This window comes from Diospyros lotus, chromosome 4 (genome assembly GCF_014633365.1).
Source record: "Diospyros lotus cultivar Yz01 chromosome 4, ASM1463336v1, whole genome shotgun sequence".
In the NCBI taxonomy this organism is placed as follows: Eukaryota; Viridiplantae; Streptophyta; class Magnoliopsida; order Ericales; family Ebenaceae; genus Diospyros; species Diospyros lotus.
Window position 1 is genome coordinate 12,912,021 of NC_068341.1, and position 72,089 is coordinate 12,984,109.

The 72,089-nt window shown below is 38.3% G+C and overlaps 3 protein-coding genes across 8 annotated transcripts in view; 2 read left to right on the forward strand and 1 right to left on the reverse strand.

Moving 5' to 3' along the window:
* Nucleotides 1–677: 677 nt before the first annotated feature.
* On the reverse strand, nucleotides 678–35,868 carry LOC127799906 (lariat debranching enzyme). 5 transcript variants are annotated; one of them, XR_008022671.1, is made up of 10 exons: nucleotides 35,740–35,868; nucleotides 35,404–35,539; nucleotides 35,071–35,228; nucleotides 29,524–29,645; nucleotides 29,151–29,344; nucleotides 28,296–28,478; nucleotides 28,079–28,197; nucleotides 27,870–27,999; nucleotides 23,461–23,577; nucleotides 678–1,177 (listed from the first exon to the last, which is right to left on the reverse strand). XR_008022671.1 is itself a non-coding variant. In XM_052334174.1 (10 exons), exons 2-10 carry the CDS (start codon nucleotides 35,524–35,526, stop codon nucleotides 1,086–1,088), a joined length of 1,248 nt encoding a protein of 415 aa, XP_052190134.1. In that variant the 5' UTR covers nucleotides 35,527–35,539; nucleotides 35,740–35,868; the 3' UTR covers nucleotides 678–1,085. The 5 variants fall into 5 exon arrangements, 2 of the variants coding, with proteins under 2 accessions (XP_052190134.1, XP_052190135.1); XM_052334174.1 differs by having other exon boundaries at nucleotides 27,870–28,009; XR_008022672.1 differs by lacking the exon at nucleotides 678–1,177 and adding an exon at nucleotides 23,982–24,151.
* A 24,592-nt stretch (nucleotides 35,869–60,460) lies between these two features.
* On the forward strand, nucleotides 60,461–69,564 carry LOC127799996 (probable beta-1,4-xylosyltransferase IRX9H). Of its 2 annotated transcripts, none has more exons than XM_052334345.1 (3): nucleotides 60,461–61,769; nucleotides 68,542–68,805; nucleotides 68,906–69,068. In XM_052334345.1, exons 1-3 carry the CDS (start codon nucleotides 60,994–60,996, stop codon nucleotides 68,919–68,921), a joined length of 1,056 nt encoding a protein of 351 aa, XP_052190305.1. In that variant the 5' UTR covers nucleotides 60,461–60,993; the 3' UTR covers nucleotides 68,922–69,068. The 2 variants fall into 2 exon arrangements, with proteins under 2 accessions (XP_052190305.1, XP_052190303.1); XM_052334343.1 differs by having other exon boundaries at nucleotides 60,479–61,769; nucleotides 68,542–68,791; nucleotides 68,906–69,564.
* Nucleotides 69,565–70,436: 872 nt separating this feature from the next.
* LOC127799765 (ubiquitin-fold modifier-conjugating enzyme 1) overlaps nucleotides 70,437–72,089 on the forward strand; it is a 9,853-nt gene continuing 8,200 nt past the window's right edge. The window contains exons 1-2 of the mRNA XM_052333991.1: nucleotides 70,437–70,903; nucleotides 70,990–71,051. Of these exons, the coding sequence (XP_052189951.1) occupies nucleotides 70,571–70,903; nucleotides 70,990–71,051 (395 nt within the window). The 5' untranslated portion in view covers nucleotides 70,437–70,570. The remainder of the gene's footprint in view (nucleotides 70,904–70,989; nucleotides 71,052–72,089) is intronic.

A 72,089-nucleotide genomic window follows, 5' to 3' on the forward strand; every position in this document is an offset into this window, starting at 1 on the left:
AGCTTAATAATAATCACAATGTAGTCCATGCTCTTAAGTACTTTTAACAAGCTTTTCCATAACTAATAAGTAGTACTATTCTGTCTACATATATATGTATATGTATATGTTTCAAACTTTCACATATATGACTGCTTCATATAATGCATGCGAACTACTTCTAGTGCATATTTTACAACATCAAAATCTATGCACTGAACTTTGCATTACCAAAACCACCTTGGTTACCAACAGAATCTGGCTCCGTGGCTCGTGCCCCTCATCCAAGTGGTTTCTGCCAAAATGCAACGCACTGTCTGAATTTTAGTTGACAAGTTCACCTGAGCAACTGTTTATGAACAGGCATTGAAACATTTATGGATCTACATATAAAATATCAAGGTAAACATGTTCTCAAGGCAGAGAATGTGCAAGTAAATGAAAGGTCAGTCTTCAGTTCCCAGTCATGCTAAGCCATCCTGTAATAAACTAGTTATGGATAACCAGGTGTTTTTCTTTTTATTATATGAATATTGATAGTGGATATTCACACTGCCATAAATTCAACCATGCAAGGCAAAAAATTTCTAATACTACCAAAATTCGTGCAGCTTATGGGTCAAATAAGTTTATCATGCATATGTGAACAGTCTCCCTTGGAAAAGGACAGAACATTGAAACAGTGTAGTTCACAGAGCTAATTACAAAATATGCATACCATTAGAATAGTGTACTTTTACAAGTCCAGCTATTCTTGGCTTTCCAAGACATAAATTCCTTGGTTGTCCTTGTGCAAAAACTAGAGGCTTGAACAGGAAAAGATTTCAAAACTGGAAAGTTCAGCCAAGAATAAGTGAGGGAGGAAGAGAGGATAGAAAGAGAGTTTAAATTTTGTTTATCAAGTACAGATTGGCCCAACTTTGGCCAAAATCCAAATATATATATTAACTTGTAAAGGAAATTCATCTTCATAACCAAGTTGATTAGCAAATAAACTTCCTGAAGTAATGTGGATCAAGCCAGGCTGAAAAATCATTAAAATCCGGTCCACAACAGAAAGGGGGGGAGGGAAGATACGAAGTGCCACAGACTGTTATCCAAAAGCTCTATAATATTTCCTGCTCAGCTTCGGAGTCATGACCTTCAGCAAGTTCTTCAATTTCATCAACATCACTGTCATGGTCAAAGGAACCTGCACCTGAACCCACAAAATGTTCAAACATCAATGTGTGGTATTGATAGGGAAGGGGAGCGTGAGAGGACTTTGATGTCTTGTATAAATGATGAAGTTTCAGGACAGCTTTCATCCAAACAATAATTCTATTGATTTCAACTTTAGCACTTACAAGTTACAAGCCTTGCTTCCATATGACAACCACACATGACAGAACCGGTTAAGCATACAAGCCATCTATGAGTCTCAATGCCTAGACTATGAAAAGCAAAACCAAAGGTGCAGGACTCATGCAATCAATCATATCCACAAGCATACAAGGAAGACTTTGACAATCTTAATCCTAGGACTTTCTTAGAAACTTATCCACAAGGTGAAGGGCACTTCTCACTCTTTGGCACGAGTAAGTAGGGAAGTGTACTAGAAGAAACTTTTTTCTGGGAGCTACCTTTTTGATTGGCTATTAAATCTGTCAAGAGATTCAATTTCAGGTCCACACTTGGCTCGCACAAATTCAGACTCAATTGTATAAGAAACATTATACAAATATGGGATCGTTAGCATCAGTGCTGTTGAACCAAGTTTGATTTTTATATGCCAAAGGTTTTTGTATGAATAAATGAATATAAATAAAATGAAATGTTTTTAAAACAAACATAAGTGAAATAGCATGAAATAACAAAAACGGAAGGGATTTTTGAAAGTTCCTGTTTCCAACAGTGCCGAAATTTTTGAGTCAGGGAAATTAGCCCATTATAAAGGGAGGTACAAGGAAATATTTTTACCTTAGAAACAGATTCCCAGAATTTCATTATTTCATATAGAGTGTTCTTAAAATTATTTTTAACGAATTTTGTGATAAATAGGACGTAATTATTTTGAAGTTAAAAAATTGCTAAACCATAAAATTTAGGCTTAATACATCTTAAAGTCCCTTAACTATTACAAAATATAACATTGAGTCTCTGATAGGCCCCCAATTTTCTTGACTTACCAAAGAAGGTCCAAGGGGCAGGGGGTAAATTGGATAGCTGGCATAACAGCCAGCCATGTTGCGTAAGGGGCAGGGAAGGGAAATTGCTGGGTTGTTACACAACCCAGCAAGCGCGTGTAATGGAATTCAGTTGGGAAGGAGCGGGGGAAGAATATGTAAGGGGGGGAAATGAAAGAGGGGGGATCATCTTCTTGTATTGAGTTTTGGGAGAGTGAAGGGCCTCTCGAATGCCCAGTTCTTCTTGTAATCGGACTATTTTGCATTCAGTATCAGTGAATCGATTTTGGGATTCCATCATTTTGGTATCAGAGCATCACCGATCTTGATGGTGAACTTGACTGACCGAGTAGGAGAAATAGAAGGGAGGATGGAAGGCATGCAACTGGGAGTGGAGGCCATGAGGGGTGAGATGCAAACAGTGGAGAAGAATGTCGTGAACCTGTTGGAGTAGTTCGCATGGATGAGAATGAAGTGGGAAGAGCAAGAACGGGAGCGGAAAAGCAAGGAGAAGATGGGAAGCCAGCCTACGGAATTCTTTCAAGATTCCAAGGCGACCCCGGATGTGGGAATACGACGCGCCGAGACAGGTGGTGACGATGGGAGTTGGCGATCGGAAATCAGAGGGCGACGTTTGGAGATGCCTCTCTTCGAAGGCGATGATCCGGACGGCTGGATATTCAGAGCCGAACGATATTTTGCGGTGACGGGGATGACTGATGAGGAGAAGGTAGATGCAGCGGCTTTGTGTTTCGAGGAAGCTGCTCTGTCGTGGTTCCAATGGGAGGAACAGCGGCGAAGGGTTAGAGGCTGGGAGGACTTCAAGTTTCTGTTGAGAAGTCGCTTCCGACCCACCCAAGAAGGCTCTGTTGAGGAAAGGTTTATAGCCCTCCGGCAGAAGGGAACTGTTATGGAGTACCGCCAATGCTTCGAGACATTGGCATCCCCCCTTGAAAACTTGCCAGAAGCCATGCTAGAAGGGCATTTCATAAATGGGTTAAAACCTGAAATCAAGGCTGAGTTGAGGGTGTTGAGGCCAAGGGGTTTGGGGCAGATGATGGACTTAGCCCAACGGATAGAGGAGCGGAATCAAGTGGTTCGGGGAGGGGCAGTTGGAGCAGGTTCAAACAAGGGATCAGCTGGGCCAAACCCAATTTCAATTTTCCAGAGAGGAGGAATTCTGCCACCCTCACAACAGCCCCAAAAACTGACAACAATCCATCCTCCTAACCCAAATCGGCCACAAACCTATGGGCGAGGGGGTAATCCACCCTTCAAGCGGCTTAGTGAGGCGGAGTGGAAGGCAAAAAGAGATAAGGGCCTATGTTTTCGATGTGATGAGAAGTATACTATAGGCCACAAGTGCAGAAACAAAGAGCTGCAAGTAATGATGATATATGATGAAGAGGTAGAGGAGGTGGAAGGGGACGAAAGGTTGGAAGAGTTAGTAGGAGAGCCGGGACAGGTTGGGGAGGTAATTGAGCTCTCCATGAATTCGGTGGTGGGCTTGACTACACCACAAACTATGAAGCTCAAGGGCAACATCGAGGGGCAGTCGGTGGTGGTGCTCATAGATGGTGGGGCAACTCATAACTTCATAGCAAGCGAGCTGGTGCGGCAATTGGCATTACCAAGGGAGGAGACAGCTGGTTATGGAGTAATTATGGGGACTGGAATAGCAGTGCAAGGGGCTGGAATTTGCAAGGGAGTGAAGCTTAATCTCCAAAATCTGCAACTCATAGAGGATTTCTTACCTCTGGACTTGGGAAGTTCGGATGTGATTTTAGGGATGAAGTGGCTAGCAGCTGTTGGCAAAATGAATGTGGATTGGAAGGCTCTCACAATGAAATTTCAGGTAGGAGGCATGACAGTCACCTTACAAGGGGACCCTAGCTTGAGTAAGACCTTGGTATCCTTGAAGGCAATGGCGAAGGCCTTTAGGGAAAATGGGGAAGGAATGCTGTTAGAGTTGGGAACCATGGCAGCAGGGATCAAAGAAGCTCAAGAGGTAGTTCCAGAAGTGCTAGGGGGGGGGTGTTGGCTGAGTTTGAGAAGGTTTTTTCGACGCCGGAGGGGCTGACACCTTGCAGGAGGAAGGATCACATCATTAACCTGGTTCCGAGAACCACACCAGTGAATGTAAGGCCCTACCGATACTCCTATTTGCAAAAAAATGAAATTGAGCAGCTGGTGAGAGAGATGCTGGCGGCTGAATTATACAGCCTAGTTCCAGCCCATTCTTGAGTCCGGTTTTGTTGGTTAAAAAGAAGGATGGAGGGTGGCGTTTCTGTGTGGACTATAAGGCCTTGAACAAGGTCACTATACCGGATAAATTTCCTATACCTGTGATAGAGAAGTTACTTGATGAGCTGCATGGTGCTAGGGTCTTCTCCAAGCTTGATTTAAAATCTGGTTACCATCAGATTAGAGTTAAGTCGGAAGATGTTCCCAAGACAGCTTTTCGGACTCATGACGGGCATTACGAGTTCCTAGTAATGCCATTCAGGCTGACAAATGCGCCAGCCACCTTCCAATCTTTGATGAATGATATTTTTAGAGATTATTTACGACATTTTGTGTTGGTGTTCTTTGATGACATATTGGTGTATAGCAGGGATTTCGAACAGCACGCCCATCATCTACGTTGTGTCTTAAGGGTACTAGCGAACAACCAGCTCTTTGCCAATAGGAAGAAATGCATTTTTGGACAGTTGAAAATCGAATATTTAGGCCACATTATATCTCATCTCGGGGTTTCAGCTGATCAAAGTAAGATACAAGCCATGCTAGAGTGGCCTACTCCTACATCGGTTAAGGAATTAAGGGGGTTCCTTGGCCTTACAGGGTATTATAGACGATTTGTGCGGGATTATGGCAGGTTAGCACGGCCACTAACGGATAGGTTGAAGAAGAATAACTTCTTTTGGGACGAGGCAGCCGAGCAGGTTTTCCAACAACTTAAGGCTAAAATGGTATCCCTACCTGTCTTAGCCTTGCCGGACTTTGGGAAGCCCTTCGTTATTGAGGTTGATGCATCGGGACAAGGTAGGGGGGCTGTATTAATGCAAGAGCAGAGGCCTATTGCTTATTTCAGTCATGCTTTCAATCAGTTGGGGAGAAAAAAATCTGTTTACGAGAGGGAATTAATGGCCATAGTGTTTGCTGTCCAAAAATGGAGACATTACTTGTTAGGGCGGAAGTTTGTAGTACGAACAGATCAAAGGAGTCTCAAATACTTAATGGAACAGCGAGTAGTGAGTCCGGAATACTTGAAATGGATGGTGAAATTGTTGGGGTTTCAATTTGAGATACAATATCGGCCCGGATTGGAAAACAAGGCTGCTGATGGGTTATCTAGGATCTGCCACCCAGCACTAATAATGGCCTTAACAGTGCCTAAAGTGGTCCAAATGGATAAGTTAGCCAATGAATTGAAGGCTGATGTAAGGCTGCAAAAACTTATTCGGGAGCTTCAGGTTGATTCTAATTCACACCCTAACTTCCAGCTAGTGGACAGTTTTCTCCTTTACAAGGGCAGGCTGTACTTACCCAAGGGCTCCACTCTCATTCCATTGTTACTTCATGAGGGGCATGATGGCAGCATAGGGGGACACTCTGGATTCCTAAAAACCTACAAGAGGGTAGCAGCAAATGTTTGTTGGCAGGAAATGAAGAAGGAAATACGCAAATACATAAGCGATTGCTCGGTTTGCCAACAAAATAAGTATATGGCTTTAGCCCACCGAGGGACTCTTGCAGCCTCTCCCAATCCCAACCCAAATTTGGGACGACATTGCTATGGACTTCATTGAAGGGTTGCCGAAGTCGGGCAAGATGGATTCCATTTTGGTGGTGGTGGACAGACTTAGTAAGTACGGGCATTTCATTGGGCTCAAGCACCCGTTTACAGCTAGGGAGGTGGCTGAAATTTTTATTAAAGAAGTGGTGAGACTTCATGGAATTCCAAGGTCCATAGTATCGGATAGAGACAAAATTTTCATGAGCAAATTTTGGGAGGAGATGTTTCGACTACAAGGTACCAAACTCAACAGAAGCACAGCCTATCACCCTCAAACGGATGGGCAAACTGAGGTACTTAACCGAACTTTAGAAACCTACCTTCGTTGTTTTGCTTCCTCAAAACCGAAAGCTTGGTACATATGGCTACCTTGGGCTAAATTATGGTATAACACCTCCTACCACACTGCTGCCAAGATGACTCCATTTCAAGCAGTGTATGGGCGAGAACCACCACACTTATTGAGGTTTGAGAAGGGAACCACCCCTGTTTCAATGGTGGAGCAACAGCTGGTTGAGAGAGACTTAATTCTTGAGGAATTGAAGACCCAGCTGATGAGAGCACAAGCTGTGATGAAGAAGAGGGCAGATCTGAAAAGAAGGGAGGTAAAGTACGGAGGGGGATTGGGTTTATTTGAAGTTAAGGCCCTATCGACAAAAATCGTTGGCTGCCCGTGCAAATGAAAAGCTGGCTGCCCGCTATTATGGTCCATTTCAAATTGAGAAGGAAGTAGGTCCAGTAGCTTATAAGCTGAAACTTCCATCTCATTGTCCAATTCATCCGGTATTTCATGTATCACATCTACGGGAGGCAAGAGGGGCATTGGAAGCTAATGTGGAGCTTCCTCAATAGCTTACTGAAGACCTTGAGATGCTGGTGGAACCGGAGGCAGTGCTGGGAGTGCGATCAAGATCTGGAAAGAACTTACAAGAGTTCGAGGTGCTCATACAATGGAAAGGGCTACCCCCATTGGAAGCTACTTGGGAACCTTACCACTTAATCCAACAGCAATTTCCTTTTTTCCACCTTGAGGACAAGGTGAAAGTTGGGGGGGGAAGTAATGATAGGCCCCCGATTTTCTTGACTTACCAAAGAAGGTCCAAGGGGCAGGGGGTAGGGGCAAAGGGGTAAATTGGATGGCTGGCATAATAGCCAGCCATGTTGCGTAAGGGGCAGGGAAGGGAAATTGCTGGGTTGTGTAACAACCCAGCAAGCGCGTGTAACAGAATTCAATTGGGAAGGAGCGGGGGAAGAATATGTAAGGGGGGGAAATGAAAGAGGGGGGATCATCTTCTTGTATTGAGTTTTGGGAGAGTGAAGGGCCTCTCGAACGCCCAGTTCTTCTTGTAATCGGACTATTTTGCATTCAGTTTCAATGAATCGATTTTGGGATTCCATCACTCCCTCGTCTAAAAAACCTCAAGATTCGGTCTTTAAACAATTAAAAAGATACATTTTTAGTCCTTACCATTTACATTCGTTTGTGCGTGACATCACACACCATTTAAGGTGCGTGACATAACACATTTATGTATGTAATATTATACATTTTTATTGTTAATATTTTAGTCCTTGCCGCGGCCATCACCCTCTCCCGCCATGGCCGTGACCCCCTCTCTCTCTCTCCCTCTCTCTCTCTCTCTCTATATATATATATATACTGCAAGTCTGCACAAACCCATCCCCCCCCCCTCTCTCTCTCTCTCTCTCTCTATATATATATATATATATATTTGCAAGTCTGCAAAGACCCACCCCCTCCCATGGCTGCAAGTCTGCACAAACCCACCCCCCTCCCATGGCCGTGGCCACCTCTCTCTCTCTCTCTCTCTATATATATATATATATACATTGTACAGCCCATCACCCACCCCTGGCCAACTCTCTCTCTCTCTCGCAACGACGGCTACGTTCATCGCGGCTGCCATGGCGGGAGGGTGACGGCTGTGTTCATAGCCGCCATATGTGTGTGTGTTTGTGTATATTGGGGGTGGGTGATGGCCGCGACCACGGTTGGGGGGATGGGTGATGGTCGCAGCCATGGCGGCTGGCGGTGACTGCCATGGCCATGGCCCTCCCTCTCTCTCTTTCTCTCTCTCTCTCTCTCTCTCTCTCTATATATATATATATACTGTACAGCCCATCACCCACCCCCGACCAACTCTCTCTCTCTCTCGCAATAATAGTCGCGTTCATCGCGGCTGCCATGGTGGATGGGTGACGACTACATTCATAGCGGCCATATGTGTGCGTGTGTTTGTGTATATTGAGGGTGGGTGATGGCTGCAGTTGGCGGTGACTGCCATAGCCGCAACCCTGTATGTGTTTGTATATATGTATATGTATATAGAGCCAGGTGTATATGTATATATATGTGTGTGTGTGTAGGTTTGAGAGACAAACATAACAGAGTCGTTTACTCGCATTAACGGCAAGGACTAAAAAGATATCTTTTTAATTGTTTAAAGGTCGAATCTTGAGATTTTTTAGGTGAGGGACTCAATGTCATATTTTGTAATAGTTGAGAGACTTTTAGATATATTAAGTCTTAAATTTATATACATTTGTAGAACCAAATTTTAATTTTTTATTCTTAAGGATTTTGATTTTTTAGATGTTATTATTGAATCCAAACGGGAGTACTTCTTTATTTACATTTAAAATCTTGAAATGTCTATGTGTTTATTTCAAGAAATGTTTCTCCGATACTTAAAACCCATGGGAGGAGAATAATATATAGGCTAAGAGAACAAGATTAAGAAAGTTACCAAATCTCTAATCTAGGAAACAATTTGAAAGTAGAATAAACTACGAAAGGGAACAATATAAAAGAAATATTTGGAAATCTCCTCTAATTTGAGCTTTTTGATACTACCAATCTATTATTCCCAGTTTGCTAACATTTGCTTCAAAGTCTAGTCTCGACAAGGCTTTTGTCGGAAGGTAGTGCAAAGTGAACTACATTTGCTTCAAAGCTTGCTAACATTTGCTCCAAATGGCATCACCAAGAACTCATAGTGGCCTTGGTGTGTTCTGAATGCGGTTTTGGGTATATCCTCAGGTTTCATTCGGATTTGGTGGTACCTCGAGCGAAGGTCTAGTTTAGAAAAGAAGTTGGCGTACTTTAATTCATCCAACAAGTCTTCGACAAGGGGTATGGGAAACTTAACTTTAACAATCATGGTGTTGAGCTAGCAGTAATCCACATAGAAACACCATGATCTATCTTTCTTCTTGACAAGCAAAACATGTGAGGCATAAAGGCTTTGGCTAGGTCTAATTATGGCTTTGTGTAACATTTCCCTAACCATTTTCTCAATTTCAATCATTTAGGTTGGAGGGTAATGGTATGATCTGATGTTAATGGGTTCAGCGTTTGATTTGAGGTTGATGGAATGATCAGATGATCGATGGGGCGGTAGGGCTGTAGGTTCTACAAAAAGATCCTCAAATTCAACCAACAGTACATCAAGAAGGTCTAGATCATGCACCTCTCTTTGTCCCTGTATAGGAGTGCTGACCGTTAGCAAGAATTCCCTTCCCAACTCTGAGTTTTCACTGCCCCCTTCCATAGCCTGAATTGAGAACAATTGCCTGGGCCCATTTGCTTATGAATATTTTTTGTAACTTCTTGCCTATGATCAGCTTGCAAGTCCTGGTCTCTTTACTACCTGCGAGAGTTATTTTCCTTCCCTTCTTCTCAAATGATACCTCCATCTTGTTGAAATCAAAGTTTATAGGGCTTACCCCCTTCATCCAATCCACTCCCAGCACGACATCACAGCCCCCCAACCATAGTAATCTCAAGTCAACTTCGAATTCCTCTCCTTGTATCTCCCAACAAAAACCGGCACATATCGACTTGCTCAAAACCTTGTTCCCATTAGCCACCGCAGGGGTTGGGTGCCCATGAGTTGACATTTCAACTTTCGAGATATCCCTTCATCCAAAAAACTGTGGGTGCTCCCACTGTCGATCAGGATCATGAGACTACAATCCTTCACCCTTCCTTCTACTTTGATGATCTTGTTGTTTGTAACTTCTTGCCTATGATCAGCTTGCAAGTCTCGGTCTCTTTACTACCTGCGAGGGTTATTTTCCTTCCCTTCTTCTCAAATGATACCTCCATCCTATTGAATCAAAGCTTATGGGGCTTACCCTCTTCATCCAATTCACTCCCAGCACGACATCACAGCCCCCAACCATAGTAATCTCAAGTCAACTTCGAATTCCTCTCCTTGCATCTCCCAACAAAAACCGGCACATACCGACTTGCTCAGAACCTTGTTCCCATTAGCCACCACAGGGTTTGGGTGCCCATGAGTTGACATTTCAACTTTCGAGATATCCCTTCATCCAAAAAACTGTGGGTGCTCCCACTGTCAATTAGGATCATGAGACTACAATCCTTCACCCTTCTTTCTACTTTGATGATCTTGTTGTTTGTTAATCCCTTCAATGCATGTAGGGGCATTTCCCCATTATCCTCACCTTCATACTCAACTAGTTCACTTGTTTCCTCCTCCTCAATCACCACTTCATCCTCCATTTCTAAGAGTAGTAGTTGTCTCTTGCATTGGTGACCGGAATAAAATTTATCTCCACACTTGAAGCACAACCCAGCCTATCTTCTCTGTTCTATCAACCTCCCTCCTTGCAACTACACAGGGTGGCCAAAACTTGGGGCCCCCAAGCTTTTGGCCCTAGAGTTCACCTTGACAATCTCCTTGTGTTGTCCCCAGGATCACCCCTCTAAACTGATGTCTTTGTTTCTTCATCAAGGCCTCCACCATTAGCTCCCGTAGCCTGGCACTCTCAGATGTTTGTTCAACCGTCAAAGGTCGTAACATCTTCACCATCAATAGTAGCTCTTCACTCAAGCTGCTGACAAAGCTTGAGACGAAATAAGCCTCGAATAAGTGGGGGTTATGGTTGAGCATGAGTGATCTCAACTCCTCAAATCTAAGTTGGTAGGATTGCAACTCTCCATATTGCTTAAGCTTGTTGAATTCTTCCACTATATCCATCATAGTTCGTTCACCGAACCTCTCACACAATTTCTCTGCGAACTCCTCCCATGAACAATCTCCTCTTACCTTCGACTACCCTTGATACCAAACATCCCCTATACCGTTAAAGTAGGCAGTTGCCAAGGCCACTCTCTGACTCTTCGGTACATTATACCAATTAAACATCTGCTCGCATCTCCTCAACAACCATCTTGGGTTGATCCCTTCAAACACCGAGATCTCCATCCAGGGCATAGGGAAACCCAGCTGGTTATGGACAGCCTATCCTTCCCACCTTCTTTCCACCACCGTCTCTCCACCTCTGCTGGATCCACCTCAATTTCAAAGGTCCCGATCATCCGATTGTTCACCCCATGCCCAGGTAAGATCGGATTTGTCCTCTCCTTAAGAGGAAAGCCAGGAGAGATTCTTACTGAATTTTGGCGAGTGAAAATCACCATGAACTGTTGAAACTGATCCCTAAACTGCATCCCGATCCCCTCCAAATCTGCAAGATGGCGCCATTCAACCTTCGTTCCAGCCCTTCCATGAACTATCCAATTTCCAATCAATCGCCATGATCGCTTCATGATTCCTAGAGGAGCCGATCTCCAACAAATCTGCCCTGTTTTGGAGATCGGACATCATCGAACTGAATTGTTGTAGTTGTGATTCAAAGTTCTTCAAGCGAGTTCTGCTTGCCATCGATTTGAATTCGCAAGAATGGAACCGACTGAGAATCGAGCTCTAATACCAAAATTGTCAATGCTTGAGCTTGACAATGAATTCTCACCAATTCGATGTGAACTAGAGAGTTGCGGAATGGAGTAGAAGAATAGAGGGAGAGATGAAGGAGAATAGAGAGAGAGTTGTAGAGAGAGATTGAAATATTTCTTATTAGCTTTTGGATGCTTCAATCAAAGGGATCAGTTAGTTTATATACTGATCTCCTATGCCCAATCTAGCCAAAAGGGGTACAATTGAGTATAGTTCCCACCATGTACAATCCTCTACAATTCTAACTAACTTCACATGTAACAGTCCTACCCATTGAAAGTACATGACAAGAAGATGCATTTATAAGCCTTGGAATCGAGTTTTCTGCGAGTAGAACTGGGATTATGAACAAAGATCATACACTCGAATATTTTGGGTGGAAGGGAATCAGGGAGATGGATGGAAGGAAACTCTACGCTTAAACAATGAAGAGGAGGTAGAAATCGAAGGGTTTTTGAAGAAAGACGATTGGTAAGATAGGTAGGAGTGAGCATAGCTTCCCCCAAAAAATAATTTGGAACATTGGAAGTGATCATAAGAAAGCTAGCAACTTCCAAAATATGACGATTTTTCCACTCGGCAATACCATTTTGTTGAAGAGAATAAGGACAAGAGCTCTAATGAAGGATGTTGTGTTCAATAAGATAGGCATTTAATTCGTGAGTGAAGTACTCCTTCCCATTATCAGAACGAAGAATTTGAATAGATGATTGAAACAAATTAGTAACGAGTTTATAGAATTGCTTGAAAATGGTATTGGTTTCAGATTTTTCTTTCAGGAGATAAGTCAAGCATACACGGGTATGGTCATCTATAAAAGTAAGGAACCAGTGAGCCTCAATAATGTTAGCCACACAAGCAGGCCCCCAAATGTCACTGTGAATAAGATGAAAGGGTTTGAAGGCATGGTAAGAATGGGGGGGGGATAAGGTTTGAGAGTGCTTAGTAAGAATACAGTGCTCACAAGTGAAAGAAGGAATGACTAAGACGATTATGCCAAAGGAATACAATTGAATCATGAACACTAGACAAAGAAAGTTTCTTGAATGGACTCGATCTTAAAGGAGAAGCGGTGGAATAGTAGAGGCCATTTCGTTCCTCAGCATTGCCAATCATCGTCCCTGTAGACAAATCTTGAAATTCACAATGAGTAGGGAAAAAAGTTATGGCACAGTTTTGATCCTTAGTTAGCTTGTTGGTAGAAATGAGATTATATTTTAAATTCAGGACATGCATGACAAACTCAAGTTTTAGCACAAACAAATTCAGATTCCCAATACCAACAACAACCAAAGAACTCCCATCAGCCACAACAATTTTTACCTCCCCATTACTCGAATGATATGACGACAAAAATGTGGATGACCCATTCATGTGGTTAAAGGCCCCTGAATCAATAATCCATTCACTGCTAGAGACCTATTTTGATGACAAAGATGACTGAGAATTACCTTTTTGTGTGACATTGGCAACAGAGGTAGTAGGAGCAAGGGATTTAGATCGGGACTATGTTAACGAGTTCTTTAATAGTTTCATCTATTCATTAGTGAATGGGGCGGCAACCAGCTTCTTTAGGTTTGAAGTAGATTTTGTCGCATGAGCGTGTTGCTTCCGTTGACTTATGGGTTTCCAATCTGTCGGTTTCCCATGAAGGTGCTAGCAGGTCTCTTTGGTATGGTAAGGCTTATGGCAGTGGTCACATCAGGACTTGTTCTCCTTCGGGTGTTGTGGATGGGAATGACTGCTCACATCTCTTTGGTTGGTGACTAGGGTAGAGCCTAGATGAGTCTCTTCTGTCATGAACCCACCTAGGTGGGTTCATGACAAGTTTAAGAGGTAATTGGGGAGGAATTGAGAAAGTTAGATTTGAAGAAATGGAAGAAAATTAAGGAAGAACAGAACAAAGAGGGGGATTAGGAAGAACCAAAAGAAAGAGAGGGAAATTAAAAGAGAGATTAGAGGGAATTTGGAGGGAGATTGAGAGGATTCAAGAGAGGGAAATGAAAGTATTCAATTATCAATTCAAAACATGATTCTTCCATCATTAGCTGTGGCTTATCTATAGCCTAATAGCCTCCCACATGCATCCATGTGCAATGTAACAAACAGCCCAACTGTCTATTAACTAAAGACAAAGCCCTAGAACAGAAAATACAAAAGGAAATATAAATTCCTACTATTATATTTACTAATCTATCCTTGAGAAATCCTTAGGATCATGACAGTTCCTCCCTCTGAGAGAGTTCTTGTCCTCAAGAACTTACAACGATTGTGCTACTGTTTCTTCCCCCAATACCTACTTTCTCTATCTGTTTAATTTTTCTTTCTTCCTTTCTCCTTCTAGGCCTCTTCATCTTCGTTCCTAGGTTTCCAAGATCAATTCGAAGCGTAAATTGGCCCAGAACTTCAATAAGCAACCTGATCGAGTTCAAGTCCACTACAACCACCTCTTACAATAGTTGTCCAATCAAGATTGGTCTCCACTTTAGAAACATAATCAACCACACTCGGACCAATATAGTTAGCAACTGAAACTTTGAGTCTAAAGGGAGGACTAACCGTGTCCGTAACTGCCGTTAGTAGTTCTTTACTGTCCAATACAAGCAAGAATAGCAGACCTACATCCATCGTTGCCTTTACTGTATTCTCATTCAACCCACAGTCATGCTTTATTGCAAAAATATCAACATCATCCTGGAAATGCAGCAATGGAGAATTGTAAACTTGCCTTGGATACTCAGACCAAGGCTGTCTATGAGCATTAGAATTAGGAATTGTTGGAACTTCAATTTCAGCCAACGATTTCTCAGTGACTTGACACCTGACCTCCATCTCGACCTTCTTCCCTAACATGATTTACAGCCAGATTATCTGATGAAACAATACGCCTACCCGGTCTATTAGATGCATGAAAGCTATCTTCATAGTAGTTCTCATCTCCAATCTAGTGTGTAGGTTGTTCATCACCAAGATCATCAGCTTCTTGTTCTTGTAAAGTGTGGTCTACACAAATCTCCTTATCCAATCTTCTTTCATCTTTGGAATCTTGAGTTTCCATTGACTCATTCGCTTCAGTTACAGCGTCAACTTCCTTAATATTGGTAGAAGTTTCAGTCGGAACCTCCTAATTACATGCAAATAATCCAGCAACTCCTTTTTCTTTGTGTTTGCTAGAATTTTCCTCTACATGAACTTCTTTTTCAAAAATATCCGACGATCCCTTTGCATCTGTTGCCCTATCTATCTGATTGTTACTGATTCCCTTTGGATAATGCTATTCACCACTAATATCATCTTTGATGTTGCAGTCCTCCTTCTTGATAATTCGACCTAAATCAAAATACTCCTTGTAGCTTCCGCTTAAACCAAAATACTTCTTCTGCTTAACATTGGAGGTGAGCAATGAATTTGATTCCCTCTAACTTGACTTCTCCTTCGGCTACTCCATTTTTAGGAATCTATGTTTAAAATCCCGCGATAATCATCAAAGAATTTAGCGGGAAAGCTATAGTGATACTTCTTACTTAGAATCATCGCAAACTCTGCAACTACTCATGTAACATACAGCCGAATTCTTTACTCGTATCATGTACCACACTTCTTGTTTCTTTGTCCAATTAGTAGATCCCTTTCTCAAACTTCTTTTCCCATGCCTGAGGCTTCTAGCCAAACTCCTCATGTTTCCTATTGTTTCCAGCTGAAAATGAAATCTTCTTCTACTGCCATTGAGACTCCATTTGTCTCATGCATGAACTGCTCCCCATGGTCGACTTCTCACCAATGAACACTGCAAAGACCAAGGAGCAGGAGTTATGTACATTCTTCTGTTTCGCCTATTGTAACAGTTCCTATACTCGCCTCAAATGCAATTCAATAACCGAAGAACACCCGCTCTACTTCGCCTCCCTACTTCAAACAAAGTTAACCAAATTTCAAAGCCTAAATCAACCTCTTGTTCCCTTTACTCACAACCTCAAGCGCCAACAATCAATGAGCTGGATAAGTTGGAAGAATCCACTTCTTAAACGAAATCCACCTCTAAGTTTACTTCCCTTACGTCTTTGCTTCACAGCAGCCACCCTTCACTTTCGTAAATTATCTTCATAAATCACCACTATTCACCACTGCTCCAAAAGTCAATCAACCTTCCAGATCGCCAAAATTCACCACTAGAATAGCATAGGCTGCTCGCCTTCCTTGAGCGATTGTGATGCAACCAATGGAATTCTTCAGAATTGAGAATCGATGGCTACAATAGTTTATGATTTGGCTCCCAAATCCGCTTCACCCTTCCATTTCGAGCAACAATGGCTCAATTAAATCTGCAGAGAGTCATCGGCTATGCTGCAATCTTTCGAAAACTCAATTGACTATGATGAATCAATTGCATTGAATCGCCAAAATTGCTTGTGGAGTTAATCACGTTGGCCAGCAATAACCCTCAAAATCAGATTGGAAGCTCAACCTATCTGCCGTTAATCCAGATTTGCAACGGCCACAACCCACGCAATCACCATCCACTGGCTGTGAACATTGTCCAATGGTCGGAGGACCACCTACTCCACTGTCGCTTCTTCAGTTTGCCTGGATGGCCAAAATCGGCTCTGCTCGCGATCGTTGCGGATTCAAGGATTGCCTCCCCACCAATTCCTCCTCCTCACCCAATCACCGCCAATCTTCACAATTCGCCCATCTGCTTCAACTGCGCCACTCTTATATGCCTAAAATTTTTGGAATCGCCTTGCAGCGACTCGAAAAAATAGTAGCGAATCAACCTACTACTCCGCCTTCAATAGTTGAACCTTCTGCTTTTCTTCCACAACCGAGTTCGCCTTCCTTGATCGAACAACACTTCCAAATTTTTCAAGCCGAGAGCCACTCCTCCGTCGAACTAACTGGAACTAAATTCGCCTGAATTCAGTTCGCTCCACCTAAACATTCACACCTACTATAATTGATCAACTCAATTGTTCGATCAATTCTACCGCTGCTTCTAGTTTCCGTAGTCATCTTCAAAGTCTGAGAACCAATCCTCCTTGCGTTGGACACCAAGTCGGACAGCAGGTGTCGATTTCCGTCGAAAATTAATCAACAAGAAAACCACTGAAGAACGATGCTCTAATGCCAATTGTCATGAACCTAGGGTTCATGATAGGTTCAAGAGGTATGTCATGAACCTAGGGTTCATAACGGGCTGAAATTGGCATTCCAAGGGATTAGAGGCTTAGGATTAAGAACAGAATATTTGGAGAGGAATCTGGACAGAAAAAGGGAAGATATTAGAAAGAATGGAGGGAGAGCAATAGAGAGAAATGAGAGGGAGATTTGAGAGAATTCTTAAAGAGAGAATGAGGGTTTCATTAATCAATTCAAGCATATCCATCCAACCTCAGTGGAGACTTATATATAGCCTAACAGCCTCCCACCTACTCCCATGTGCAATATAACAACTAGTCTAACTAGCTATATAATAGGACAAAACACTATAACAGAAAGCAAAAAAAGAAATTACAATTATTGTATATTGTATGCCAACTCCTACTATTATATTTACTAATATATCCTTGGGTAATTCCTAGGGTCATGACAATTCCCCCTTCTTGAAATGTTTCTTATCCCCAAGAAACTTATTACCACCTAGCCGTTGCTTCTTTATCTAATGTCCATCTTCACCCACTGTTTTCTTCTTCTCCTTTTCTTGTTCTTATCTCTTATTTCCCTTGTCTCTCGCTTCCTCTTTTCTTTTTCCTTAACAGTAACATCAATATGACTTGCTGCAACACCAACTTCAGCCATCCGCCACTTCCTTAGTGCTGTTAAAAATGGTTCCAAATGTGCCGTCAGCCCTACAACCCCATCCTTTTCAATTATGGACAGAATTTCAATCCTCTCTATAGGTAAAAACCTGTACATTACCTCCAACTCTTCTTGCTGCAATGTTACCTTTGCTTTGTCTTGTGTGCCCGAGCCAATGACATACATGTGAAATGTTCCAAGCAAGGTGCCCGGTGCAATCTCTTGTTCCTTCTCCTCAAGTACTTGGTGAAGAGGCTTTTCTGGCTCCTTCTACTACTACTTCCAAAAATCAATAGAATCAAGTGTCTTAGCACTAGTAAGAATGCTTGAGAGACTACCATTCTCCAATTCCTCTTCCTCGCCCTCTTCTTCCATGTACTCCTTAGCCCTCTCCACCTTCTCGCTACCCATTTTACCCCAAGCCAAAGAAGCCTTAGCTTTTGGTAGGTCCAAAATAGGAGGAAGGATTCCAGCCCCAATAACTGTGTAGGTTGAGGGTCCTTCAATCAAATTTTCTTGATCCAATGCTATTCCATTTCCCACAAACTTCTGATCCAAAACACCCCCAAATCCTTCAACCCATGCACTAGCCAACGAGGGTAATGAGTTAGCATCTTCCTTGTCAATTTCGCCTAAATCGGTATACTTCTTCTGCTCAACATTGGAGGTGAGCAATGAATCTCCTTCCCGCCTCCTCAATTTCTCCTTCAGCGGCTCTATTTTAAGGAATTCGTCTTTATTAAAACTCTTGCGATAATCATCGAAGTATTCAGCGAGGAAGTTGTAATGATACTTCTTGATTAGTATCATCGCAAACTCCTACAACTTCTTGCGAAACATACGGCCGAATTCCTCGCACTCTTCATCAATCCCACTTCTTTTTTTCTTGTCCCCTTGGCTGATCTCCTTCTCAAAATCCTTTCCCCATGTTTGATGCTTCTGGTCAACTGAAAATGCAGTCTTCTTTGGCTGCCATAGAGGCTCCATTCCAACTGAAAATGAAGCATTCTACTTCATGTATGTACTGTTGCCCCTAGCTTCACGAGTAGGACACCCCACTAAAAGTGCAGCCTTCTTTGACTGCCATTGAGGCTCCATTCCAACTGAAAACGAAGAATTCTTCTGTTGCAATTGAGACTCCAATGGTCTCATATATGCACTGCTACCCATGGCCGAATTTTCACCAACAGCATACTTCAACGGCTAAGGAATGGGAGTTCTATACATGCTTCTGGTTTGCCTATTATAGCAGTTTCTATACTCACCTCAATTGCAACTCAAGAGTTGGAGCACCCACTCTTCTTTGCCTTTCCACTTTGACCCAAGTTAGCCAAAAATTTACAGCCAAAATCTATCTCTTGTTTCCTTTGCTCTCCAGCACCAACAATCAAGGAGCTGGATAAGCTGGAAGAATCCACTTCTCACACGGAATTCGTTGAATCCACTGTGCCACACTGATCTGCAACTGAATTGCCCATTCGAGCCGACTAACGCAATGGATAAACAGCCTCCTGACTTGCTCGCGATTGCTCGGAACTCCTACACCAGTCGCGACTTCCTAGCTCACCTGTTGCCAAGCCTCCTATTCTCGCCTCAAACGCCTTCCAACTTGGAAATTAGCACCCTAGGGTGTCGGAACTCACAAGCAAAGAAGTCGGAGTAATCCGTCTCTCTGAACGGAATCCGCGTACAGTTTCGAGTTGAAACTGCTTTGCTCTCCTTCGATCGGAAATTAGCAGCCTAAAAATCATTGCACTCGCACCAATCAAGACTTACACGACCGCAACCCACACCCCAATCACCGTCCAATGGCCAGAGGACCCTAGCTCGGCTTCTGAATTCAAGCAACTCTACCTGGATTGAACGTTGTAACAACCGTCGGCAATCAATCCGCTGAGAATCAACTTCTTGGGATTCCCTCGGTCCTTCAAGGTCACCTTCAACAACATAACTTGCCTCTGACTCTAATTCTGGGAGTGGCAAATTGCATGTGCTTGTTTCTCTTCAAGCCGAACATGCTACCACAGTTTCCTCCTCGGGCCACGGAATCAAATTCTGAGGTTCAGCCAAAAATCGCCTAGAATTGAATCACCCAATCACCGATGCGGCCGAAGAACCCTGGCTCTGCTACAATCTTCTTGGAGCCACTGTCAGAACTCCCTTGGCCCACTTCGCCTTCAACATTAGACAAGAATTGCCCTAGTTCCGGTCGTCACCTCCTGACGCTACTCCATCTTTCAATTTCGCACTGCTTAAGATTAATTGATGCAGTTGGCAAGAACTACTTTGTTCTCTCTCGTTCATTACTGATCTTAATATCCTCCGAATCGAATTGGAAACAATTGCCTATCAACAGCCGATAATCACTGTCAAAACTCACGGATAATCACCGTCAAAACTCATCGATAATCACCGTCGAAACTCAAATCAAAACCACAACCAAGGATGGACTGCTCTAATACCAATTTGTCATGAACCTAAGGTTCATAACGGGTTGAAATTGGCATTCCGAGGGATCCGAGAGGCTTAGGATTAAGAATAGAATATCTGGAGAGGAATTTGGATAGAAAAGGGGGAGAAATTAGAAAGAATGATGGAGGGAGCAGCAGAGAGAAATGAGAGGGAGAATTGAAAGAATTCTTAGAGAGAGTGAGGGTTTCATTAATCAATTTAAGCATATCCATTCAACCTCAGCTGAGGCTTATATATAGCCTAACAGCCTCCCACCTACTCCCATGTGCAATATAACAACTAGTCCAACTGCCTATAGAATAGGATAAAACACTATAACAGAAAGCAAGAAAAGAAATTATAATTATTATATATTGTATGCCAACTCCTACTATTATATTTACTAATATATCATTGGGTAATTCCTAGGGTCATGACAAGGTAATTGGGGAGGAATTGAGAGAGTTAGATCTAAAGAAATGGAGGAAAATTAAGGAAGAACAGAACAGAGCGGGGGATTAGGAAGAATGGAGAGAAAGAGAGGGAAATTAAGAGAGAGATTAAAGGGAATTTGGATGGAGATTGAGAGGATTCAAGAGAGAGAAATGAAAGTATTCAATTATCAATTCAAAATATGATTCTTCCATCCTCAATTGTGGCTTATTTATAGTCTAACAACCTCCCACATGCACCCATGTGCATTGTAACAAACAGCCCAACTACCTATTAGCTAAAGACAAAGCCCTATAACAGAAAATACAAAAGGAAATGTAAATTCCTACTATTATATTTACTAATCTATCCTTGGGAAATCCTTAGGGTCATGACATTTTCTCCCATTGAACTTGAATCCAACATCACTCTTTTGTGGCTTTCTTCCCTTCTTACCATGGCAAAGGCTTCTTTGATTGAGGGCAATGGTTTTATCCTAAGAATACGCCCTCGGACTTCATCTAGTTCTTTGTTAAGCCCCTAAAGAAAATCAAACACTCTTTCTTTTTCCAACATTTGGTTATACAAAATACCATCATTAGTGCACTTCCATTTAATGATGTAGAATAAATCCACTTCTTGCCACAAGTCAATTAAAGTGTTGAAATATTCGATAATTGACCTATTTCCTTGCCGAGTGTTACAGAGGGTAGATAGAATTCCGAAGCACTGAGTTAAGTTATGAAGATTGAAGTACATCTCTTGAGCTATTGACCAAATCTCATGGGCGGTATTGTAGAAAAGGTACGCCCTCCCAATCTTTGGGCCCATGGAGTTGATTAGCCAGGCCATAAAGATGGAATTTTCTGCCTCCCACATTTTGTACGCCGGATCAGTTGGAGGTGGAGCTACAGTTTCACCTATCAAATAGCCCATCTTCCTCTTCCCTTTAATGACTAGAAGAAACGACTGAAACCACTCACGGAAGTTCAACCAATTGAGCTTATGTTAGCTGATTTGAATGGAGGGACTAAAGTCGGTGGGCTAAAGGTTTGGACCCGATGGGATAAAACTGGCAGGGATAATTGGATTAGGGTTTGGGCTATGGTTGGATGATGCTTCTCCAAACTTCAAATTGGTTGGCGATGGAGGTATATCTATCATGAGACCAAACCGGGTTTTCATTCAGCATTGGTTGGCTGGCCTAAACAACTTGGTTATGGCAATGGCTGGCAGTAGTGACCAAGATCTGGTTCAATTTCTGAAGCAACAGGAACGATTGCTTTGGAATCAAGATTTGACAATGGCGATTTCTTAAGCAACGGGAATGATTGCTCCAGAATCGAGATCTGACAGTGGCTAGGCTTGGTTGCACAAGCAAGGGAGATCGCAATTTTGGCTATCCAAATCTGGCATCGAGGATAGCTGAGTTCAACTAGAATGGCGAAGACGACGGCCATGTCGGTTGTCGTCGATGGCGGCTAGGCTCGAATGAGACAGTGACAACAACGACCGAGTTGGTTTTAGTCAACAGCGGCTAGACTTGATTGCAAACTTGGTTAGTGAGAAGGATTAAAACCTAGACAGCAATGGCTAGGGTTTCAGCCTTGCTCTGATACCATGAAATCTTGAAATGTCTATATCTTTATTTCAAGAAATGTTTCTCAAATACTTACAACCCATGGGAAGAAAGTAATACATAGGCTAAGGGAAGAACAAGATTAAGAAAGTTACCAAATATCTAATCTAGGAAATTTGAAAGTAGAATCAACTATGAAAAGAAACAATATAAAAGAAATATTTGGAAATCTGCTCTGATTTGAGCTTGATACTACCAATCTTCCAACAACATTTAGTCTTACAGTAAATATCCTCATTTTCTTCTAATTTATATTTTATTTTAATTTATAATTTATTAAAGTTATTTTCCTCATTTTCTCCATTTACTAAAATGAAAGAAAAGTAAATAAGAAGAGTGCTGTAGTTCACTGAAACTGTGCAGGTTACAGAAAATAGCCATTCCAAAAGCCAGTTTACTGTTCTAACGGCTGGTTTTCTGTTCCAACAGCTAGTTTTTGAAAGACTTGGCTGTAAATAAGCCCCCACGGAGAGAAGATGAAGCAACTAACTGAAGCAAACATCAAAGCTCCAAATGTCTCCATTTTCTCTTCATTTTCCAAGTCTAAAGCTCAGTTTTTGCTCCATTGTTCAAACCCGCCTAAGAAGAGGTTTTTGCAAGTCTCAATTGGTGCAATCCCAGTTCAATCAACAAGGAGAAGATCATACAACCTCATATTTGAAGAGTTATCAAAGAGCTTCATCAACTTATCCAAAGAGGAAAAACTTATTCAATCAGAATTTTTAAGTACTCTTTCTATTCTTGCGTGTGTTCTATTTGATCTATGCCCATTGTAGGGGTTTTAATCTGTATATTTACAAACTTTAAATTGTTGAGATTAGGTTTAAGGTTAGCCTTAGAAAACCAAGTAAAGGTTATTGGTAAGCCCTTCGAAACCAAAGCCTATGTTTCTCAGTAAGCTTTGTGTAAAACAAGTGTAAGTGTTTTTGTGGAGTGAAGCCCAGGGAAAACTCCATTGTCTTGATTAGCGACCTCGAAGCATGTTGCTTTGAGGAAATGGACATAGGTATCAAAGGTGCCGAACAACTAAAAATTCTTGTGCCTCTTGCTGCTCTTATTTTGCTTAATTTATTGCTTGCATTACTCTGCTTTCACAAATATTTTTGAAGTACTTGAGGTAGAAAAATAAAAGTGATAAAAACTTAAAGAGACTGAATTCTGCAACACCCCCCCCCACCATCCCTTGAGTCAAAATCACCATATAGGGGACCAAAAAGTGGCAGATTATTTTGGGTCACAAGACTTAAAAGGTTCAAGGCAAGCAGTCTGTAAGAAACTTTTTGCCCCTCCCCACCCCCTTGTAAGTGTGGTCTGTTGGAAAATATTACAAAAAAGACATCTTAAAGAAATCTGAGGGAAGATAACAAAGATGGTTAAGTTCAAACTTGCCGCAAAAGAATGATGAAATGTTACCTCTAGAAACAAAAGAAGCCGGACTATGGGTTTGGTCCCTTGATTCTGTGTTATTGAGAAGATAAGGAAGTTCTAGAAACTGCAAGAAAGCTTCTGTTTGGGGATTCCTGCAATATCCTACAAAAAGAAAAGAGAATACTAGTTATACCATATATTTCCCAACACATTTGATTCTTTCACTAAAAAATGGCACTCATCATGTAGTACCAGCTAAAACTAGTGATGGTGATAATAAATAGTTTTGTTTCTAAATAACATGATAAGATAGCAGCTACAGTGAATAATAATAATAAGATGACAATTAAGAATCTCAAATTTCAGAAAATATGCAAAATTAGAATATTTGTAACTCATCTAGATTCAACACCTCTGGACTATATATCAATATCTCTAGAAATAAATAAGACCTTTTAAGATAAACAATTTATTAGCACTGCAATATGCAATCAGAAATTACAGCTGATAAGTTGCCCATAACAACTAGACATGGTACGATATAGGCAAAGTTGAAACATAATTACCTAGATTTCATTAATCATGGACTTGATTGAATTTGGAAGACCCCAAGTTAATACTCACAGTTGCTCACAAGCACACAGAGCTCTTAAACCACAGTCATCAAGATTCTTTCTTATGTACCATATGAAGCCCTTCCATTAGTAAAAATTCAGCTAGACCTAACACATTCAGACTACAAAGAGAAAAATAATGAGAACTGATAAGAATCAGAGGAATTTTGAAAAACAGCATCTATGGCCTGTACTGTGAAATCTGCCAAAAATATTTCAATTATTGACTGTACATTGAGAACAACCCATAAGGGCACAGAAATATTTTTAGACATTTAATAGAGAAGGAGAAATCCTAAGAGAAATTAACCTCTTAAGAACCATAAAATTTTCAATGCAAAAAAGAGAAATCCTCACCAAACTTTCTCCAGCGTTGATTCTTCTAGATAATTACATTGACGAAGGAGAGAGGGAAAAAAAAAGGTGCAACTTCAATGTTAAGGCCTATTTAGGGAATTTATGAAAATAAAAATATAAATTATATCTAAATAGATAGGAGATGACTCATTGAAATTGGACCAGTCCCCTCCTGGCAGACCATGCAAATTTTTGGGGCACACACTGGCCTATTTGGTGACCTGTTAGGGCAGTAGATCAAGAGGTATAAAATGAGGGCCGAAGAGTTAGGACCCCAATTTGCTCCCGTCCACTATCTCTGTACACATGCTCTGTTCTGTCTCTTTCTCTCACAATCTCTCTCTTTCTATATGTCACTCTAATATCACCCCAAAAAAACCCTAACATAGCTTTGATTTCTTACCTTCTCTCTTCATGTTCTCAATTCTATAATGCATTCCGTGTTATTTGAATCACAGAGTTTTGTCCCCACTAGTGGTGGTTTTAGCCAAACTTGAACTTTGGTAAGTATTGAATCGTTTGTAGGAATGGCAATGAGGTTGGGGTTGGACCAAGTCCCCTTTCCCCCATGCCTGTTGAATAACGAGTATCCATCAAATACCCATTAGTTGATTAATTTATTTAAAGATAATTTTAAAAAATAATTTATCCCTGAAAATTATGTTATATTCTCAACTATGTTTTTTTCACCATATTAACATTCCACATTTCAAATTACTACTAAAATTTTTAAAAAATGAAATAATGAGAAAAAAAACAGATGGAGTAACTTAAAGATTCAAAAATCAAATAAAAATTTATCAAAACAAAGCATATTAGAATAAAGTACCATAGGGTCAAATTTGATAATGAGGAGAAGCTCCAAACATTAAAATATCTTACTCGAGTGTTTGAAGCAGCTGGTCTTATTCTAAATTAGAAGAGTCTAGCTTAGGTGTTTTACTATAAGGGGTATTTCAGTCTTTTGCATAGGCTAAATAAAAACCTTGTAACTACTACCCATCATGTCTATAAATAGGAGACATAGGGCAGGGCAGTCACAGATGATCATTCATTCTCTATGATCAAGTGTAGTGTGTGTGAGAGGAAAGGCTTGTGTGTTGTGTCCAAGAAAGTCTTTGTAATCTCCAAGAAGATTGTGCTCGGGTGGAATAGAGATGGAAGAGTGAGATATTGATCATTCCAAAAGTCTCTGAATACGAGTGAAACTGCTGTAAAAAAGAGAGGAAATACATTGTGTAAACAAGAGTGTTTGTAATTTCTTGAGTGCAGTGAATTCACGAGTCAGAGAGGAAGAAGAGAGGGACTTCTTGTAACTGTTCTACACTTGGTTTCTAGTGGAATTGCTCTCGTTCTTGGTGGCTGGATGTAGGGCCATTTCCATGGCCTGAACCAGGATAATTCTTGCGCCTCTTGTGATTGTGGTTTGATTGTTTCATTTTTGTTTTCATTCCTTTAATTCTGTCTTTCATTACAATTGCATATTTTCTGTTGTTTGAGATTGATTTCGGGTGAGGAGTGTGAGTGAATTGGCAACAAGAATCATTGATTGAGTTATCTAAGAGCTCCTAAACTTAACAGTATGAACATAAAATAAAATAAAAATTATTTAAAATATGTGTGGGTTGAGGGTGAGTTGGAGGACCTCATACCCATCTCCATCTAGCCCCCAAGCAAAAAGAAAAACAAAAAGAAAAAATTCTAGGCTCAGTGGTGATAAGGGTCAAGCTCAAATGGCCCAAGCATGGTGGTCGATGACCCGACCAAACCCAATCAACCCCACTCGATTCATAGGACTGGGGCTATTTTGGCTCATTTTTAGTTTTGTTTCAGTCTGTTCATTGTGTAGGGTATGTTTTAACATTGTTAGGGTCATGTATAAAGTTAGTTAATTTATTTTTTATTTCATATTGGAGACAGATTTCCTATGGTTACTGTTTTTGTGTATAGGTTCACTAGATACACCCCTTGTACAATTCAATAGATTGCATGCTTCGCCAGTGCACTGTGAATAATGAGATTATGTTAAGATGGCTATTTCTATCATGACTTGGATTTTACCATATGTGCCTTTTCATCAATATAAAATACACACACATACATGAGCGCGTTTATTTGTTTTTTGCATCAATTGATATTGCATTATAACATGTTTTCTTACTTCAGGGTATGTAATGGATGATATGATTTGATTGCATGGACTTATTGTTGCTCATATCTGGATATGCAATCATGATCTGAACTTAGGTATGGAGGTTTCCCACACATATACATTACACCCTCTTTATAAGGTATTGTTGCATTTGGAGACCTAGTTAGAATTCTATTAACTAACTGCAGGTGACTGGGTGATGTCAATTGTTGGTAGATCATGTCTCACCCTAGTTAGCAAGGATAGTGTTAAACTTATGTGTTTACAATTGACAAGCAACATGGTTTACTTGCACTTAGAACCGATTGGAAAACACAGGCCATAATTGGGTTATGGTACCAATAGAACATTTCCTTGCATGTTTCTTCATCTTATTTGTATATAGTATCTTCCATTAAAACCTATATTCTATTAGATTTTATTGTCAAAATTTTCACACGGAATTTTATGCATTAAAACTCTTTTTCCTTGCATATGAGACTTGTCCTCCTACCATCATTGCATAACATACCATTCACCATGCCTTTAAGACTCATTCCTCATTGCTTTCCATTTTTAAGATTTTTGCCCTTCTTGATCTCTTGTTTGGGACTCCCCCTATGGACGTTAGACTTCTAACATTTGATTAGCTTTTGGTGTAGCTCTGGGATGCGCAATTAGATATTGGTCTACCTTTTTTTTGTTGTTTTATTTTGTTATGATGATGTATATCCTGATTTGAGATTTAAGATGATGGATTCTACTACACCCTTGATTTGGGCTTTATGGAGTGGTCTTATACTCGTGTCAATTATATATGTATTTGATTTGGTTCTTATATATTGTTTTGAGGTCATTCATGATCCATGTCTTCTTTCGATTTAGACTTTCTTTGGATGTCTTCCAGAGGCTTGCATCCCAAATGGGCCCACCAACTTCCTCGGGATTTGAACTAATAATGGACTCACCATTTACCGGTCACGGCATTCAACTTCATTAACCACTACAAATTCAGAAAATAGTACAAGTTGAGTTAGAGATTAAACTTAGGAATCCACTTTCTGGACTTCAAAGAAAGAGTTAATCCCACAAGTAGAAAGAATAATGAAGTGATAAAATCAGATGAAGCTAATCTTAGAGAGGAACTATCAGGTAAGATATTCAGAAGGACTGTGCACAGAACTATCCACAAACCCACATCATTAATGTTTGGTTTAGATTTCTGAATGGTTTAAGCCAAATTATATGTGCACCCAACTTAAGGACCACAGTGAGGGATAGATACCATTGACAAAGCTCATCAGACAAAATGAAAGTAAGATTACATGATTATTGCATCTAAAAAACATTACCAGTAAAGGAAATATTAGGAGAAGACCGAGAAGGGTTGTAGCATGGAACTGTCCGCACAAACTCAAAAGGTTTAGCCCCTCTTGTCTGTAGCTTATTGCTGACCCATTGGCGACATTCTTGTATGTCAAGCTGTACAGCCCTATAATCAGATGACAATAGTTAACACTTTTATGAATGAAAGTCTATACCAAAAAAGGAAGTAGCATACCCAAAATTGGCACTTCTTCTAGTGAGAGGAAATGCACAGTTGAACTTCCTTGTTATTGCAAGCCATTCTTCATCATACTGAATCTCGTAAGGTCCTGGCTCAGATTCAATTTCAATAACCTCGATGGTTCCCACAATTAAAGATATTAGATTCAAATAAATACTGCAAGAAAGGACATCTGGAGATGTAGATAACAAACAAGGATGCCTGAGGATACCTGCAAAAATTTACGCCCTGGAAGGCATTTATCTAGTGCAAGGAATTTTGTGACCTGGCCACCCTCTGGATGTTGGACTAGAGCAGCAAATTTACAGTGTAGATGAGCTGAAAACCAATAAGCTGGTTTCAACCTTTCTACCAATTCTGCAGCAGGTTTACTTCCCAGGGTTCTTTCATGTACCTGAATGACATATGCAAGCAATCAGAAAGAATTATCATTTTCCAACAATGCCAAGATATCATACAAAGGGCTGCCTATTTGTTCAGCGTGGAGAAAAGATATGAAAAATAAAAAAGAGGGTAACATTTATAGCATGTGCAGCATTTATAGGTTGAGGGAGTTGGTATCTGCATTTACAATCAGTACAAAACCTAGTTCAGTCAGCTCACTACAGGAGGCAATGATTTTGCTAGAAGTTAACCACCCCCCCCCCCCCAACCCCCCCAAAAAAAAGTACACAATTATCATCCACCGCAAAGAAATTTTTAAGGCAAGACTAAAAAGCTCATTCTCATAGTCACCTATTCATTTTCGTTTAGGAATTAATATAATCAAACAGTTCAATCTAAGGAATCATGCGTGTCCATAAGCTAGACAAGAAGCATGCGCAATAAATTGCTAAAGCCATATATATAAAACAGTCAACTTCAATATATTTATTCAATAACCAATCCTAGTGCAAATTCTAGTCTAGATATCTCCTTATTTCAACTGAAAAAGCATAAAACATTTTGGTTAAGTGGAAAAAGATTTAAAAAAAAAAAAAAGGTAAAAATACAAAACCCTCCTAGACCAAATTTAAAAATATAATGTGGCTTCTAATGCGTTAAGCCATCATGGTAAGATACATACCTCTTGCCTAAAAAAGGGTTTTTCTTGAATAAGCTTCCTCCAGTTACCATAGTCAGTGATGCCAAGAGGCCAATCATGTGAAAGGAATATATCAATTGGTTCTTCAACTTGCATGAGCTTTTCGACAGCAAATTCACGGACATGATATATAGACCGAATGTCTCTTTCATCATATGGTAGCCTCTCATAATATCCTGGTCATCGATATATCTGTTTGCTTAGTTCAATTTGATACTGCAGAAGGGGAGAGGTGGTACTGCAACATAACAAAGCTATAAAGAATTGACTCAACAGGCAACATTCAAAAAGTCAAAAATTAAGAGAAGACAAAACTTAGCAAGACTATGTAGCTATTTCGCAATAATTGACCAACCTAAATAGTAATGTTGAGCCTTATAAATTCCAGACAATCCACCAATGCGAATATTGCCAAACTTGACCACTCCAGCAAAACCCAAGAAGAATATATTAGGTGCTGTCCATCCTCCATAGTATCTGTATACTGAATCTGTCAGTTTGAATTCTTAAACCATCTGAAATATACTAGCTATCCCAATATGAATTATTAGATATCCAGCAAGTAGGTTATCAAATTATTTCGAACAAATTATGGAGGATGTTAAGATGGATGTGCGGCCATACAAAAAAAGATAAAATTAGAAATGAAGTTATTCGTAATAAGATAGGAGTAATGCCAATAGAGGAGAAGATGAGAGAGACTAGACTAAGATGGTTTGGTCATGTGAGAAGGAGACCAAGAGACGCTCCTATGAGGAGAGTTGATGAAATGGAACAATTAATCAAAAAAAGAGGTAGAGGCAGACCTAAGAAGACTTTGAGGGAGACATTAAAGTTTGATATGAAGTGTATGGATCTCAATGAAGATATGACAAAAGATAGAAATACATGGAAGTCTAGAATTCATGTAGCTGACCCCACATAGTGGGATAAAGGCTGGATATGTTGTTGTTGTTGTTAAATTATGCACCATAAAAAAACTATGCATGGCAAGTATAAAACTTAATGAGTGGCTAAAGTCAACATTTTGAAGTTAGATAATCACATAATACTAAAGAAATACTAGATCACCCTTTAGTGTTTTGGATATTGGAAATTCCTAAAAAGATGAAGGTACTCAAAAGTGTGAATGCAAATTACACTTTTGCATCCTAGGACTAGGTGGAGCATGAGTAGGGCATATATGAGGCTTAAGTAGATGACTGAGCAGAAGGAAAAGATGATTGGCAATAGAAGCTATAGGAGAAGATGTCTGTCAAGCCACTTGCAACTGACAATACTCTACTAACACCTCAGTAGATATTCTCTCAAGATGAGAAGAAGTATCAGCTACCACTGACTACACTTTTGCACCCTCAGGAACAGTACCATTGGCCTTAGGAGGTCCACCATGCAGTTCATGACAAATTTCCTTATAATAACCAGGGGGACAATAGTAGTTACAATAGGGTTGCTTAACACCCCAGCCATGCCCAGCCCTACCGTGGTCACCTCCAGATCCAATTTTGGATCTTAGAAGAAGATCCATGAGTCTGAGAGGTAAGTATGGATCGCTCTCAACTAAAATATCAAAAAAAAGTCTATGTGTTATGTAGAATTCGAGCAAACCCTCTTCCTATAAGCATAGTGGGACTATTCAAAATTTGGGTACGAACACCCTCCACATATCAGCCCCAAGGCCGGCTAGAGTAAGCACCATAAACATTTTATCCCTTTGCTTCTTTTACTCCATAAGATCGGCTATAACAAAGAGCATTGCATTAAAATCTATCACAGTGAACTAAATACGACCCAAGGACATAGCCAATATAAACTTCTCTTCTAAAGATAGAATAAATTACTAATGGTATGGTATAATGTCACAACCTGGGTTGTGACAAGCTGGTTTTAGCTCTGGATAAGAATAGAAATAGAACAGGAAGGAAAGTAGAATGAGACAGGGAGGAAGAATAGAAAGAAATGGGAAGGAAATGAGATGTAGAAGGGAATTCTGATTCTTTTGATTGATGCCTTCTCCAGAGAACCTTGGAGAGGATATAAACTAGCTGGTGGTAGGGTAAGTCTGCCATAGCAGATTCCCTCCCCCAGGCGGTTACAACAACCTTTTTGTCCTATTCGCCCCTTGCACGTGGGGCCTAAAACTAACCCATAACAGAAATACAGCAATAAGCAGAAAATACAGCAATAAGCAGTAATATAATATTTGGCTACTAAGGAAAAAAAGAAGACTCCGATCAAGCTGGTTCATCCCTTGACATATAAGCATACAATATCATTAGTATACATCTGTTGAGCATGGGACCAAATATCAAAACAATTCTCATAGACACGAAATAATGAGATCAAATCAACATCTATTAACTACCACTACAAAGTAACCAACTGTGCATCCACGCAATCCCATGCAATCCTATCAGACTCAACAATGTTAGAGAATTTCATAGTCAAATGGTCACTCATACTATGTCCTAAAAACCACATGCAAATAGAGGCTAACCATGATAAATAGTTCTTGCCAGTCAGTTTTTAAATGGTGAATGCTAAAAAACGATGGCATAGTCACAGGAACATTCGCAAGTGAAGATGAACTCACCAATTCAAGATTTGATGCACTAGGATTGGATGATGCCATATCTCACAAACTGAAGCAACAAAAATAATCAACCCAAACCAACTAGAAACAAACCCAAACTAGATCTAAAGGAAAAATTGACCTAAGAGCATGACTGACAAAGACAAATCTAAAGGTCTCAAATGGAGAAGGGACGAAATGAAGGTCACAAGTTGCAGATTTGTAACTTAAAGACCTGAAGATCACAAATCTAGCTGTTGGGTGGCCAGATAATATTGAAAAGGGGGGTGTCGAACAGATTGTCGTCACATATGGGCTTCTCCAAATAGGTCATCGTCATGAGTTGTCGTTGCAGGTCAGTGGCGGTAGAAGAAAAAGACGCGCAAAGAGAGAAGCAACGGCAACAAAGAGAGACGTGCGACAAAGAGAAACCACCTACAATGGATAGTGGCAAGGACACAGGAGGTGAGGTTAGGGTTTGCCGGTTTGGTCACTGCAATGAATAGCACTAGCAGCTGGTTAAGGATTAGGGTTATGGTTTTTGAGGCTTTAATGGCTCTAATACCATGTTTTGAAGACAAGACAAAAATATTTTGATATTATATTCATGTGTTAGGTATATACAAAACTCTGCTAGGTACAACTTAGGAAAGCACTATGTACAAGGCTAAGCATGTACAGCCCTATAAAGCTAACAATATGAAAACCCTATGTTCCAATTATTTTTATTTGCAAACCACATCATTAAGAATCCTCTTGAATTAACTCTTTTTCCATATGCATACACTTGTCACCCTATCCATCTTTGTATAGGTTATCTGCTCATTGTGTCCTACTGAGTCATCCCATATACATATTCTTCTTCTACAAATTTTTGAGTAATCACATCGAGGAGATACCCAACGTCAAAATGGCCAAGTTTTGGTAGGCTACATGAGAGTTCTCAATTTTTTATTCTGATTTGGTGTACCAGATGTCTACTCCTAGATACAATATAAGAGAGTCTAATAGGGCTTCACTAAAGCAATGAGCCCCTCCAATCAAATTGGGTAATTTTGGATTATGAGAAGAAGAAGAAAGGAGGGTAAGAAATAACATATGGATGTAGTAACAAATAGCTCATTGCCTTCATTTCATAACCAACTCTACCTCTTTATACAAGAGGCCACCAATGGTGAGTCACCTCAGGTGATACTTGTCACTAGAAACCATACCTCTCAGCAGCCTCAAATGCTGCACTCCAATTAAGAGAATTAACAAACTAGCAAAAGGAAACTGACATTGCAAGGGAAAAGAAATGAGTTCAGAGAATCAATGCTAGTTGCACCCTCTCTTCTCAGTCCAAGAATCTTCTTGACACTTCTCTTGGCTGCAGCCCTGTATCAGAGTCGCTTTTTGATTGGATGACAAGTTATACAGATATAGACAGACTTACTCAAATATATTGTCTAAGTTAGTCCTGTTTAGAGTCAAAGGTCGAGCATTTGGCTCAGTTTCATGTCAATACTCAGTTATACCAACAGGGTTGTTTGTCAAGGATGAGATTATGTATTTTGACATTTCATTGTTTATTACATATGAGGTGTATTCATGGTAATCCTAGTCTGCACAATTAAAAGTGTATTGAATAAAGGCTTGCAGATCCCCAGGGGGGGACCTTCACTTTCCTAGAGGTCCACACCGGTCATGCACTCCTCACCCCCCACCCTCCGCCACACCCCCCTCCCCAAAAATAAAAATAAAAAGTCATGACAACAAGGCAGCAAGGTCATAAGAGGCAATGGAAAGGGCAGGCAACAGCAGGGCTGTTTAGAGCCATATGCCTATTTATGAGGGTGAGACAGGGACCAAGACCTAGGGTGGTGCTCTAGAGATTGTACCAAATTAGGTTTCAGTTTTGAGTGCAACTGCACAGCTAAAATCAGGCAAGAGTGAGATAAAGATTGCAGCAATCACAAGTTAGAAGTTACCAATTCGCTTGGCAGGTTGCAATCTTGTGGAAAGTCCACAAGCAGATAACTCAATATGGGCTACTATTGCTCATCACGTCAAGAGGTTGATGTTTACCTTAGGACTCTTAGATTATATCCTTGGGTGAGAAAATCCTCTCATAAACCCTCTCCAACACTCTCGGATGCAGTGTAAATATAAGAACAGAAAAGTAAATAACAGAATTGAAAAGATCAAACCAAACAGCATTAGGTGCAGATTTATCCTGGTTCGGAATGCCTTTGGCAATCCTACATCCAGCCTTCAAACACCCACCAAGAACAGCCTTTTATTAGAATGAAACTGATCAGTACAAAACCCAATCCCTCTCTTAATCCTATCGCTCAAGTACAACCCTTGTTCACTCCAAGAAAGCTCAAGAACACAATACGCATGCCTCACTTTCTCTAGAACAAAGAATATTCACAATAGTAACCGAGAACTTGGCTAGAGAGAAGATGATTTAGACTGCCGCCTTGCCCTCTTATTTATAGAGGAGGCGGAACCCCCCATATAACTAATAACTATAGGGTATTTACAATTAGACCCCCAAAATTTACATTAATTACACTTTTGCTTAAGAAACCCTAACTGTCTAATAATTTCCAGCCAAAAACCATCAACGCTCCACTGATCTTTTAATCAGAAAACTCTAGGCAAACCTCAACAGTTGATAACATGGTCAAGAGTTTTGGAAAGGAGTTAGGGGACTGGACATGGCCGGGAGGGTCAGGGGAGTGCACAGCAGGGGCTACAGTGGCCCATGGCTGCCACCAGATATAAGTTGGTCCAGTCCATTGGCTGAGCCCACCCCATTGATGTGGGGTATTTCTAGAGTTAGGCAAACAAAGAAAAGGGTATTTCTAAGGCCTCCATATACCAGAATCAAGCCTGAAGTGAAGGTAGAGCATTAGTTTATAAGGCTTCCATATATCAGAATCAAGCCTGGGTGAAGGTAGAGCATTAGTTTATAAGGCTTCCATATACCAGAATCAAGCCTGAGTGAAGGTAGAGCATTAGTTTATAACTCTTCAAGCCAAACAGGAGGAGGCACCTTGATAGGGCCACAGCCTAGGGTGGAGCATGCAGAGAACACCTACATGGAGACATTGATTTACAGTCAGTTCAGGGCCTTGTCCAAGGGTTTTGAGGCATAGGTCTAAGGCCTGACCCGGGGTCATGACACCAATGACATGTATCATTGTATTTTCTGTACAGAAGAACCGCCGAGGCCAACCATAGCTCTCTCAGATTTCGTCATAGAAGCGTCATCTAGTTTGTGACAATGCACCATCTCATACAAAAAAAGTCTAATAACAAAAAAGAGAGCAATCTACTTACAATTCCCACAGGTGGTTTGATGCCTCATGATTCCCACCAATGAATACAGTTGGAACTGGAGCTACTTTTTCCCCAGAGTAATACTTCCAGAAAGAGTTCATACTACGATATTTAGGCTTCACATTTAAGCTCTCCAGATCCTTCTCATTCCTAACAGCCTGCTCTAATAGGAAAGCAACTCAGTCTAAACAACATCCGGTCTGTAAAGCTGTATAAATGTAGCATAGAAAGTGTCGATAGCAGATTGGGAGTCGCGCAAACTAGTAGCCTGCACTGCCTTAACCCATCAAAAATCAATGATAGCAATTGCAGAGATTTTGAATTATTGTATACCTGAAAGTCACCACAGCAAATGAGAAGGTCAATTTTAGTATTCTCTACTTCTTGCATATGCAAGAGAGTTGCGTATACATTATCCAAGTCCCCGTGCATGCACCCTTCCACAGCAATCTTCATCCCCGATCCCTCTCTACCAATCAATAAACAAACAATCACATTACCCTCTGAATTTTTTTTCCCAAAAACGAATCCAGAGAAGAATCGAGGTTTCTATGGTTTGCATCCCGAAAACGCCAATCGATCATTTGGATTCTTTTAGCAAAGCGCTACAAAAAATATTATGTAGAGATCAAAACAATTGAATCGTTGAGAAGCAAGTGGTGAAGCTACCTTGTTTCGAAGATTGTATGTTGATAGTTTGTTATCGCTACACAGAAGGATCTGGCAAGGGCTCTGTTCGTCCTGAACGAGGGTTTTAGCTGTAATGTCCGGGAGCAAGGGTTTTGATTTTGAATTAAATTAAAATAATTTAATGTGATACATTTTATATAAAAAAATACTTCTTATCTTATATCGAAATATTTAGTGTGCGTGTAATGTAATTTTGTAAAAATATTTTTCATTGTTTGACATAAAAATAGATTCTCATTATCAAAAATGTAATATGATTAATAACTTAAAAATATTAAATTTTAATTTTATTCGTAAGATGATCGTTCTTATACAACTCTTGTCATTCGTGCCCTCGATTTTAGTAGAGGAGGTAAAATTGTAGGTGTAAAATTTTATTTCACTGCGTAAAATAAAGATCAAATTCATGGCCCACCAGTATAAACTCGACATATCACTTGTCCGATCACTTCATCTAAACCATGGGGACAAAGCCTGATGCAGTCTTACAAGGATGGGTGTGTGGATCCCACCCTCCCGAATCTATGCTCCCCTCTTAATTTGTTTACATCAAGTAAATTTTATATTACACGATAACAGAAAATTTTAAATATATATATATATATTCATGCATTGTTCAACAAGGGCATAACTTAAACGTTAATAATGGAGCAAACATTGCGATTGCGTTCAATATATGAATTCAGTCATTGCAGACAAACAAAATTGAAGCAAGTGCAATTTCTTAAAATGGAAAATGAAGAGAGAAATCAAAGATAAAAATTCAGTGTTTGGCCAGAAACGCAGATTAACCAAAGACTGACTGCCCAAATGAAAACAAAATAAAACTCCTAAGACAAGGACGGAGATGAAGAAGGGCGGAGGCCTATCATTTTCATTTGTTCACGGCATCCTTGACCGCATCAGCTGCTCCCTGCGCTTTAGCCATCGCTTGCTGGCCAGCCTGCATCAGCAGCGTGATACCAATAATACAAAATTTTCAAACACACAGTTTTTGGAAAATATATCATCTTTCAAATTAAGAAAGCTATTCGACCACCACGAACCTCTTGGATGGAGTCTTTGGTAGACTGGGCTGCATTGCTAGCCTTGTCCATCATCTGGCCTCCCTTCTCCTAAAACAACAATAACAACATATCGATCGAGTTGGTATTCCTATCCCGATGCGTAAATTCAATTACATGAATTATAACTAATCCCACCTTTGCTTGGCCCTTGACCTCGCCAGCTTTGTAGCTTGCATCCTGGGCACTGTCCATTTCTTCTTGTATTTTCTTCAGCCTACTGATAGAGTACCAAACAAATTCTTTACTCCGAAGCTCAATGTTGGATGTGGGAAGATCATCCCAAATTTAAAGGCCTTGAGAGCAACCCATTTGTCGACACTTGTTTTGCAACGGCAGAGAGGGATTTGTGCGGTAATATCTCTGGTTGAAGTTCAAGAATTGCCCGTTTGAACAGGTCTTCATGTGACAAATTCCATAAAAAAAATTAGGAAAATACTATTTGTACATCAGCTTTTGTACAGAAAACTTATAGGGATGATATATAGCGATATATCGCAATATTTTGACATCAAAATATCGCGATATTTCGCGATATTTTGATCCATATTCATCCCCTTCTCCCTCTCCCCCCTTGCTGCAACCTCACCCGCCGCCGCCTTACCTTGCCCCGCTGCCGCCTCGCCTCGCCCTGTTGCCTGTGCTGCCTCATCGCATCGCCTCGACCGCCTTGCCACCTCGCCTCGCTTTGTCGTCGCCGCTGGTATGAGAGGGAGAGCGAGAGAGAGAGAGAGAGATGCTTTGGGCATTTGGGTCATTAATTGTAGGGGCAAAATAGATATTTTGATTCTTTTGTAAATATTTCTGTAATATATGTTCTGTATAAATAGCATGACTTAAAAAATTATAAACATTGCTCAGTCATAGTAACTTGTTGCCCGGAATGGGTCAATATGCAAGCTGGAGGACTCATTTTTAAACATTATTGGAAAAAATTAAAAACCATTAACAAGTCCTAACGATAACAAGTTACTAGAAGTACATATTTGTAATAACAATAATATTTATTTTAGAACAACATTCCCTATAATTAAAAACCTAAATATACCAAATTATTTTAAAAAGTATTAGGACAAGAAGTTATTTTTAGCTTTGCTTATCCTATGAATTTAAGAGATATGAATTAATACATTAAAAATGTTAGGACAAGAAGTTATTTTTAGCTTTGCTTATCCTATGAATTTAAGAGATATGAATTAATACATTAAAAATGTTACAAATTGGAAATTAGATAAACGCTGTAAAAAGAAAATAAAAACAAATTTCACATTTATAGAAAAAAATTAAGATAAAAAAGAATTGAAGAAGAGATAAGATCTCCTTTAATGATAGAAAAATAAAAGAATTATAGGAAAAGCTAGAGAAAAATCATTTTTATTGTCCCATTTGGATAATATGAGTGGAATGTTATATATGTCATTTGGGTTAAAATATGCTCCAAATGCAAAGATATAAAAGAGAAAAGAGAAATAAAAGATAACTTCTGAGAGTTCATTAATAAAATATCAATAACCTGTAGATATATATTCAAAAGACAAAGTAACAATCTAGAAAAAGTATCTCTAGGTCTGATGCAGGCCAAAAAGATGAGAGAAAAAATATACTCCAAATGCAATAGGCAAAATATCAAAATAAGGATATACTCATAACAAAAAACCTGTATAACCAAATTAAGAAAAAATAATTATATTTGGCTTACTTTGCAATAAAGCAACTTAAAGAGATTTTGATTGTTTAACGGTGATATTAGTTACAAACAACTAAAATCTTGTTATTTTTTTGTGTACTTTTAAAGATTATCAAGTGTTAGAGTACATATAATTGTTTCTATTCAAACATCTAAAACTCTTGATTCAGACTTTTGACTAAGGCATTGAGATGCTTGAGAGAGCTTTGTTGAGACATTCAAATAATTATTATAGAAAGGTTTAGAGGTTTGGAAGAATTCCTTTAGATATTTGAGTAAGTCTTTCAAAAGAATATGAGTTTGTAGAGAGATTTAGACATGTGCGGGTTCATTTCAAGAGTTCGAATGATATTTAATGTAATATCTCGAAATTTGAAAATAAATAATAATTATTCAAATCAGTGTTTGAGGACATTATTGAATATTTGAGAATTTAAGAGGAAGTATTTATTTAGGTGGTTTTGAGGAAAATAAGGAATTAAAGGTAATTAATTAAATTATTTCGAAATGGTTAACAATTATTAATTATTGTATTTGTGGTGATTATTGAATATTTGTGGGTTAAAAGGAAATATTAATTTATTGAGGTATTTGGAGATTTAAGAAAAATAAATAAATTATGTTGTTTTATGGAAATAGGAAAATAAATTAAATTAGTAAAATTTTTGAAATTTTGAGGGTGTAAGTGTAATAAGTGAAAAATTGGATATGGGATACAAGTGTCAATTTATGAAAGTTCGGTGTAAGGAAAATTATTAAGGGGGAATGCATGTGTAATTAATGAAAAACTGTGGGTGTTTGTGTGAAAGTTGAAAAGTGATTGAAAGTCACTTTAAATTTAATTGAAGGCACTTATATGTATGAAAGTGATGGCTAGCCTGGCGGTTGCGCGAAGGAGGTGCCGAGAGACGCGGGTTCGAGGCTTGAGGGAGCAGGCGCGTGGCTAGGGAGAAATGCTGATTTTAATCAGCAGCCTAGCCCCAAAAAGACGTCGTTTTGGGGCAAGGCGGTGGCAACCATGCCCGGCTGCTGGCGCACTATGTGGCGCGTGCTAGTCCCTCTATTTGCTTTGGCCGCTGAGCTTCATTTTAAAGGCCAAATTCGGCCAATTTTGAACAGAGCAGAGAGGAAATTGAGGGAAGAAAATGGAGAAGAAGCAACGCGCGTGCAGTGAGCAAATGGAGGAAATTTTGGGGAAAATCAAAGATTAATTGAGGTTTAATCGCGATTTAATTAGCCAGGTAAGTAGAGCAATATATATTAAACATTCTGTACAGTCGAAATTTCATTTTGGGTCCAATTTTATTAATTTTAGGAATTTAATCTATTTTACAGAGTGTATTAATTTGGTGGTGTTTAAGCATGGAAACTCTGTAATCAACTTAAACGAGGCAAGTTTCCTCTAACCTTACGATCTTTTTTCATTTTGTAAACCCCTCGTCTTCCCTCAATTCGTTTCGATTTCACGTATTAATTATACGAAACGAGGATTTTAATAGCGTGATTTAATGTAAAATAAATATGAGACTTTGGGATTTTATTTATGGTGAGCCTACGTGGGATTTTAGACGGCTAAATTATTTATATTACATGGTTAGATTTAACTAATGTGAGCCATATTTTTATTAATCGCTATTAAACGTTTTACTTCGCAGCAGGAGTGCAAGAAACAGCTATGTAAAGGCAAGTTCCCAACCCTTTCCTCATGTTTTTTAATTCCCGTGAAAAACTCTGTGGTTTGTCGTACTTTATCCCCTCTCTTACTCTAATTCGGCGCTTAATATTATTTATTGAGTTATTATTATTGAGTTGTTATTCATTGGGTTTAATTTAAATTAACTCCGGGACTTGTAGAATTTTATTTATTGTGAGCCTACGGGGGTTTGTACCGCCCCCACTCCTTTCAGAATGATGTCGAACCCAGCTTGGGGATTAGGTTCCTAGACATGCAGGTTTATTTACGGTTTTCTCGGGTTTATTTATTGTTCGGTTAGAGTTATCGAGCAGTGAGGCAGGGGGTCGGCTATTTGGTGATGTTGGGGTAGACTATTGTACAGCCCTGATATGAACCGTCAGGCGGACACTCCTAGTCACTGACTGTTGACCGGTGCCGAACACTACTGGTTAGCTTTGCCAGTATGTGATATATTGCACGGTTTGATATGTTGTATTACTGTTCATGATTTGATATGTACATGGGTACGAGTTGCATGTGGGGATATTTATTTACTGAGTATGCTTAGACACAGGCATTCTAGCGTGGTTAGGTTGCATCCAGCACAGGCATATGCATTGCGTGTGGTTTACTATGTGGGCGGAGCATGGCCTGATACCTGGATGTATGGGCGTCAGTGTATCACATTGATGCTCACTACGCCATTGCATGGTTACTAGTAGTTATCAGATCTCGGACGGGAGGACCGTTCTGAGGGAGCCTATGGCTCGGGTGTTGGGAGTATTGATACGGACACACGGGTGACGGAAGCACCGACCCGGGACAGCGCGCTCAAGTTTGTTGGAGATTTATGTTGTCTTTCAGGGCAACGGTAGGTTGGTATGGGACTTGGGTGCCGTGTGTCTTGTGTAGGCCCCAAAGACCGGTATGTGTTTTCATTATGCTATTCTATTGTGTGGTAGCTTGAAGGATCATGAACGAGGAAACAAAGCATGCAACGGAAGCGTTTTAAAATCAAAAACGTTCCTCGTATTGTTAAGAATCTAGGAGACTTACTTTTGCGGCGGATTACCGGACGGAATGGAGCGATGGGAGCTTCTTCGCGTTGTGGAGACGACGGCTGTCCTGCTAGCCTTCGGCTCCGTCGCATCAGAACTCAAACGCACCCTTTCGATCTTCCGAACTATGACTCGAACTCGTGGCCTCTCTTCGGTGAAGAAGAATGAAAAACGACTTGGATGAAAAAACAACTAAAGAGAGATATATATAGGGAGAACCCTAGGGTTAAAACCCTAGTGGGCCAAACCCTAATGGGCCAAGATCTTTTAATTAATTTTCTAATTGGGTTAGCCCAATTAATTAATTAAAAACCCTAATGAACTATTATTTTATTCTAGCCCAATGGACCATTCTGAATAAAATAATTCTCTCTCAATGTAATTCATCCAACAAGCCAAATGTATTAAAAAATACATGAGTTACATCGAGCTACCCCGGGGACCAAAAGACAAATTATTCACGGCTACTAAAATGACCAAAATATCCCTGCTACCTAGTAGCTATATTTTGTCATTCTAAGTGTTCCAACTATCACCATATGGTAACACTGACCCCACGAATAATTTTGCATATGCCATGTCTTTGACCTACTAGTGTAATGACGAAAATACCCCTCTGCGTAACACCCATCATTTAGAAAGGAATAATGTACTAACACCTTTCTAAATGACTTCTACCATCCTTAGATCACTAGTCCAATAATCCGTGACTACTCGAATGTACTTGTTTATCACTGGGAGCTACCCAGAAGCACACACTCTTAAGTCACGTTCCCAGGGCCCTGGATTATTCGATTATTCTTGGAAAATCACAAGGGGGTGAATCACAGAAACTATCTTGTATTAGTCTGTCTTAGCTAATTAGAAACCATACTCCCAACTCAAAAGGATATTGATCTTTGATAGACCTCACCTACAATGAATCTAAGAATATAGCTCTAGGTTCACTAGACCACCAACTAATACTCAAGTATTAGAGTACTCGTCTACGTAGTAGCAGTGATAGACTAGCTCCATGATAATTAGTACTTTGTCATTAGCTTCTATCACAGGTCCACTCTACGCATTCCAAATGCGCTTGTACAATTAGAGTAAACGGACTGTTTACTGGCTAAGGCAAGCCATCCTCCATTAGGATCTATTGCACAATGATCTTATCATGATAGAATGCCCAGTTCTATCAAAAGATCAAGAGTTATATTTTCTTGCTTATTAAGTATCCATGATTCATGCCTAACTGTGAAGAACGACCCATCACATGAATCACTTACTTAATAGCATGGACACCTTTCCAACAATTAAATGCAATTAATATATGTGCCATAAACTGAATAAAAGAAACATCATTACCATAAATTAAACAAAACGTGTCTTTAGGGCATACATTTCCAACAATTGTGTGGTAGCGTCTCATGGCTCTTGTGTGCTTGGGGGTTGGTGTTATGGGGGAAAGCTTATTGGATCTATACAGCCTTCAGCCTTTCTTTCTTTATGATTACTGAGTCTCTTGACTCACTTTGCTTTCCATCATTCCAGGTAGTAGTAGCGTGGGCCATGGCAAGGGAGTTAGCTTTTAGCGGCAGAGTCGGTATGGTGTACAGGCAGTTCCGTCAGTCCCGGTCAACTCTGATAATTCAGTAGGATTTACTCTATTATTTTTACTGTGCCAGGTCTTTTCTCGTGTCTTATGTATGCCAGCACAAGAGTTTGAATTCATTCATTTATCTTGTGACTGTTGTGCTAGCGGTGTTCCCGTAGTGCATGCATGTATATAGCTTTTGCTTTCGTTGTTTTAATTCTTGTGTATGCATGCCAGGGTAGTTTATGTTTTATGTTTCATTCTTCCCCTTCCGTAGGCGCTCCCATTCGAGTAGTCCAGGTGGTTCGGATATCCAAACGGGGGTGCTTACATTGTTGGTATCAGAGCGTAGTTTGAGTCAGTTTTGAGGAACGAGTTCTTGTACACTAAGGTTGTCGAGTAGAGTTAAAAAGATCTAGGTGAATCAAATAGGGTCAGGCTGCGTTAAGTTGAGTTTTGTTGATTCATGTGAGAAACTGTGTTCCAATTTATGTTCGTGTAGGGGTGATAAGTGCACGTCAGGATGGGACCGTGATGGGTATGAATGAGATTTATTTAGGACTTATGCCTACCCCTAGGTATTTGGGTAAGAGGTTGGTTTAGCCTTAATCTATTTGCCTGATGTTTGGTGATGTATGCAGATTTGAGTATTCCCAATGGAACTCGGTGGACCAGATCCTGGTGTACCCTTACCTAATCCGAATGAGCTCCCGGCATTGGAGCATTTATGGTGTCGGTGGGAATATGAGTTTTCTTCTGGATGGGGATGCGAGCAAGACGAAGAAGAATACCTAGTGAGTTATATGTATCGGCTTGACGAGTTGTTTCAAGAGATGATCCAGGAGATCTTTTGGGGATTGTTAGAGTGACAAGTCCTGTTCGCTCGTGAACACATGAATGACGTGTGGAGGCGGTTGACTGAAGTAATGATGAATGATGTGAGCCTTCGTTCCCATTATGATGCTTTTGCTAGGGCTGTGAGGGTTGAATTTGCCATTTGGGAGCCTTACCAAGGGCTGGTACAGGACGTGCCCAGGATTGGAGCACTACCTGACATCCAGTCAGTTCAAGCTACTGTGAGGGTACCGTCACACTTACCAGAAAGACCTGTTGTACCCAACTCTAGAGTAACTAGCGATGAGGACTTAGCTTACCTGGAAGATGAAGCTACCTCGGTTGCCAGGGGTGATGAGGGAAGTTCTAGTTAGTATGATTAGTATGGGGGCTGTAATGCAAATGTATGGTTGTAATTTATGAGTTTTGTAATAATGGGAAGTGTGTGAGAACCATCATGTATAATGTTTGAAAGTATTATGTAATGAGATGTATTTAGTAAACTCATGACCCTTGGGATCCTTAGGAATCAAGTAGTTATTGCTATTAGCAAAGAGTGTCCTAGTGACTTGATGTAATGAATAGTATGAACCTGGAAAGTCACAGGTTTGACCTGCGATGGACATTTAGTTGCGGACTGTGTTCACTAAGATCGAGTGGACTGGACACCTGACTTGTGGTGGACTTGTTGGGTCCCTAATCATTGTCTATTGGTGATGCGGATTAGAGATAACACGTACCTCGTCTAAGGAAAGTAATTGAGAGAACTTTTAAAGCTGCATTTAGGGTGTACGTTGCTCATGATAAGGGTGTGTATGGCTGGATTCTTTTCCCATTTGTGAATGAGCGTGGAATACTCTTGACTTTCTTGAGGATTTACCAGGGAGGTTGTCTTAGTAAGGGATTTGACCCTGCAATTGAACCGGGCAGCCTTGAGGCATAGATGTCATTTCCCGAGCAGATGATTTGTCGAGCTAACTCCGAGGTGTTCTCTGACAATTGCATATTGTACTCATACAACTGTTAGGAGTTCGTGGCCCTGTCATTTAGGCTGACCGACGCCTTTGCAGTATTTATGGTTTGGTCGAGACCGACGACAAAGATAGAGGTTTGGAGTTCCCTTGGTCTCGCTAAGCGTTGTTGATGCCCTACTAAAGGCTTGCGTCAATTTCATGAGAGATGAGGTCTTGGTATAATATGAGCTGGAGGTCCATATTATCCCAAGAGAGATTTGTGATGGGAATTAATTAAAGGACTACTACGGAATTGTGGACTTGGAGTTTACAACGATTATGCTGCTTAGAGATTTGGCATCACTATCTAGATAGGGTATAGGTGTTTAGTTCTCATAGGTGGAGTGGAGTTCAAGTGACGCCATGGTTGGCATGACGAAGGACTAAAGCTGTGAGGTGGTAGCAGATGTTTTGGACCGTCGTGGAGCATCCGTGATAATGTGAATTAGAAGTCTGAAAACCCCTCTAAATTTATTGTTGCGGAAGATACTTGGGTGTATGGTCAGGACCCGAGTTAGTTGTATGTCTAAGTCACTGTTGGGTTCTGCTGTAAAGATAGTGGTTGCTATGAGTACGCGTGGTACTAATCACGGACCACATGCCCTAGGGTCGATTATTGACCGAGTGAGGAGATGAGACTCCTCTGGGTGCTGGTCAAGTTGTACATCGACGAAAGCATGAGATGGTCTGTTACGTCAGCCAGAAGAATGTTTAACCCACATCTTAAAGTCACTTTTTCCCAAAAGCAAGACTTATGAGATGTCTTGGGGACTAGAACAGTTACTGATACAGTGAAATGCTTTTAGTCGAGCAGGCTACATAGCAGATAACACCAGGAACGATCAAGAGAAGGTATGGCATATTAGCTATTTGGAGTTAAGATTAGCAGCAAGGACAAGACTGAGGGCTGGTGGTCACCGAATAAGTCATAGTAGGAACCCCTAATTGGATGTGCCAATTCCTTTAGGAGGGGAGATCTGGTGACAGTTTAGATCTCGAGATATATTGAATGGAGAGCGTTTATTCTTTGATAGTCTTGATTAAATGACTACCCATATTTATTGACAGGACCTAAAGCGTACGTGACAAATTGTGGGAGAAAGTACTGTCGAGAAAATGTTGTGTACCTAGTTAAGAATCAGTTGGAAAAGTCAGACTAAAGGATATTGTTGTTGAATCCTTGATTGAGTATGTCGTCTCATTTCCATGTTCTTATGCCTCGTAGGTACGTGGCAGGTCTCAGTCATATTACCGGATATTAGCCTCTCGATATGTAAGATGGTGGCTCTACTCCTGTCATTACCAGCTGTATCTGGAATTAGCTACATTTGCATTAAGTTTTGTGCTGCGAATCAGTTTATCATTGAAATTGAATACCTCTGAATTTCGAGCTTCCTTTAGGTGGATATGTAGTCGCGATAGTACCCAATGGAAGTGTGATGAGAACTCAAGATAGCTTTGGGGAACAGTTGGATTATGATATTGTAATACAAGAACCTTGATGATGTTCCTTAGGCTGGTTAAGGTATCAGTGGTCATAACATGGTCCAAGTGAGGTGATGGATTGAAGAGATGTGCTAGTGTGTTAAATCAAGTAGGATACGTAGTAGATTCAGACTTATGGGAACTGGAAAATGATGATATGGAATGTTCCAGAGGTAATGTTGAGTAATATCATAAGAGTTATCAGCGTATCTTGAGGACATGGACTATACGCGAATTTCGAGAACGAAATTCTATTAAGGATAGGAGAATTGTAATATCCCGAAATTTAAAAATAAATAATAATTATTCAAACTAGTGTTTGAGGACATTATTGAATATTTGAGAATTTAAAATGAAGTATTTATTTAGGTGGTTTTGAGGAAAAAAAGGAATTAAAGGTAATTAATTAAATTATTTTGAAATGGTTAATAATTATTAATTATTGTATTTGTGGTGATTATTGAATATTTGTGGGTTAAAAGGAAATACTAATTTATTGAGGTATTTGGAGATTTAAGAAAAATAAAAAATAAATTATGTTGTTTTATGGAAATAGGAAAATAAATTAAATTAGTAAAATTTCTAGAATTTTGGGGGTGTAAGTGTAATAAGTGAAAAATTGGATGTGGGGTGCAAGTGTCAATTTATGGAAGTTCGGGTGTAAGGAAAATTATTAAGGGGGTGCATGTGTAATTAATGGAAAGTTGTGAGTGTTGGTGTGAAAGTTGAAAAGTGATTGAAAGTCACTTTAAATTTAATTGAAGGCACTTATATGTATGAATGTGATGTCTAGCCTGGCGGTTGCGCGTGAAGGAAGTGCCGAGGGACGCGGGTTCGAGGCTTGGGGGAGCAGGCGCGCGGCTAGGGAGAAATGCTGATTTTAATCAGCAACCTAGCCCCAAAACGACGTCGTTTTAGGGCAAGGCAGTGGCAACCATGCGCGGCTGCTGATGCGCACTGGGCCCTCTGTTTGCTTTGGCCGCTGAGCTTCATTTTAAAGGCCAAATTCGGCCAATTTTAAACAGAGCAGAGAGGAAATTGAGGGAAGAAAATGGAGAATAAGCAACGCGCGTGCAGTGAGCAAATGGAGGAAATTTTGGAGAAAATCAAACATTAATTGAGGTTTAATCGCGATTTAATTAGCCAGGTAAGTAGAGCAATATGTATTAAACATTCGGTACGATCGAAATTTCATTTTAAGTCCAATTTTATTAATTTTAGGAGTTTAATCTATTTTACAACGTGTATTAATTTGGTGGTGTTTCAGCGTGAAAACGCTGTAATCAACTTAAACGAGGCAAGTTTTCTCTAACCTTGCGATCTCTTTTCATTTTATAAACCCCTCATCTTCCCTCAATTCGTTTCAGTTTCGTGTATTAATTATACGAAACGAGGATTTTAATAGCGTGATTTAATGTAAAATAAATATGAGACTTATTGGGATTTTATTTATGATGAGTCTACGTGGGATTTTAGATGGCTAAATTATTTATATTACATGGTTAGATTTAATTAATGTGAGCCATATTTCTATTAATCGCTATTAAACGTTTTATTTCGCCGCATGAGTGTAAAAAATGCAAGAAACAGTCGTATAAAGGCAAGTTCCCAACCCTTTCCTCATGTTCTTTAATTTCCGTGAGAGATTATGTGGTTTCTCATACTTTATCCCTTCCCTTACTCTAATTCGGCGCTTAATATTATTTATTGAGTTATTATTATTGAGTTGTTATTCATTGGGTTTAATTTAAATTAAATCCGGGACTTCTAGAGTTTTATTTGTTGTGAGCCTACGGGGGTTTGTACCGCCCTCACTCCTTTCGAAATGATGCCGAACCCAGCTTGGGGATTAGATTCCTAGACATGCAGGTTTATTTACGGTTTTCTCGGGTTTATTTATTGTTCTGTTAGAGTTATCGAGCAATGGGGCAGGGGGTCGGCTATTTGGTGACGTTGGGGTAGACTATTGTACGACCCTGATATGGTCCGTTAGACGGACACTCCTAGTCACTGACTGTTGACCGGTGCCAAACACTACTAGTTAGCTCTGCCAGTATGTGATATATTGCACTGTTTGATATGCTATATTACCGTTCATGGTTTGATATGTACATGGGTACGGGTTGCATGTGGGAATATTCATTTACTGAGTATGCTTGGACACGGGCATTTTAGCGTGGTTATGTTGCATCCAGCACGGGCATATGTATTGCGTGTGGTTTACTATGTGGGCGGAGCATGGCCTGATACCTGGATGTATGGGCGCCAGTGTATCACGTTGATGCTCACTCCGCCATTGCATTTTTATGTGCATTACATGGTTACTGGTAGTTATCAGATCTCGGACGGGAGGACCGTTCCGAGAGAGCCTATGGCTCGAGTGTCGGGAGTACCGACACGGACACACGGGTGACGGGAGCACCGACCCGGGACAGCGCGCGCAAGTTTGTTAGAGATTTATGTTGCCTTTCAGGGCAGCGACATGTTGGTATGGGATTGGGTGTCGTGTGTTTTGTGTGGGCTCCAAGGACCGGTATGTGATTTCATTATGCTATACTATTGTGTGGTAACATCTCATGGCTTGTGTGTGCTTGGGGGTTGGTGTTCTGGGAGAAAGCTTATTGGATCTATACAGCCTTCAGCCTTTTTTTCTTTATGCTTGTTGAATTTCTCGATTCACTTTGCTTTCCATCATTCCAGATAATGGTAGCCTGGGCCATGGCAAGTGAGTCAACTTTTAGAGGCAGAGTCAGTATGGTGTACAGGTAGTCCCGGTCAACTCTGATAGTTCAGTATGATTTACTCTATTATTTTTACTATGCCAAGTCTTTCCTCGTGTCTTATGTATGTCGGCACGTGAGTCTGAATTCATTCATTTATCTTGTGATCGCTGTGCTAGCGATGTTCCCGTAGTGCATGCATGTATATAGCTTTTGCTTCCGTTATTTTAATTCTTGTGTATGCATGCCAGGGTAGTTTCTGTTTTATGTTTCATTCTTCCCCTTTTGTAGGCGCTCTTGTTCATGTAGTCCGAGTGATTCGAATATCTGAGCGGGGGTACTTACATTTAACATAAGAGATGAGTTCTTGGAATGATTCATATGTCTGAGTAAGTCTTTCAAAAGAAAATAGATTTTTTAAGAGGTTCAAGTGTTCAAGGGGTTATCTTCAGACATCTAAATATGGCTTAAAATAAGATAAATGATTCTAGACGGATTTAAATATTGAAAGGACATTCTTCAAATGTTTGTAAATAATCAAATTTTTTTAGTTTCCAAAAAGTATGTTATCATCAAAATAGATTTTATAAAAATATATATGTACCCTTAAGATTACCACTTACATTTAATCAAAGTATTGAAAATTATTGGAAATATTTAGAAATTTTCCTTCACATTAAAGAAAAGTTAGTTTTTTTTTTTTTTTTTTTGTTTCTGCAAGACTGAAACCAAAGTTAAATTATTTCAAATAAAAATAAGATTTTTAGGTTATTTTAGTGAAAATGGAATTACCATTCCTATAGATAAATCCCCAAATGTCATAACAGACAAAACCCAGTAACAAAAAACTTTTGGGCAACCTTAATTAAGTTTCTAATTTTTACTCAAAGCGCAAAAGGATTTGTTAGCCATTATTTAATGGGTAAAAGAAGAATCCTCCCTCCCATATGGTCCTCAAAACATACATACATATATATATATATATGGTCCAGCATAACAAGATGTACCTTAAGACCTTACCCTGTCTTTTAATTCGTCATCCTACTACACCCATAATTATATATAGAAACAAATATACCAGAAAAGGGTTACGGTGGCATATTTTAACAAATCATCATCATCATCAGGTATCACTCTAGTACTTGGAACCACACCCAATTCAATTATTCTCCTATTAAAAAAAGAGATTTTATCCATTTGTTTTGTGTGTTACAAAATTCCAAGATGATGAGAAAATTTTATTAGGGTTGATTGCAAAGCAGCTACAGATGTTTTATTAAGAGATGTTAAAAATCTAACTATTAAATAATTTTTGAATTATTTTACTTTGCCCGAATTAGTTGGCATACGGGATGACTAAAAATATCAAATGTTAAAAATATCCTCACCTTAAAAACACCACGCACACATTTAAATAAAATTCGGGCGGCCGAAGTGAACTCTGCCCAGCGAATTTCATCTCAAATAAAATCCGCCCACACAATGTGGGCGGACTTCAACATTGTTGAAATCTGTCCGACAATTTTTCGGTAAATTCATACATCAACTTTTTTTCAAATACTGTAGCACAACTCATAATTTTTTACACATTGTCAAACATTATTATCTATCTTTAATTTGACATTGACTAATAAAAGAAAAAGTTAGATTGTCTTCCTCATTTCTTACTCGTGAATGTCTCCAAGGTTCTTCCACCCATGCATGGTATATAAAAAATTAAACACAGTTATCTTTAACATATTTGTCATGATAACAGGAATGTTGTAGAATCATCCATTTACTCTGTTAAAAATTGAGTCTTTTTACCAACCACCCACTCCCCAATTATTCAACTCTTGTTCCCATTAAATCAATCTCCTTCAAAAGTTTTTTTTTAAAAAAATCTTTCTTTAAAAAAATTAGTTGATCTCATTATCATGGCTTTTCTTTTCTTTTTTTTCTAAATTTTAATTGCAAATTCCCCCATTGGTTTTCGCATTGGAGGGATAATTTTGGTATCTCTCTCTTTATATTTCCCGCTTAAGTTACAAAAAAATGATGAGTTTTTAATCAACAATTTCCTTCCAAATTCCAAGATTTGTTTACCAACCCTTTTCCCTTTGTCACGCATCCCTCTTAAAGCTAACATGGACAATGAGGTTTGAATATGAATTTAAAGATTTTCTTAATCTCAGAGGATGAAGTACCACTATTACATTTGGATGATAAATAAAAATTAATAAATGGTGGAACAGATTGAACTTGGATGCACTTGATATATATAAATCATTCTCTCCTGCTTCAGGAAAAATGTTAAAAATTGAAAGAACAAAAAAAAAATAATCACAATCTTCACAATAATATTGTTAAGAGTTCACATACAGAAAACAACAATTAAATTACAATTAATGAAGGCCATTGATAGAGCAACCACTTATGAAGAAGTTGATACTACGTACCTTCAAATTATTATCTCAAACTAATGATCCAATCGTGAAATGTGTTAATCTCAGGGGTCAAGAAAACTATTTTTTGAGAATGACAAAAATTCATCAAAAATATCTCCTGAGACATATAAAAAAGATTTATTTATATCCAAAATAAAACCTTAAAAGATGGAATTTCTTTTGACAAACTTATCTCCTCATGGTCGATTAAATGTTCTCTCTTAATCGACTAATTTCTAAGTTTTTAAATACATTTTCTTTTATGTGGTCGGTCAATATTATTATATAATCGATTAATTCTAGATAATAAATAGTATACTTTATATCTAGTCTGTAAGTGACCGTTGAATAGGGTTAGTCAATCAACCAAAGATTACATATTTCAAGACTAGTTGGAACCTATTTTAGGTGACTAAATGCAAGTGTTGGTCAACCAAAAACTTCCAAGTTCATAGTGTAATTTTGTGGGATAACTAGTTTAGTCAACCAAAATGGTACACCTTAGTGAACTAGATCACTCTAAAATAGTTTCCATTACTTTTGAGAAAAAGCTTTAGTTGACCAAATTCTAATTTGGTCCACTAAGTGTTAATCTTAAAATTTCTTCTTTCAAAAGTTGACTATAGTCTCTTTTCTTTTTTTAAGTGTTTTTAACATTCTTAAAGATTTTCTATGTTCTTTTACGTTTTTTTCTTACAAGCAAATTATTAATCACCAAATCACACATTAAACTCAATCTTAAAACCTACAAAAACTTGAAAATTATCTTTTTAAACAAAAAAAAAAAATCATTTCTCTCTTGTGTTGTTTTTCTAGTCAACAAATGGGCAAAGTCTCGACTTCCTCTATTCTTATTCCACCTATTATATCATCTAGTTCATCATTCCTATCTTCATCTCATCTATGAAATGATAATGATAATTCTTGGGAGAAAATAGGCCAAATTGACCTTGTGACAGAGTGAAATAGACATTTTACCCTATTATTGAGAATGACTCAATTCATTAAATTATCAAATGCAAACTAGCTTTGCCAAATATTTTAGATTTACTAAATAACAATATATTCAAAGGGCAATATGTATTTTTTGAAGTTCAAACGTTCTATGGAGAGTAATTTCAACTATTACACATTATAGACTACTTTTTGAAATAAGGCATTTTTCGACCATTAATCCAATAAGGTATATATCTAAGATTCTCTTGTCGTCATCAATTAAGCTATTTTGATTTATCATAGGATTAGGAAGGTGATGTTAAAAAAGGATAAAAAAAAAAAATAATTTCTTTCATAGAAGAATAGTTTTTATAGATCTACATAAAAAAAAAAGTATTGACCACAAATAAGTTATAATAATTGATTGCTACTTCCATATCAACTGGACACGACCAATTACTACTTTGAAATCAAGTCAACACAATTGAGTGGTACTTTGAAATCAAGTTGGCATAGCAATCACAATTGAGTTGATTTAACCAACCATTACTTTGAAAGTTGGTCGATCTACCACAATCAAGTTAACACGACCAACTATGATTAAGTTAACACTATTAATTAAAACCTACACTTATCACATGTACAACTGTTCAACTCCCACAAAACTAATATGGGAAATGTTAGAAGATTGATCCATATCTTAAGCCATATTTATCTTAAGTCATATCTTGTAATTTTAAAATGAGTCTAACCCTTTTTAGAAAAATAATGATGGTTAAAATATAATTAAAATAATTATTGTTTAATCTTTTTGAGATAATAGTGGCCAAATTGTAATTAAGATTGTAATATCCCGAAATTTCGGTAATGATATTAATTATTAAATTTTGATTAATTATTAAATTTTGGCATTTGAGGATTTAAGGTAATCAAAGAGTGGTAAAAATAATACTGCTAATAATAAAAAATGTGTAAATTATGTTAACTTAATTTGAATTAATTAATTAATACATATTGATAATATAATCAAAATAATAATAATGAGTTAAGAAATTAACTTAAATTAATTAATTAATAAGTTTAATTTGTGGCTGTGGTGCGCGTGTGTTAGTGTGCTGTGCATCAAAAGAAATTGAAGCTTCTTGAAACTTCTGGCTGAGTGAAGAAGAAACAGAGAGTGAGCAGAGGAGTAGAGAGTGAGAGGTGGAGATTGGGAGAAGGCAAGAGAGCTGATGCGAGAGAGAGAGCTCGGCCAAGAGGGAGAGATCGAGACCGAGAGAGAGAGAGAGAGAGAGAGAGAGAGAGAGAAGGAGAGAGAGATGAGTTGCAGGGCGGCCATGGAAGCTGCCGAGTGAAGCTCGGCCATGGCCGCCCAGCGAAGCACAGTAGCCGAGAGGGGGCGACGCAAGCAGCAGCGGCGAAGCGAGGCAGCAGCAACGGTGGTGCGCGGCCGTGGGAAGCGAAGCTGGAGGTAGCGGCAGTTGGTGGCGACGAGCTGGTGCGGCGGCCATGGCCGCGACTGAAGCAGGGGAGGCGGCGCACGGAAGAAAAGAAGAAGAAAGAAGAAAGGAAGAAGAGGGAGAAAAGAAGAAAGAGAAGAGGGAAGGAAAGAAGAAGAAAAGAAGGAGAAGAAGAAGGCGGCAGCCGCGGGAAGAAGAAGAGAAGAAGAAGAAGAAGAGGAGAAGAAAAAAAAAAGAAAAGGAAAGAAAAGAAAATAAGTGAAATAAAATGATTTTGGAATTTTTCAGCGTGGGAAGTGATCAGGTACGTGGGTAAAAATTAATAGAAGCATGTTATGTTTAAATTATAAATTTTACGCAATTAAAATTAATTAATTTGAGTCCCGGTGGTGTTATTTGCCAGGAAATGATTTAATTTACCTCGGGAGCTTGAGAGAGGTCGGAATCAGCTAATTTCAGGCAAGTTCCAATCCCTTTCCTCGTATTCTTTAATTCCCGTGAGAAATCCCGTGATTTCCTGTATTTTATCACCTCCCTTACTTTAATTCGGCACATTGCCTTATTGGTTGAACTATTATTCATTTGTTTTAATTTAAATTAAATCTGAGGCTTCTATAATTTTGTTCGTTGTGAGCCTAAGGGGGTTTGTACCGCCCCCATTCCTTTCGGAATGATGCTGAACCCAGTTAGGGAACTAGGTTCCTAGTCGTGCGGGTTTTATTTACAGTTTTTCTCGGATTTACTTATGATTTGGTTAGAGCTATTGAGCAGTGGGGCAGGGGTCAACCGTTTGGTGACGTTGGGGTAGACTATGATACGGCCCTGATGTGGACCGTCGGGTGGACACCCCTAGTCACTGACCGTTGACCGGTGCCGGGCACTGCTGACTAGCTCTACCGGTATGTGATTTACTGCGTGATTAGATACATTGTATTACTGTTCATGATTTGATATGCACATGGGTACGGGATGCATATTGGGATATCCATTTATTGAGAATGCTTGGACACGGACATTCTAGTTTGGTTAGGTTGCATCCACCGCGAGCATATGCATGGCGTGTGGTTTACTATGTGGGCGGAGCATGGCCTGATGCCTGGATGTATGGGCGCCTTGTATCACGTTGATGCTCACTACGCCATTGCATTTTTATGTGCATTGCATGGATACTAGTAGTATTTAGTTCTCGGACGGGAGTACCGTTCCGAGGGAGCCTATGGCTCGGTTGTCGGGAGTACCGACGGATATAGGTGACGGGAGTACCGGCCTGGGACAGCGCGCGCAGGTTTGTGGAGACATTTGTTGCCTTTCAGGGCAGCGGCAGGTTGGTATGGGACTTGGGTGCCAAGTGTCTTATGTGGGCCCCAAGGACCGGTATGTGCTTTTATTTTATGATGCTATTGAGCTGTTGTGTTGTAGCGTCTCATGGCTTGTGTGTGCCTGGGGGTTTATTCTGGGGTGAGATTTCTGGTTTTGTGTAGCCTTCAGCCTTTTCTTCCTTATGCTTGCTGAGTCTCTCGACTCACCTTGCTTTCCATCATTCCAGGTAGTGGCGGCGTGGGCCATAGCAAGGGAGTCAGCTTTAACGGCAGAGTCGGTGTGGTGTACAGGCAGTCTCGTCAATCCCTATCCACTCTGATGTCTAAGTAGAATTTGCTCTATTATTTCGTACTGTGCCAGGTGTTTTCTCGAGTCTTGTGTATGTCGGTACAGGAGTTTGTGTTTATTTATTTATCTTGTGACCGCTGTGTTAGCGGGGTAACCGTAGTGCATGCATGTCTTGAGCTTTACTTCCGCTGTTCTTATTTTCGTGTATGCATGCCGGGGTGGTCTTTGTCTCTGTGTTTATTACTTTTCTCCTCTCGTAGGCGCTCCCGTTCGGATAGATCGGGTGGTTGGGAATATCCGGGCGGGGGTGCTTACAAAGATGGTCATGATAATAATCACAATTAAGTCACTTTGAGATAATAATGGCTAAGATGTTAATAAAATAATAATGATTTGTGACTAAGACATGATAGAATTGGGTAATTATATAATCAACCTATAACTTCTCTATCTCTATTTTAGTGAATTTATTATTATCTCAAAGATTCATTATTATTCATACACGCTCACATCAATATGCATGCTTGTGTGGAGGTCTTAACCATGGATGTAGATAAATTGTCAAACCACATTATAGTTATTCTCTTGTTTTCTTTGGTTATTTTATATTTTTATTAGTTGCATGTACAATTGATTCTTTACTCTTGATATTTCATTATTATAATAGAAAAAATAAGGCTTTCGAGGTGTTTATAACCAAGTCTATTATATTTCATATAAAGTTGACTATGATGTCATCACAAAAACAATATAATTTAGATGGTCATCATCATCTCCAACAAACATTATTTGAGGTTATTGTGATATCTAGAGATTCAAAAGAAATTATTGAGAAAATGACTAATTTGAGGAATTTTAGTACATTTATTTGAAACTTTAACTTAAAGAAAATTTTGAGAATTGTAATACTATGGATTTTAAAGAAAAATAGAAGAATAAGAGATGGTGATTTTTTTTTAAAGAAAATTACCTAAAGGTATTTTGACAATTTGGATTCCATTCCAAGAATATCTTGATAATTGTCAAAAAAAAATTGGGGTGATAGTATAATTTCTCAAAAGATTGTGAAAAGAATTTATATTTTTTAAAAGTTTTAACATTTTGAGGCATGTGCTTTGTACACAAAACTTGAGCAAACTATACTAAATTGGCTCGAGTACGTTATTGGGTTTTAAACTCAGGTTGAAGACGAATTTGCATGACATGTTTTCATCAAAATTGATCAAACAGGTTAAGAGTTATTTAAGAAAAAAAAATAATTAAAATACAACGAATTGGTTTAATAGCCTACTTTGAACTTGATTGAAATTTGAACAAGTTTAAATTTAAACAAACTGAAAGATAGGTGTCGAAATAGGCATGCTCGAGAGTATTATGGTATATATGGTTGGATTTCACAAAAACCCTTTAATAAAAAAGAATTAATCTCATAAAATTATAGAAAAAGTTGTCTAAAACATGATCAATGGCTCAAGTAAATCATTTTGAGCCAAAATTTCAAAAAAATAGTTGTGAATCAGACCAAACTGTTTTACAACACCTATAAACGACATGTAAGAAAACACATTAATACTTTTGATACAAATTTTTGATCACACATGACTAAGTTATTGAAGTTGGAAGTTTATAGAAAAATAAATAAAATAATAAAAAACGTTGATAAACCCATTAGAGAATCAAGATTTTGCTAAATTTGACATGAAATTTATTGATTCAATTGCAGAAGATTTGAAAATATGAAGTAAAGAAGAAAATATGTGAAATTTAAGGATCAAGTCAAAAATGACAAAAATTGGGCATGATAAGATGAAGGCTAACATAATTCTTGCATGTAAAAGTTACCAAAAATTCGCTATAGAAGCCAATGGATTTCTTCAAAACTTGAAGCAATGACCAAGGAAAAACTATGATTTAGAGTCATTGGAAAAACCATTTTGGTTACTTAGATCTTGCTAGATAAGACAAATAATAGCAAGTTATGGCAACTTTAAGCATTTTTCAACATTGAGGAATAGTGATAATAGTTAAAAAAGGCCTAGGTATGATCGACAAGTGTTTCTAGTGTCAATAATAGTTAGACAAGGGTTTCTAGTGTCAATAATAACAGCGAGGATTGATTAGAGCATCATCGATGATGAAAGGGGCCATCAAAGGAAAAAAAGAAAAGAAAAAAGCCATGCAATAATTTCTAAAAACTTTGGAGAGATGGGTGCAATTTATAAAGTTTTTAAGCCTTTGATACTTTCACCCCAAAAAATTTATTTTATTACAGTTTTACCAGGACATATTTGAAAATTTTCATTTAAATTTTACCAAGACCCTACAAGTTATTATTTATTGCATATATGAACACATATTTGGCATTTATGCATATTTGACTCTATGAAATTGCATATTAACCTCAACTTGTTAAAATATTGACATGTGTGCTTAAAGTTTCATATTAAATGCATTAAATCCCAATTCAATATCATTAATATACATACATAGTCATGTTATTTCCTTATAACTTAGTGACTTGTAGGGAAGGTTATAATCCAGTATAAATGGGTAAACGATGTTAATTACCCCAAACCATGATGTTAAATTCAATTGATAAATGAATCAGTGTTTTTACAACCCTTTTAATCATAAGGTGTGGATAAGTAAAGTATGAATATATATGAAAAATAATTTTAAAGGTATCATTCCCTGCTTTTATCACTTACCAACTATTTGATATGTTAGCTAGTCCAAGTACCTACAAGGAAAATAAGAAGGTTTAGGAACAAAGAAAATACCTACTTATTTAATAGTCGACTCACTCTAAGTATATGTGGTTTATATTAATTATTTTTGTGGAAGTTCTTGATATGATATGATATATATATATATGGTGATATGAATTCTTTATTCTTAATACCGAATACAAGTATGTTCTATTTTGATTATTAGGTTTGATCTTAAAATCACCTATCGAGTATGTTTTAATAAAATAAGAAAAATAAATAGTATTAAATAGAATACACATGTATATATTTATATACTTGATTAAAAAATATTTATTTAAAAAAAAATTAAAACACTTGAAATAGTGGAATGTTATAATTAAGATTTATCACAAGAATAAAATAGAAAACTTAACACCTATTATATTAAGAATGATGGATAACCATGTAGAAATTAAGCTCATCAAACTCATGACTCAACTATTGCAAGTTTATAAGTAGTTAAATATAAATCTATTAACTATTTATCAATATATTTCAAACATTTTTCTTTTTTTTATTGATATCTTTACATTATATTTGTTATTTTATAATTATTGGCTTACGATATATGTTCATCAACTTTCTCTAATTTAAGCATTGAAGAGCTATCCCAGGTTAATCTTAGGGTAATTATTTGCTGGTTCAACGAGAATTAATCCAACTCAATCATGGTTATGCTTTTCTATTGGTTTAAGTGTGAGAGTATAGAATTTTATATTATCACAATTATAAAATATTAATTTCAAACAAAAATAATTCATTTTTTTCATTTATTTCATTCTCAAACTTATTATTAAAGCATTGAAGTTTTATTTATCGTCCCAAAAAAAAAATATAGGGAAAATTGACTCCATACCTTGTTTGCATGGAGACCATTTGTGGTTTAAAAATGACCATGTTTGTTTTTGTGGTTTGCATTTTTTCTCATAGTTCATTTCAATTGATATCGGTGTTAATTAAAGTATAATAAAGTCAAATAACATATGATAAATTAAAAAAAAAGAAAAAGAAAGCTATTACTGAATTCATTGACAATGGTTATAGTTGTCGATGGTTCATCAGCCAATTGATGAAATTTATTATTATTGAACTATCAATGATTGTAATAGGAAGAAGAAGATAGGGAGGAAGCATGGTTGAGGCATCTTGACTAATATTAATCAGTGTATGGATTTTGGCAACCCCCACTATAATTGACAAAAAAATTCCATAATAGGAACCTATTATTGTCTTTGGGAAGATGATTAAGTTATAGAAATAGAGATAAGGTAAAAGAAAATGAGATTACGACGTCAACCATAGAGATAAACAATAAGATCACAGCATTAACCATTGCAATACAAAATAAAGCTAGTTACAGTTAAGGTTTCACTAAAGAGAAGGTGACAATGACAATTAAAGAGAGAAATATATGAGATAGAGAAAAATAAGAACAAAGGGAGACAAAGATGGTGGTAGAGGTCGGATACGAAAATCAATGGGTTCCATGAGCCCATTGACCATCAATCAATTTTGGGATTGATTTATTTGTTATTTGTGCTAACATCTTCTTTTATTATTTTTGTAGATGAAAACTCTTTATTATTCCATTGCGATAATAGATGTGGTTTGGCAATTTTTATTATAAAAAGAGATAGATAATCAATACAACAAGGAGAGAAACAAAGATAAAGTTAGAGAAAGAGAGAAGAAAATGAGATTGGACACGACATAAACAATAGGCAATAACCAAGTAAAAAAATATGCTAAAGTAATAAAAGCAAATTATGATGGCAATTTGAGGTAGAAAGACATAAAAAGATGTCATTTGTGATGGCAAAAGCCACCGATGCTAACCTTTTATAGAAGAATAAGTTATACTATTCAATTATATTATTTTTTAATTTGTTATTTTTTTAAATTATTTGGTTAAATTTAGTTTTAGTTTTACTTAATTAATATTTAATAAATTTAATTTAACTTAATTCATATTTAAATAAGAAAGTTAGAAACAGAATAAGTGTCTTAAGTAAAAAATTTAAATCATATGGACCTCAAAAATTATTTAAAAAAAGAAATCATTGACTCAAACTACGGTGCCTAGCTGCAATTTACCTAAAAATATATTCCAATAACCAATTTTTTTTTTTTTTTGCACCCCAAATTTTTTTTACATTTTGATTTGAAAAATGTTATTGCTTGAAACACATTTTTACCTTATTTACTATTTAAATATAAAAACAAATAAACAGAGACATAATGAAATTTCCACATAAAAACATAATTTACCAATTGTGACACGAACTTTTTGTACATAAGCAAGCCATCGTTTAATTCGGCAATATGATGGAGGAGGAGGAGTAGAAGAACTGCGTCTTCTACAAAATTCAAGAAGCATTGCATCGCGGTCGAACGAACAAGTTCATTTCACATTTCGGTGTCATTTCTTTCAATTAAACGAACATCCCCCCTAATGTTGTTGTTATTATAATTATTATTATTATTATGATGTAAGCTTTGTCTTAGTTGGAAAGAACACAAGGTAAGCTGAAGGGAGCCCCTGTCTGTTTAACAAGATTAATCATCATGTCGTCACCAAGAGACATGATTAATTTCTATCAGACAATGATCTCAGAAAGGAAAGCCAGCGTGACGCGTTCCGCCTCCGCCGCAACGACGCGCCTGCCAGCTATCTAGCGCCCCCCCCCCCCCCCCCCCTCCCTCCCGAAGAGAAGAAGAAAGATCGAAGCCGCTTTCCATTTCCGAATCCTCGCCCAATCTATCTCAATCCATTCCACTCGCCGCTCTTTGCGATTTCAAATCTCAATCGAAACTGCCAAATCGCGTTTTCTCTGCTACTTGATCGATCTCATCGCTGGTTTCTATATTCGCATGATCTCTGTTTTTGATTGAACTTTGAAGTGAAAAAGTCGATTCTCCATGCTTTTTACTCTGGTGAATGGCTTCGATCAGGAGAACTCTGTCGCCGTACCGTGACCGGCCGTATCAGAACGGCGGGGCTGCGTTTCCGGCATCGTCGCAGTCTCACAAGGTTCTGTCCACCGGGAAGGGCTCGGCGACGGGTTCCACGTTCACTGTTGGGATCCGCCAATTCCTCGATGGTCTTTTCCTGCAACGCCAATCTCGGAAAGGGCACCATACATGGAGGAGATCGTTCTACAGGTGTTTATTGTTCTTCTTCCTGGGGTTCTTACTAGGTATGACTCCGTTTGGCAGCGTTGATGACATCCGGAGCCATGATTTCTCGTTCGAGATCAAGCCGCCGGCGGTTAATGTTCAAGAGGATGTTGACAGCGTAAATGTGGATATGGTGGAATTAGGAGCTAAGAGGAGATTTAGTATGAAAGAGAGGTTTGATTTTGTGCCGCGGAAACCATTAATTGTTGTGACGCCGACGTATAATCGGGCGCTTCAGGCTTATTACTTGAACAGATTGGGACAGGTGCTTAGACTTGTTCCTCCGCCGCTGTTGTGGATCGTGGTGGAGATGAACTCTGTGTCGATGGAGACAGCAGAGATGCTGAGGAAGACTGGTGTTATGTATAGGCATTTACCGTGCACGAAGAATTCCACAAACGTGAAAGACAGAGGTGTTCACCAGCGGAACACTGCGCTCGAGCATATTGAGCACCACAAACTGGATGGGATTGTTTACTTTGCTGACGATGACAATATCTATTCGTTTGAGTTGTTTGAAGGTCTCAGAGAAATCAGGTACTTGGTCTTGACTTTCATCATAACGTCTGTCACATATGTGATCTTAAGATGTTGTACAAATAATGCATTTATTTTCTTCCTAGGGCTTTGAACTGTTTCTGATGCATCCTCAGGTCAAAGAGTGAATTTTGAACGCTAAAGCAACTTTAGTACGAACCCAAATTATTTCAGGAACACCTACCAAACAGTTAAAAAGCCAAGCCAATAATGAGTCCAGTGAAGAAGAAAGTTTTGGCTGGGACTAGTCTTTAATGTCATTAGATGAAGAATTGGTGATGAAAAATCTGTAATAAACCATATGAACATGCCAAAAATTAAAATACATCAAGGTTACAAGCTTTAAATGCTTGAAGATCAATTGTGCTAAGACTGAGGTTGAGAGTCTTCAAAATGTTTTTACTCCTCTTTGAGTTACAAAACCAGTCCAGACACTCCAAATGTCAGAAATTCGTCCCTATTTCAAAATGATGGTAAACCCCTTATATATTTTCAAACTAATTATTAACTGTTTGTGTTCAATTCGTGTGAGAGCCTAAGTGTCATACCATCTGGGCAGTGATCCCACACTCAGTGTTCGTCCAATGGCTTCTAAAAACTTGTAACAATCTGACAACAGTCTCACGGGAGTCCTAAATATGTCATTGTTGAAGAACAGTACCCCGTTACAGAATGCTGTCTCTCAAGATAATTTACATTTCAAATATCTTTTCCTTGGCTATTCTATGGTATATTTGTAACTTCTGAGCATGAGAATAGTTATACATTTCAAATTGTAATCTCAATGGCATGACATTATATCTCTTAATGTACTAAAACAATTATGTGACAAGTTCACCTAAACACTTCCTAACTGAAACTCTAGGTAATATGGTATTAAATCAAGAAAGGAATAATGTAACTGTTGAATTTGTTGAACTCAAATTACTTGGAGATAGACAAACTAGAAACAAGGTGTTTTTTTTTTTTTTTTTTTTCTGTGGAATTTCCAATACAAGCTTAGATTAACAAAAACCATCAAGGTTGGACTGTAGATTAGGAAGAAGAAGAAGTAATGTAGAAGCTGGAATATTAGATGAAGAAGAGGAGCAATGAAGCGCTAGGGAGTAGAATTAAGAAAACCACCCATATAAGGGTAGAGAATAGAAGAAGGAGAAATAGCTTAGAGGCTGGTATACTAGATGAAGTAAAGATGGGTAACAGAGAAGAAAGAGTAGGAGGCGATAAGTGAAGAAATGAGGAAAAGAATAAGGAAGGAACAGGGAGAATGTGAGGGGGAGTGAAGAGAAACAGCTATAGTCAAAGTTCTCCAGTACAAAATATTTGATAGCTTCCCCTCTAGAAATACAGCTTTGTGATACCCTAGTGCTAGTCTTGGTTCCTCCAAAACCTTTTTGTCACTGACTCATTGCCCTTTAAGTGCCAGTGATCATGCGATGTACATGTGACATAGGATTGGTGCTGACATCCCTTCATTATAAGCTATAATTCAAACAAGCAAAAGATAAGCTTCAACTACAAATAAAAAACGTACATTAAAGAAAAAGGAAAGAAGCCTCAGCTGCATCTGTTTGTTGTAAGATTGATTTTTGTTTGTAGATATAGAGCTTGAAGTATGTGCTTATTTAGGATATGCTTCTAGTTAAGAATAAAGGATAATATTTATGCATTGAGCGATGCTAGGCATTAAAGCTTGATTTATGGAGTGGGAAAATCTGTTTCATCCCTTTTTATATATGGAGCCTGATAGCTTTTTAGTTGCAATTTTAATCTTTAGTTTTGTTTTTCAACAATTTGTGTGCATAGTTGTATACATAAAATGTGCAAAAGAATATCTGCACCTCTTCCATTTACAATACCTGAATTCAGATTTGATCATGATTCCTAGCTAGAAATTGTATTACTTCATGTTCTGCAGTATGTACATTTAAGGAAATCAATCATCAAGTAGAATTTTGTATTAGGACTTGTGGAGGAGACATTGAGAATTTTCTATTTATAATTAGATTATCTCAAGGATTTGCCCTAAGCTCTTGCTTCTTTGTTGTGATGGCTGAACTCACAATGTACATCTAGTTGTTTATTTCTAGACATTATTGTCTTAATGTACAAGACAAAAGAAGATGCTACTATTAAGATTGAATTATGGCAGAACACCTTAAAATCTAGAAGTTAAGTTAAGCATGTTAAAAATAAATTTAAGGAATGTAAGTGCAGTGAAATTAAAAATGTGGATGATGTTGTGATAAGAAAATTTATTAGATGGTTATAAGCCATCTTTGTTTTACTGGGCAGAATGTTAGGTAGTTGAGTACCAACATGTGCAATATATCTGCACAATTGAGATGAGCATGTTATGTAGATGTATAGCCATATAAGAAAAAATAGAATTAGAAACAAAATTATAGGTAATAAGGTTGGAATGATGCCTATGGAAGTTAAAATGTTGGGATGTGATTAGAATGGTTTGAATATATGAGAATAAGACCAATAAACGCGCCTATAAGCATTAAGGGCATGGGAGAAACTTGTGGCAAAAGAGGTAGAGGAATACCAAATAATACTTGTGTCAGAAACCCTTAAAACATGACATGAGGTATAATGGGCTTATGCAATAAGATTGGAGACTTGGAGTGGCACCTATTGAAGATAAAATGTTGGACTCATGATTAGGATGATTTGGACATGTGAGAAAATGCTTGATAGAAGCATTAGTGAGGTGAGTGAATGAAATAGAACAAATTTGTAGCTAAGAGGGAGGGGAAGACCAAAGAAAAATTTGGTGGAAAATCTTTAGACCAAATATAATGGCCTTGCGAAGGATATGGGCATAGATAGAGATGGATGGGGGTCTAGAATTCATGCAACCTACCCTACTTGGTGGGGTTATATGTAGCAACATATAATAATATAATAAAATAACAAGCTTGATTATAAATGTTTATGTTCATAGACATTTATATAGTGTAAATAAACAGAATATATACAACATGGTGTAATTATATTTTTTAAGAATTACATAATATAAAAACATAATATTTTATAGAACTATAACATAGTTATTTATAAAGTAATTATGCACAAATATTTTAATATATAACTAGTATAAAGCATATAATAATAATAATAATATAAACATACAATTAAATATGTGAACTTCAATACATAAACAACTGCATTTAACATTTATCTTATAATTTATCCCACTTTATCAAATGTGGGGAAAAAAGTCAACAAGATATATATTTTCCCAATATAATTGTCTCCTAAGGAATGATCTCCAGATAATTAGATCTCATCATATCCTATCTTGTGAACCAAATGCATGCTTTAGATATTTGATAATAAAATATTTGAATGTAGATGTAATTATATTTTCATGTATCCTTCTTGCTTGAAGCTAAATATTCAATACTTATAATTTTTGTTTGTAGACATGTTGTGGTGGATGGTAAAGCAGCTGTTAGGGCCCTTTGGGAAATAATGACAGGCACCGAGGAGTCACCTTACTGTTAGCGATGGGGAAGGGACAGATTATCTAGAGAGAATGGAAATCGACCCTTGGTTTAACATGGAGGGAAAAACCCTGTTTTAAGTGGAGAAGTTATCATTGGCATGTAGATTCACCTCTTTCTTTTGAAGGGACATTTGACAATCCATTTTGTAAATATGTTAGTGAAACAGGCTCTTTTGGAATGGAAAGGCTAATATAGGTGCAGGTAGGTTTAGTTGAGCACTTTGCTGATCCCTCATAAAGCATGTCTTATTTAGGTGCTTCCTCTCTCTTTTGGGTGGTTAAGACAAGAGCTCCTCAAGCCGGAGTAAAGGACAAGTGCCTTGAAGACATGGCGAACTCTACAAGCACACTGATCCTTCTGGTCCTATGGAAGAAATACTTGGGTTTGCCTTAACCTAGGTACCAAGGAGATTATTGTGAATACAAGTCTAAAGACTTAGAAAGCAAATGAGTCTAGAGTTGCTCAAGGCGTATCTTAGTTGTGTATGCTCCATGAGGAGGCGCTGAATCACTTACTACTTGAGAAGGTAACTTATTTCATTTGTCCTTGTGTCACCCCAAAAGATTGAGTTGTAGATTAGCATAGTCTAGTGTTCGACATTCAAGAAGTTATTTTAGCCTGGGCCAGGTTGAGATTCTAATAGTAATAGTGGAAATATTAATAAGGGCTAATATGGGGTTCCAGGATTACATAATATCTAGGGTTCTGAGCTTATTATAATTATATAGAATTCCCAGGATTGCATAAAACTTTCCGCTTTGGGTTTATTTACAGTTTCATCCAGAAATTCTAGAGATTACATAAATTCTGGGTTGTGAGCTTATTTATTGTTATGGCTAGAAATTTGTTGTATTTTAGATTTATGTCACCATTTGGCACAAGATTATGTTGGGGGGAGGGAACCTCATACATTACCAAAATCTGTTAGTGCCCTAGCGTTTTACAATTTGATTAGCAAGTTCTGAAACATGGTACACTTTAATTCTAATATGGAGAATTTAGCTGTCCTAGCAATCTAAACATTTCATATCTATTCTCTTAAATATTTTCTTATGAAGGAAATAACCATACACAAGTATTAGAATTTTGGATTGAAAAAATGCTAAAAATTGACCAGCACTCTTTGAGAAGTATGTTGTAAAATTAATTTGAAGAATAACAAAGTAGATTGTGTCTTAGCAAAAAACAATGGATCGTGTTATTTCACTGGATCCAATTCTTAAAGAGACATTCATGGAATGTATTGCAATCCCATTCCCACTTTCATGTACTAGAACAATCTGCATTCCGCAGGGAGACCATGTTTGCCACTCTACCTCCCTACATCTGTTATGGATGTTCATGTGGACATGTGCATGTATATGCACAGTTGGAGCACTGGGGAAAACAGGCATATAAGTTGCACTAATAAATGATTAACCTTTAACCACTCCTACACTACTATCTTATGTTATTTAGCTATTTTCTTTATGTCGAATGCTTTTGCTATTATTTTCTATCGGATTGAAGCAATAGATTTCAGAACTCCCTCTACTATCATTAATGGGCCATCTGTTCATCTGTTCACATGTAAAAATACATGTAAATCACAATATGATTGTGAAGGGATAGTAATTGAGCAAACTGCCTTTCGTGATATAATATAATGTGCAGTTTACTGTTTAGTGGAAGGAGTGGAAAAGGTTGAGCTGGGAGATAATGATTTGAACTCTTACCACTGATTGGCTGGATCTTATATTCATTAGTAAATAAAAGAAAATTATACCAGTTATTAGCACTCTAAGCACAGATGCATATAGGTTTCTATATATGCATGTTATAGGAGCACAATTTATGCCTTTCCTTTCTGAATACATAGTTTGCGTTATCAGACATGCAATGGTTTATGTTCATAAGCCCAAATGTCTTTTAGGAAAATAATAAAATATAATTTTAAGCAATTTTCAGATTTGTAAGAACATCATGTTTTGTTCCTTCTCTAAGCTACAGGACATTTGAAAATATTCTGCACAAATGTTCAAACAAATTTGGTTAATAGTTCTCATTGCATGTTACCTGTTGCTTGTGGATTTTTCCTTCCGCTAGGTCATTCTGTTTTCTTGATTGTTTATAGCAATATGTCATGCATTTCTTAATTTGCACCATTGCCCCTTCCATTGTTTGAATTACTTGATTGGATATACTCATATATGACCTGTTTTGTGATATTAGCTAGGGATCGGCCAAAATAACCTATTTGTTTTTATTGATAAGTTCATTCCTATTCAGTTATGACAAATATATGACCTTTAATAAACCTTTTCCGCCTTTTGAGTTTGGTTTCTCTCTCTCAGTCTCTCTCTCTTTCACACACACAAATTTTATGACACTGCCAAAATATAGTCAGTTTGAGAAAAAATTATAGGAAATGGATTGAATTTTGCAAGCGAAAAGCAGTTTATAAGTCGTAAACTTTATTTGCATAATGTGTCTAGAGACCAGTGAAAACATTAGAATGAATCGAGCTGGAAATGGAAGCATACCCCAGAAGTTTATTTTTCAATGGAAATAGGCTATTCATCAGCCATGAAACAGAGTGTGAATGAACATTTATCAGTGATGAAGCAAGGAAAAACAAGCTTTTGGTTTTTCCTATGGAAACAAATGCTTTTGGTTTTTCCTATGGAAACAAATGCTTAGCAAGGTGGCACACCTCCTATTTTTATAGGTGTAGAAGCATGATATGTCGGGAAGCTATTCTTCTTGTGTGGGAGATAGTGTTGCTACTGCATTTGAAACTTTCATCAAATTGGTGCAGAATCCCACTACACGTACAAAATTCTGTACTATTTTGTTTTGCTTTGATCTTGAGAAAATATTTCTTCATTGAGGGTTTGAATGAGTCAACAAAGGAACTGTGTTATTTCTTACATTCTCACTATCTCTGCCATAGGAGGATCTGCTCATTTAGATACTGTTCCATCCATATAAAAAAGAAAATAATCACACTTTAATTCTGTTCCAATGAGAAAATAATGAAATTGACTCTGGGATTAGCCGTCTGTGGCTTTTAAGATTTTGTATTCTGTTTGTTACACTGCAAGAGTCGAGAAGGATGTTAGACCTCCCTTGCAACAGGTTATTTAACATTTTTCATTTGTCTGGAACATCGCGGGAACATCAAAAAGGGTGCACATCAGTCTTATACATACACTCCTTCCATTTTCTGGTTGATTTTGCCCCCTAATTCATTTTTTTGTACTTCTGATTGTTAGCCGTTTTGGCACCTGGCCCGTTGCTATGCTTGAACAAAGCAAAAACAAGGCGATACTTGAAGGTCCAGTCTGCAATGGGACTAGAGTAATTGGATGGCACACAAATGAGAAGAGTAAAAGGCTCCGAAGATTTCATGTTGACATGTCTGGGTTTGCATTCAACAGCACCATATTATGGGACCCAAAGAGATGGAAACGACCCACTTTGAATCCAATTCGACAGTTGAACACTGTGAAGGAGGGTTTCCAAGTATATATGCCCAAGTTGCATATTCTGATCTTTTGCGTTACATTTTTCTTAGGATTCATGCAGACTTGAACTTGAAACAAAAGACTTACTATCATTAACCTTGGCATTCCACAGGAAACCACATTTATAGAACAAGTGGTGGAAGACGAAAGTCAGATGGAAGGCACGCCCTCTGGTTGTTCAAAGATAATGAACTGGCATCTCCATCTGGAAGCTCACGCACTTGCTTATCCTAAAGGTTGGCTACTTCAGAAAAACCTTGACGTTATTCTCCCGATCAAGTGATTTACCCTTTAGTCTCAATGCTGAGATCCCAGGAGAGGTTTTCCTCGTCAGTTTTGTTGATGCCAATTTCCGATCCCAAACTCATTGGCTGCCCAATGCGGGGATTTGCCTCGACATTTTGTTACCTTCTTTTTACTCACGACTATATGCAACATTTGAGCATGCCAGCAATGAGCAAATAGATGAGGTGGTGTTGCTGCTATATGACCAGAAGGCAGAGTACCGGGTTCTCTAGGCTGCCAAATGAAATGCCCTCTAAACATGGAGAAGTCATAATTTTTACTGTAGTTTCTTTTGTTCAATGCTCCGTCTTCTGCAGAATTAGAATTTCATTATTTGTTGTAAAGTTTTCTCGTGCTTGTCAATCGCAGGGTGTAATTGTCTCCTAGTTTTCACAATGAGTGGATTTTTTCTATACCGTTCTGAAATTGAAGTTGCTTGGCTACATTCGTCGAGTTTCAAGATATATACAAAATTCGTTTTTCTCATTTTTTTAGCCAATTTTCTAATGAGCTTCGTAGCTTGGATAATGGATATATAGTTACTACATTTTTTTTTCAGTCTGGGATCGAAAAATTATGGAAGTAACAAACCTCCACTGGAAGTAACAAGAAAAGGAAAAAGAATGCTTCTATGCACTAGGATCGTTTTGGCGGTTTTGCTTGGCTAATGAGTTGGATTCTTTTCTTTTTTGTTTGTTTTATAAAAGTAATTTGTATGTTTGTGTTGGTTTCTAGTTGTTGATCTTTTGATCCTGTCTTTGTTCTTCTTCAATCCCTCTGTAATTTACAAAGAAACACCAGAAGGATTTTCCCAATTAAAGTGGAATAGAATTGATATTTATAAAATTTCTATAAATGAAGGTTTTTTAAAAAGTAAATAAGTGAATCATAACAAAATGATGGCATAATTCCAAAAACATTGATATAAGTCTCACAAAATCGTACTTATTAATTAAGTCGAATAAGTAAAATATCTAATATGCCATTATCTTTAATTTTAGTATTTATTTGATTAAAGTCTTACAGGGAATGTCCATAATGTTATTAAGTTTAAAAGATATTTTATTTTTTTAATAATACTTATTAAAAGTAAAACGTTTTTTTCTTTATTTTATTTTGTGTGCCAAAAATTTACACAAAACTTTTATAATAACATATATATTTAGATGAAAATTAACACATGATATGATAATTTTATTAATTTGATATTGTTATTAGACACGATAATTTTTGTCACAAGAGATAAATTTATTTCACGTGAAAACAATTCAAAAATCATAATTTCTAAGTATCTTTGAATTTTTTTTTTATAAACACATTTATTTGATTCCGGAATTGTATTCCCAAACCAAACCCAAACAATAAAATGAGAGAAGGTGGGGAGAGAGAGACAGAGAGAGAGAGAGGGAGTTCTTCCGTAAGTGCGCAGAGTAATTCCGAAGCAGCACTGAGACAGAGAGGAGGATCCTAGGGTTAGGGTTTGGAGGTGAAGATGGAGACTTGGGATCCGAGCACGAAGTCGACGCTGACTCAAATCCCGTTACTCTCGACCAAAGCCGGCCCGCGTGACGGCGCTGCCTGGACGCAGCGGCTCAAGGAGGAGTACAAGGCACTGATCGCCTACACCGTCATGAACAAGTCCAAGGACAACGACTGGTTCCGCATCTCCGCCGCCAACCCCGAGGGCACCCGCTGGACCGGCAAGTGCTGGTACGTCCACAACCTCCTCAAGTATGAATTCGACCTCCAGTTCGACATCCCCGTCACCTACCCCGCCACCGCCCCCGAGCTCGAGCTCCCCCAGCTCGACGGCAAGACCCAGAAGGTTTGATTTTGAGACGGATTGGCCCTTTTGTTTGTCCCCGTTGTTGATTTTATTATAATTTGATGTATTTGTTTTCGTGGTTACAGATGTATAGAGGAGGGAAGATATGCTTGACTGTGCATTTCAAGCCTCTCTGGGCCAAGAACTGGTATGATTTTATTATGGTTTCTTTTGAATTCCGTTAGTGCTTCTTGGAAGGTCTGGATTCCTTTCACGTGAATGGGATGTGGACGTGCAATGTATGCATTGCAATTTGGATTCAAGAGTGAGTTGTGGCTTTAACCAAAGTTTCACTCCCCTTTCTCATCAGGATTCATTTTAGGACAAAATCGTGTGGTCATATGGATGTGTCTTTATGTCAAAGCGGACAATATCTCTTGAAGGAGACAACCATACTTTGACCGCATCATATGGCACTGTTTGTAGGAACCACATATCAGCTCCCCTATACATATGGTTCACTCTTTATTTGGGGACTTGTGTTGGGGAGAGACAAACTTATATCAGCACAAGTTAATGGTGAGTTGTGGCTTATATATTGACCACTTCACTTCCCCATGAGGGTCCTTTTTAAGACAAATTTGTGCAGTCACTCCCACATGCTTCTGCATCAAAGCAGACAATACCTTCTATGGGATGCAACCATATTTCTTTTGACCACATCAATTATATTACATAGTGTTGCCCATTTTTATTGGACTAAGCTTTGCATTTACTCCCTCCCTCCCAATATAACTTCCTGTCCCTTTTCCAGTTCAGATTCTCCCTATCATGGTCTTTATACAAAAAGCTACTACAGTTTACTTTCTCTATTTCTTGAGTTCCAATTAAATCTTGGAGGTTTAGTTACTAAGTAGAATTATTGATACATTATGATTATGTATAGAATAAAATGTGATGAATATTACCTTTTCCAATTTTTTTAACTATATTGAGATGTGAAACAAAATAGAAAAATTCACTTGTGGGTAGAATTTTCTAAAATTCTTCATGGGTTAATAAAATTTGAGAAATGAGTACAGATCAAAATTTATGAAGTGAGTGTTAGAGTAGTTTAAATATCATGTTCTTTCTCTCAGCTATATGTATGTTGTTCTTTGTATTTTTCAGTTAGCTTATTTTCAGTTAGCGGCTGTTTGTTTGTTTCTTGTTATGAGCGGTTGAGCTGTCTATTTAAAGGCAACTC

Coding starts and splice junctions, on each gene's coding strand:
- LOC127799996 (XM_052334343.1), top strand. CDS start 60,994: ATGGCTTCGATCAGGAGAACTCTGTCGCCGTACCGTGACCGGCCGTAT. Junction 61,770..68,541: donor GAAGGTCTCAGAGAAATCAG/GTACTTGGTCTT, acceptor TCTGATTGTTAG/CCGTTTTGGCACCTGGCCCG. Junction 68,792..68,905: donor CTGTGAAGGAGGGTTTCCAA/GTATATATGCCC, acceptor GGCATTCCACAG/GAAACCACATTTATAGAACA.
- LOC127799906 (XM_052334174.1), bottom strand. CDS start 35,526: ATGAAGATTGCTGTGGAAGGGTGCATGCACGGGGACTTGGATAATGTA. Junction 35,229..35,403: donor TTTGCTGTGGTGACTTTCAG/GTATACAATAAT, acceptor CTATTAGAGCAG/GCTGTTAGGAATGAGAAGGA. Junction 28,198..28,295: donor CAGGGCGTAAATTTTTGCAG/GTATCCTCAGGC, acceptor GGAACCATCGAG/GTTATTGAAATTGAATCTGA.